This window comes from Rhyacophila brunnea, unplaced genomic scaffold, assembly GCF_057557595.1.
Source record: "Rhyacophila brunnea isolate RB1 unplaced genomic scaffold, BYU_Rbru_1.0 scaffold_3, whole genome shotgun sequence".
Taxonomy (NCBI): Eukaryota; Metazoa; Arthropoda; class Insecta; order Trichoptera; family Rhyacophilidae; genus Rhyacophila; species Rhyacophila brunnea.
This window is the reverse complement of record NW_028232965.1, coordinates 10,809,947-10,882,035: the sequence shown is the minus strand read 5'-3', so window position 1 is coordinate 10,882,035 and position 72,089 is coordinate 10,809,947. Positions and strand designations below refer to the sequence as shown.

General features: G+C 30.2%; 1 protein-coding gene and 1 long non-coding RNA gene across 4 annotated transcripts; both read right to left on the bottom strand.

Annotated features, from left to right (window-relative positions):
* Positions 1-36,263: 36,263 nt before the first annotated feature.
* On the bottom strand, positions 36,264-51,160 carry LOC147067872 (uncharacterized). 2 transcript variants are annotated; one of them, XR_015071310.1, is made up of 5 exons: positions 51,016-51,160; positions 44,432-44,648; positions 42,605-42,819; positions 38,907-39,076; positions 36,264-37,181 (listed from the first exon to the last, which is right to left on the bottom strand). It is a non-coding gene; the product is annotated as an uncharacterized LOC147067872 (long non-coding RNA). The 2 variants fall into 2 exon arrangements; XR_015071309.1 differs by lacking the exon at positions 51,016-51,160 and adding an exon at positions 45,640-45,880.
* A 900-nt stretch (positions 51,161-52,060) lies between these two features.
* On the bottom strand, positions 52,061-70,950 carry LOC147067871 (uncharacterized). Of its 2 annotated transcripts, none has more exons than XM_085952172.1 (5): positions 70,831-70,950; positions 59,201-59,417; positions 57,038-57,252; positions 54,525-54,694; positions 52,061-52,818 (listed from the first exon to the last, which is right to left on the bottom strand). In XM_085952172.1, exons 2-5 carry the CDS (start codon positions 59,391-59,393, stop codon positions 52,623-52,625), a joined length of 774 nt encoding a protein of 257 aa, XP_085808298.1. In that variant the 5' UTR covers positions 59,394-59,417; positions 70,831-70,950; the 3' UTR covers positions 52,061-52,622. The 2 variants fall into 2 exon arrangements, with proteins under 2 accessions (XP_085808298.1, XP_085808299.1); XM_085952173.1 differs by lacking the exon at positions 70,831-70,950 and adding an exon at positions 62,806-62,911.
* Positions 70,951-72,089: the final 1,139 nt, after the last annotated feature.

Genomic DNA, 72,089 nt, shown 5'->3' with positions numbered 1-72,089 from the left:
AAAATCAACCAAAATGTATCCGAAGCACACTGAGGTCACCTCACGCGTATTTCGCCACACTACCAACCTGACGCGTGATAGGACGTTCTTTTTCTGCAAGTTTTCATATTTTTGAGTCACGTGCTCTCACGTATTTTTTGATTTTGATGGATTGGAAGGTAGCTGCAAATGACAGGTAATTGACACAATGTTTTTGTAGATTGTCAGTTATTATTTTTATTTTTATTAATATATTAATATAATATTTATAAAGGGAACTAAACATTCTTCTAATCATAAAGTCGCAAGTATATTAGCATTATGGGTTACCTACTTTACTTTTGTGCATCGATACATTTTGACCGATAGTTAGATACCTTGGAAATGATACTTATTCTTTCAATTTGACAGCCCTAATATGGGTATGTAAAATGACAATTTGTGTTTTTCCGTTTTTGAAATTAAAATACACTGGCTCGGTATAGAATTATCTTAAAGATTAACAATTTTTGACATATCTGTAAACATAAATTTAGTATTTATCGACATTAATATTATTTATGTAGAAATATGTATAGGTCTTTTTGGTGAATATTAAACAAAAATGAAAAAAATTAAAAGATATCAAAGCACAATGTGAAAATTATTGTTTAAGCTCTCTGATCTGAACGCGATGAAAAAACAGTGTGCTGTTATTGAGGCATGAATTATGAGATTTGATAATAATTTATCGCGAGAATAGGTTTTTTCTTTGTGCCAAACAATGGCTGAAATCAGAGATAAAAGAAGACGACTAAAATTTTGATAGGACATTTTCTTTGCACGAGGCTAAATTATAGCGGGCAATAAATCTAAAGACGATATTCTTTTATTTTTAGTAAATGCTTGGAATATTTTGCGAATTGCCAAAGCATGAAAATTAACAACAAACATGACCATTTATTATTATTTATAAACACCTAAGTAGGTATATCACTTTTTATTGAACAGATACGTTTAACTGACAATATGTTAATTAAGATATCTTTAGCGTCATTTCATTACCATTTTAATTTATAAAATAATTTAATCCATATTAAAATATAAACCAAAAAAGCTTGCATATTATAACACACCGCATTACATGCATGATATAATATGCAAGCATCAACATCAGCATATTGCCTTAGTAATGAATGGATGTGTGGTTTGGATTATAATACACAATAAAAAAATAACACGTGGATTCAATCTGATAATGATATTGAATTCAAATGAACAATCAACAGAATGAGAGACTGGTTTTATGTATATTAACACCATTGCGAGTACATAATTATGATTGATAGATATAAACTCTGTTTTGCAAAAATATTTTGAGTTTATGTAGACATGTATAACGTATTTATTTGTGATTGTTTATCTAAATATTTTAAATAGTGTTGATTTATAATCACACTATTTCAACGTAGTTATATCACAGGGTGTAGCCCTGGCAAATAAAGCACAACAGTTGTGAACTTACTACAAATATATCTGAACAAAAAAATTACATACCACTTAACTTGATTAAGTATTAACTCAAGTGACACCCCCCTTTCAGAGACACTTTCATTTATTTAGATATCATCTCTATATATATAATATGGTATACATTATTGGGGAGACATCATATTCTCCAATCTGTCAATAAAAAGATAAATGTTTTATCTCACGTTTTTAGACGTAACCTTTTAAAATATTTGTTGATTATTACAACATAACCTTGCCGTTATAATATTCAGTATAAAAGATATATTTTTTTTTGCAAAACAATACTGTTCAGAGTCGAACTCTAAAATTTTTTGAAACCTTAAAATATATTTAAAAAAATATCTATTTTTATTTAACATTAACGTAAAAAATATTTTAATCATTTCCTGTGGACCAAGAATGACAAAGAAAACAAATTTTTAGGCAAAATTTACTTAAAAAATAGCCTGGAAAGGTTTTGTCCAATAATAGGAGACGACAAAATACCTGCTTCAAAATTTCGTCTCTCACCGCTTATTTTCAATTATTTTGTTAGCTTTGTGGGTTTCAAAGGACTTGCCCTTATTCAAGCTTGACATGACAAAAATATATACATACAACAGCGGGTCAACATTTATATTTATTAGAAAATCAGATTTACAGAAATAATAAATTAAATTTCTAATAATATAAAACCAAATTTATGTATAAAATTGAATCTAACTTATATATATTCTTTGCGAAAGTGTCTATTTTCAAATAAAATCTACAAATATAATTACTATTTCCTTTTTAATACAGAACATGCTATGGAATTCCATAATGTATAGTAGTCTAAAATATCTATTAATGATGATTGGTTATTATTTATTATTTTACAATGCAATACGTTCTACTGATAATTTAAATTTTTAACCACACAGAAGCTTGACTTCATATAATTTCAAATAGTTTTAAGTTAAATATATTTTCGTTTTCTAGATAAATCAATGAATTTAAAAAAAATAAATAATAAAACGCTTTTGTAGATTTGTGAATGCATATAGAACTAATAAACTATTTTTTTATTCAACGAATAATTCACAAGATGTAAGAAAGTAATATTCTAATTATTGAACATACACAATTTTGAAAGCACTTCTGAGAAAATATAATATTATAACCAATAGAAAAAATCTTTTTGAAAAAAGTAAGACACCCCAGCAGGAATTGAACCTGCATCACTCGGGTATCGCGCCCACGCACATTGACCATAATGCTAAAGGAGTCATACTTAATTACGACAAATTTTAACTAATGGCTTTTTTAATACACACTGAAGCACTTTCTAAATCATTTGCGATCGGCTTTTGTATTTTAAATCAACGTAGGCATTACTTTAAATACTAACCGACGTCATGGATCACTCCAAGATTTTTAGTTGTAACTTACTTAAACTTACAAATAATTTTTAAAAAACTATTTTATTTATTCAACGAATAATTCACAAGATTTAAGAATGTAACATTTTAATTATTGAATATACTACCTACATAATTTTGAAAACACTTCTGAGAAAATAAATTACCTATATGTTACCATTAAAATAAAATAAAAGAAATATATGTAACCAATTATTATATTATTCATATATTTTCTCAGAAGTGTTTTCAAAATTATATTTCAATATTATATAAAAATGTTATATAAAACTAACGTTTATAATATATAATCGAATGTTCCAAAAATGATTCCACAACTCAAAACAACTGTAGGTACACATAACTCAAATATAGAAAGAAATAACAAGAAACAAAACTTTTTAAATCAGGAAATTAAAAGTTTCTTTGTTACATACGCGATATTTTTGTTCATTGAATTGATAGGTCTGATTAAATTATCTTTTTATGTTAAATCAAGATTATTTTATATTTTAAATTTAAAACATAAACATATTATCGTACATACGTTATCGGCATAGTTAAAGACATTTATGTCAATTGGAAAAGTGTCGACTAAAAATAATTCAAGTAGGCAATGTTTTTTTTGACTTAGTGGCATACTGAGCAACGTAATGAAAACATATATTACTATTACGATAATTAGTGATTACTGTTTGTATGGAGTATATTCACTGTACAAATTTATCTAAAGTATTTAGATGATATCATAGAAATGCGTGTAAACGTCTTATTTACCGTTTAATATATAATTTATCTTTGGAGGTCTTCTGAGTCTTGCGAGAAAATTACTATGTCATCGGCAAAGCGCAGATGACTCAGGTATTCTCCATTTATGGGGATCCCTTTGTCATTCCAGTCAAGTTGCCTGAATAAGTCTTCAAGGGTAGCTGTAAATAGTTTAGGTGAGATTGTATCACCTTGTCGGACTCCTTTGCTGATAGGAAATCTGCGCGATGGTTTATGGAGATTTACAGATGCTGTTGCGCTACTGTATATATTATTGAAAATATTTATATAGCGTCCAGGGATTCCTTGTTTTCTGAGTGCGTCGAGTATTGAACATTTCTTTATCGAATCAAACGCCTTCTCATAGTCTATAAAACCCATGCATAGTGGCAGTTTGTATTCCTGGTACCGCTCTATGATTTCTCTGACGACTTGGATATGGTCCATAGTGCTGTATCCTCCTCTAAATCCGGCTTGTTCTCTCGGTTGGTTCTCGTCTAGTACATTTTGCAGACGGTTTGAGAGAATTTTTGTGAACGTCTTGTAGAGAATAGGGAGTAGACTTATTGGACGATAATTTGCTAGGTCTTCTCTGTCACCTTTTTTGTGAAGAATGACAATGCTGGCATTTTTCCATACCTCTGGGACATCCTCTTTGCATATGCAGGCTGTGAACAATTGTGCAAGTACTTCATTTGCATCCTTTCCTGCTTTTTTGAGGATATCTATCGTTAAACCGTCTTCCCCGGGGGCTTTCCCACTTTTCATGTAATTTAAAGCATGGGTTACTTCCCAGGATGTAATTTCGGGAGTATGGTCTTCCGAATTTCCATTTCTCTGAAGATCTAAGTCTATAGTCGTATTGTCAGTGTCATCACTGTAGAGATCGCTGTAGAACTCTTCAACTCGGCTTAACAAGTGTTCCCAATTTCTGACGATAGAACCATCTTTTGCTTTTAGTGCTGTTATTTGACGTTTTGCTTGCTTGTTTTTGTTTAAACTTCTGCCTGCTTTCACAATTGCTTGTATGAGGTTTACATTGAATTTACGAAGGTCTTCTCTAATCTTCCTTCGGAGGGTTTTGCAAAGTGATGAAAACTCCATATCGTTTTGCGCCTGTCTATCGCTCTTGGTTTTCCTTCTCTGCTCCATAAGATTCAATGTTGCCTTCGAAAGCTTGGTGGAAGGTGTAACTTCTGAGATTTTTACCCCTGTTTTTTCTGCACATTGTAGAATAATATTCGTTATATCCTCCGCGTTGGATAGGGAAACGGTTTCGTTCTCATCTAAGAAAGCAGAATGCAGGAACTCGCTGAAGTAAGCAACAAAGTAGGTTTGAAAATAAATGTAACAAAGACGAAAGTCATGTTCAACTGCTTTGCAGGCCAAAAAGAGATCCTCATCAATGGCACTCAGCTCGAACAGGTGAAAAGCTACATCTATCTGGGACAACAAGTATCTATAGATGGATGTATATTTGATGAAATTGTTCGCAGAGTAAAGCTAGGCTGGAGTGCTTTTGGCCGCCTGAATAATGTCTTCAAAAGTGACCTTCCACTGTGCCTAAAGCGCAAAGTGTTCAACCAGTGTGTGCTTCCCGTGATGACATATGCGTGTGAAACATGGACCCTAAGTAAAAGAGAGATCCAGAAACTTAGAGTAGCACAACGTGGTATGGAGAGGTGCATGCTGGGCATAACGCGAAAGGACAAAAAGAGGAATGAGTGGATAAGGAAGCAGACAAGGGTTTGCGATGTAATAGAGTTTATTAAAAGCCTTAAATGGAGATGGGCTGGACACATAGCTCGAAGAAGAGACAATCGTTGGACAAATCTAGTCATCCAGTGGTATCCAAGAAGTACAAAACGTCCACAAGGTAGACCTAGAGGCCGCTGGATCGATGAAATGATAAAGTTCTGCGGAAGTACGTAGCAACGCAATGCACAGGACCGAGAGAAGTTGAAGCAACTTGAAGAGGCCTTCATCCAGCAGTGGATAGATTCAGGCTGATGATGATGATGATGATGATATAATTTATGTTGGTACATTACTGATCAAAGTTACATAAATGGCTATAAAAACTGTTATGTATGCCAATATTACTTGGTATAATATGATTGGGGTAGTTTTCTGGGAGCGAAAGATTGGTAAGCCAACATTATAAAAGTCAAACAATGCGAGAAATAATAATTTTACGTCGTGTTACGCCACCGTTGTGACGAGTCTAGTGTGGGTTATTCAAGTGATTTTCACTTAATCGAATAAATATGTAAAATATATATAAATTATGTAGTAAATTATTTAGCTAATTGATATTACCAAGAAAGAAATCATCCCACAATAAAAAAAACTATTGAGTTTCGTTTTACCATACCTATTTTTGGTGGCAATATATTATGTTTTAATACACATCACATGCTCATATTTATTTTCACATTTTTAACACAACGTAGATAAATTATTAATTACTTTGGTGAAACAACCGCAGTACTATTCAGGCTTAAGAAAATCATATATATATATGTCAATTATATCCTAACCAAGAATCAAACCCATAACATTTGGTGTGAGAAGCCTATGTTTTGCGCTTTGGATTATCAAGGTTGCTAGGAATTATGGGTATAAATACATAACATAATATGGTTTTAGCATATTAATGTTTTCGTTATAATACAAATGAACACTATCTATTTCTTTTTTCAAAAAAAAAAAAAAACATTTTCTTTATGTTATAAAATAAACGATTGACAATGCATAGGAAAGTATTTATTATTCCTCATTTTTAACGATGAAAAGACTTTTGTGATGTGCCGTTAATTTGTATTTAATTTATTTCCTACAAATTTTTCAATACTATATTATTTTTCTTCTGACTCTCATATTACTAATATATCAGTATTGAATTCTAAGTCAGTTGTCTTGACTAGTTTAAAAAATATATTATTTAGTAATGTGGTTCTTTATGTTGCGTGTTAGTGTTGATCAGTTATCACTTCCAGGTTTTTCAATTAACAAAATAGTATTAAAATCGGAAATTAACTACAAAGTGGTTATCAGTCGGTATAAATATGTTGTTTGATAATAGTAAAGGATAGTTTTATAATACTTAGAATCTATTTTTTTGTTTTATTCAATTTCTCAACTCATATTTATAATTATTATATTAACAATATATGGGATATATATTATAATAGACTATTTCTTTTATTCAAAGAATAAGACACAAGATTTCAGAATATAACATTATATTTACTGAATATACATAATTTGAAAACATCTTATGCATATACACACTAGAAAAAATCGTTTTGTATAAAAAATATACATAGTGGCGCGAATCCAGCAGATACAGGTTCAAGTCCCGTCAGGTGTCGTATTTTTTTTCTACAAAACGATTTTTTCTAGTGTGTATATGCATGAGATGTTTTCAAATCATCTATATTCAATATATTATATTATATTTGAACATTTGAAAAAAATGTACTTAATATAATACGCCATGTAAAATTATATTTTACATGTATATGCAAATATTCGTGAAAAATCTGTAATATAATAATATATTTTGTAAAGAACTTCTATTTTGGTACTATTAAAAAATCCACCTTAGGGTTTTGCCATTTGTACAAAGCGTTAGGTACTTGTGAGTCTTATAACTTGAACCGTCAGATTCACTCACGGACTTGTAATTATTATTAACAACAACTAATTCAGTTAGGCTTCTCATTGTAATAACAAGAGGCAGATTGGTGCTATGATTGCGGAACGTGTGACAGTGCCGAAGTGTGCTTACACTCAACATAATATAGAAATAGACAAACTTATATTGCCAGTAGTAAGTAATATTTAAATAATTAAAATTGTTTCTGTGTGAATTTACTTTGTGCAAATAAATTATTAAATAATGTCATTTATGTGCGATTTAATTTTTTTAACTTAAAACAAATATTCCAATTTCAAATCACCATGATTATGTCGCTTTTATCTGCTACCTTTCGTTATGTTATGAGCTGGAGTAAATTATATTTGGAAATAATTACAAGATAAAAAGAACTTTTTATATACCGTTTTTAAATTTTCTGTTGAATCATATAAACCTGACTTGACTAGCTTAAACGATCAAAAAGATTTGTACTTGATAGAAATAATACTGAAATGTCATTTTGTCATGTCATATTGATTTCCATAGTAACGCACGTATATAATAACAATTTAGTTGCTAGGACTCCAGACCCCCCTTGCAACCAATAATGGTGTCGAAATAACTTTTCATGTAAAACAGAATTAGCTGAAAATGAGTTCAATTCTACTTAAAGATGGCTAAAAGTATTAAAAATGTATTGGCATCGTGTTCTGATATATTCTAAAAGTTTCAAATGTCTAGCTAGTCGGGAAGTTAGTTAAAAATCGATTGCAAGATTTGTACCGGACAAAGAACCACCGGAAAAATAAGAATACGAGCTAAGAAAAACGTTGTAAAATACCGTTGAAGCATGTAGTCTCTCTGTGCTTGGTGGTAGGTACATGGTTATAAGTTTACTTATTGGCCCATATTAAAGTCAATGATATCTCTAGGCAAATTGTCGCCTTGATAGGCTGAAATTTCCCCTCGATTACAAAAAAAGGTAGACCGATTTTAATTAGTATTAGTATGAAAAAAAATACACGTAATGGATTTATTTCTAGATTTACTGATGGTATATTGTAGTTTTCTACTTTGTCGAGAAGCACAAATAAAATGTAAAACCTAATCACTTCGAATGCTCAAACTTACGTCTTAATTATTGTAGAAGAGAATATGCTTATCGAGTGTATTATTAGTGAAGGTAGGGGTTTTTACAAACACTTTAACTATTTATAATGTGTTTGCTATATTTTTATTGAGATCCTTGACTTAATAGGTTGGTGAAAAGGTTTTTACCTTTATTGTATTAATTTGTTATATAAGTTGGAGTAAGAGGGACAATCGTGTTCGTTGTCATTGTGTATTTGCCTTTTGGTGAGTGCACATAGTGTCTGAAGATGACGAAAGGCGAAATCCGGGTCACAAAAAATGACTCAGATGGAATAGACTTAAATCCATTAGAATTTAGATGTTTAATTTTTGAAAAATACTTCTTCAAATCTCAATTGTGATTTTGAACTCGTTTCCGATTTTACGTGGTCTAACTTCTTTACTAGCTTCAATGTACATATGGATATTTTCGACCGTTTGTTTAGGTAGGTACTAAAAAGTGGTAGGTATATATTTTCTGTTCACCTTATTTCTAGTTCAAACACAAAGCCTGACAAATTTAAAAATTTTACTAGACTGTATGTAAACGCGCCTCCAGTAAAACACTTCCGAAGTGTTACCGATAAAAGCTTTGGAAAGCCCCACTACGAATGCTTTTGTTACGTTGTAAAAACATTTACCTTAAAATATTACAAAGTTTACGATACCGGGCCGAGCCCGCACCATTCTCGTATAATAAAATTGCTCGCGGTAATAACTAGAGTTTTACTGTCCCAATTGGCTCTCATCACGACAAAATGTCGTTGGTACCGATTTTTGTCACATTGTAAATCCCGTTTGGGGAGAGAGCAATTATTGCCCTATTGATTGGAGCGCTCGTCGATTAACCAATAAAAATGAAAATCGACTTTGCGTATTTTATCTTACTTCTATTTTAAGATATTACATTTAAAAAATGAGGGATAATAAATTATCTCAGGTATGTCAATCTCATTTTGAAAGAAAAAGAGTATGACACAAAATATTTGATTAATTATCTTATTTGATTATTTTTTACCAATACTTACGATGGCTGAATAGTTTACGCGTTTGCTGATAATATCGTGGGTTTCAAGTATGAATCCCGGGTCTGGAAAATGCACATATTATATTTCAATTTGTGATCAGTATATTCGAGTATGGACCTTATGGCTTGAGCAGGTGGCTAACATTCATTTTTCGTAAAAACAAAATATGTTAATACAAACCTCCACTCCGGTTTCTGGATCAGACATGGTCAAAAAAAACCCAATTATTTACTTCTTTTGTATAAAAATATAAATATGCACCTATTTAATTTAATAATTTATTGAGTAAAGATTGATTTTAACTATGAATAATAAAAAATAACGTCATTAATAGAAATTTGTCTAACGCCGGAATTCGGTTACAATTGAGTTAGTAATTTAATTCACCTTAAATTATGACAAAGCCTTATTTTAATCAGCAAAATTTAAGTTTTTTTTAGACAATCATAGACGAATTGATTGCTGAAATTGAAAGATGTGAATTCGTATCCCACTCGGACCGACGTTTTCTAAATAATGCCTACTATACAATTTCGAAAACTCCATACATATTTATTATTTCAGGGAATCTTTTTAATTCTCAGGGAATGTTTTATGCGAAGGTTTCTAGAATTCATGAATAGTAAAACGATGTTGGCTTTGTTACAAATCCTCTTAATGGCAATGCCAACCAATTACCTTGTTAACCCTTTGACATTGTCACGGATACTATTGAAATGCAACCATTGGTCTGCTTAACGAGAAAAGAGATGGAGCTCCAACTTTAGTACAATTTGTTTATATGTAAGTATAGTTCAGTGGCATAACAAAAACATTGTACACTTTCATGTAAAAGTATGAAATTTAGCATGGTGAATAGGCATATCGGTAAATTTGAAAATATTGAACCACTTCAAAACTAACGTAGAAGTCTCTAAATCATAAAATGACTGATAAAAATTTATTTTCTATATTTTATACCGGATTTGATAAATTTTCAGCTTTAAGAGTTTATAGTCCTGAATAGTATTTATGTTTTGCAATTGAAAGGTCATTAATAATATCGTTTAGATTATCTTTTATAAACATATTAAATAATGTATAAAAAAGTTTTGCACCTTTTAAAACTTTGATTTTAAGATTTTACAACACACCTGTTTTCTATAAAAGATGACAGTGAACGTGCGGGTGTTCTACCTCTTCTTTTTTATCATTACAAGTATCAAGTTAAAATAGTATACTAGCTGTTATATTATGCTGATATTGTCACCTTTGGCAGAAAATGTGGTGTCATCTGTGTACCTAGTAAATGAAGTATTATATAAAAGTAGAATATTTTTATCATATTAAGTCACTATTAATAACTAATTTGTAAATATTTTTTATTAATATTTAGCTTGCCCACTCTACATGCAAGCAATTGCATTAAATGCTACAATAATCGATTATTAAGTACCTAGGTACCTACAAATAATGTGTTTTAAAATCGAAATATCCGGCGTGAATGAAATGGTTTCAGATAAACGAATCCTTATGATTAAATATTATTATTGTGATTCATACATAAACAGTGAAATCAATCTAAAAATAAATTGTCTAATATATTACCCGGCTAAATAAAAAGATAGTGTTTTGGTTTTAGTGACATGAGAACCCAAATTTTAAACTGCATTTTCTCTTATATTATGTATAATTATATCAAAAACACTGTGTTTTTACTTAGCAGTGCAGTATATTATGCCAATATATTATAACATACTATTAACATATTATATAATACAAAAGATTTATTGAAATATAGCATTATCTATTATCTCTTTAGAAACATAATAATATTATTAATACTATAATGCTATGTTACAATATGTTATCTTTCTCGAAAATCAATTAAGTGAGCAAACACGAAATGTCAAATAATTATATTCTTGCCTTCCTCGCTTCTCTGCCTAAGACATATAAATAAATTAGCTTGCTTCTTCAATTATCAAAGCAAATTCGTTTGTATTAAAATCTCATTAAATATTTTTGTAACGTCTGAATATTATGTGTATAAAATTAGTACAAAAACCGTGATGAGAATTAATTAATGAATGCATGAAACATACGTTATAAAGCTTAATAAAGATCAACATTCATATGTGCGCAAATAAATATATAAAAAAGATTTAAAAAAATGTATACAAATACCCATGTTTTTTTGTATTCCGTCGCAAATAAGTGAAAATAAACTAGTAAGTGTGGACTTGTTTGCGATTTTTTTTTACTTGTTCAATCAATGGAAGTAGTGATACGTGGTCTAATGTTATTTAATATGTAAAGTTTGATTTTTGATTAAAGGACGAAAAAAAACACGACGTGGACTATCTAAATTACAGTTGACTAGATAGTAGTGCTTGCAGGTCTGTACATTTAATTGAGACGCTGAGATTCAAATAAACGTTTATGCAAAAGCAAAATGTGCAAACGTTTATAATTCGTTTACACAAGTACATGTAATATTATATTTTATGTAGGCTTGTACTAGGGTTAAGAAATGACTTTTTTTTTCTAATTATCTTAATTATCTGTATTAAAATTAAAATATCTTGTATACCAATTACAATACCGTGGTAATAAAGATACTTGGGATTATGAAAAGTTAAATTTGAAAGGGGTGGATAAAACAATAAAATAATAACAGTTATATCGGAGATTTTAAGAATTATCGCTTCTTAATCGTTAGTTATTTTTAATATTATGTTACCTGTTAATTTTACATCATGATTAGTACACAATGATTTAAAAAAATGTGTAGAGCCTTTTGTAGAAAAAAGGTTGGCAACTTCTGGTCTAGTTTAATATAAAGTTTAAAATTGAAAAAAAATACGCACAAAAGAACGTACGTATTACGAGCAGGTGAATTTTGAAGTGGTGAAGTAAAAAAGCTTTCAATCTTTAACCAAAATGAAGGAGTGCTGATATACGTACGTATAAATGATATCTATAATATTTTTGTTCGCAAAAAATGTATATGAATGAGATCGAAGAACCCATTGAAATGTGAAACGGAGTAAACACAGAGTTGTTTACTTGTTAAGGAAATATCTAGAGCCCACGTGATACAAAAGAACATAGCGAGAGCTTTAGGAAAAATATTCGAAAACTTCGCGGTAATGATCGAAACACTGGCGAACTTTTACGCTAAGTAGATGTCGCGCGAGAGCTTTATGTGACAGTGCTTTCGTATTCAGACTCCAATCTGCAAACGAAATCATAATGACGTCATTTTGAGTAATAGTTGAAATTAGACAAAACGAATAAAGCTTCCAGATGAATTGCTGGAACGTGGACGAAAAACTTACGACTCTTATGTTAATGTATTGTATGTTTTATATTATCCAGTTATATACATACCATGAATTATTTGACAAAACCCGTATAACGAATAAACCATACCTAGATGTATACTGGTAATACAATGTATTGGATTGTAGTTGTGTTATATAACGTTTGTATTTTCAGACTTTTATCCCTAGCTTATTATAGGGTATTAATTATCCAATTTAATTGATAGTGTAGTGTAGTAAGTAATACAATTTAATATTATGGATTATTTATTCTTAATATTCTTCTTTGACCATTTTATCTTCTGAGTTATACCTCTCACATTTATTTCCGCTTCTAATATGTGTGCTTTTGAGGTGTTTTAGAATATTAATGTATATTCAAGAAATAATCATACATTCTCCTGTTATTCGTTGGGACTTCATGATTGAATATAATGACCAAGATAATTTGACCATCTGGCAGTCTTCTCCACGACTTTGCTTACTCCCTTTCACAGTCAGTGGAACTCAGGGCCTTCGTCAATGTAAAACCCATAGCATTCTTGAGGTAGTCTGTCGACCTGCAAGGAGCTCTTTCTTGCTCTCATCTTGCGAATTATTTGTCGAATAAAAAATAGTTAAATGTTATAAGTTAATAATATAATAATTCTTTGTATTCTGTTTTGTCTTATTTACTGATTAAATTATTAATTTAAAACGGAAAATTCAAATACACGTAAGTAGATATAATAAAACGATCCTTTATATTTTTTCCAATTAAAATAAAACATAATCTTATATAACTTATTCCACATATTTTTATAAAGATCAAGATTGACTTTGATAGCTAAACAGTAGATTCTTAACTGATGAAACTGTTTTTGATCTTTATATTATATGAAATAAGTACTATGAATGTTCCTATCAATAATAATTAACAGTTGATTTCGTTAAAGTGGTTGAATTAATATGAATGAAATACTGTGTAACCTATATCATTATTATATAATATAATATACACAATTTGAAAACACCTTAGATACTATTATTATATATTAATACTAGAAAAATCTTTTTTTGAAAAAATAGAATGCTTGGCGAAAGTTGAACCAAACCACTAGATTTACGCCAATGTGGTTTATAAATTAAGCTATGGGTTTCGTACTTAATTTCGATTGAGTAAATATTAGTAATTTTTACATGAAATGCTTATGAAATTGGCTTATTGGCTATCTGTTTTTGTGTTTTTAATCAAGGTACCAATTAAGTGACCTAATTACTAACCGACAAGAAATGGAAAGAAAATACAAGACATTACAGGTTAAAAAAGTACACGTCATATTAAAGATAGAAAACTGCTGTCTAGAAAAGGTTCTAGTAATATGCTATTCTTAAAAATAGCACATTTAATACATTGAATGTTTAATTAACACCATCTCTTATCTATCAACTCGAGGAAACAATGACACTCTTATCTTACATTAAAAATACAATTCAAGAAATCATTGTTTAATATTGGACCATCTACATTAGCGGCCATGACTTTGAAAAAAACAAGAACACAAAAACAAAAATTTAAACGAAAGACTTGAAGGAAAGAGAACAGAAAAATGTAAAATTAAGAGAAATTTACAAATTGCCGCCCGGGGAATCCTCCGCCAGCAGAGAGATGAAAACATTTTGCTCTCGTTATTATTCAGAAGGTGCATCTTAACTTCGCCCCCCGAGAACCGTTAAAGCAAACCTCTGTCTGTGCGCGAGGCCATACCAAAACCGCAAAGGGTTGGAATTTACGTTATTTCAGACTTTTGCACATCGCTATTTGCTACACACTTACATACAAATGGAGAACCTGTAGATAATAGACTGGCCATGAACCCGGAAGGTATCACCATACTCAGAAGCTTATAAATAGGTACTTTGATCACTACTTACTTCACAGTGCTTAAAAATGATTATAGAGTAAGAATATCATTTTAAAATTAGCATTATATTATTCTCGTAAAATCAACATTGTAATAAAAATTATATAATGTATAGTTTATACAACCATTATTAATTATTGTAACGCGTTCGCATTTTGGTGTGATGTTTTTCCTTCTTCGCAGTCCTTATCCACTCTTCAGTTTGGGCTAAGATATTTCAACAACCGGGATCCCGGTAATTAATTGACACCAAAATATATGGATGTACTATACAACACTGTATGGATGGCAAATGAAACGTTATTATTAATTATTATTCTAAGGCGCCCCTATAAAACGGGTCCATATGCAAAAACAAAAATGTTCAGGAGAGAAGAAAACCACTTAGCGAAATAATACAACTATTTCAATTGTTTATATTTTATATATTTTTTTTAGGATAACACCTAATTTGAGCAAACAATACAAATGTAAAAAATAAAAAAAACTAATATAAAGTATAAATTTGTACATCGCATTTAGACCCTCTTCCACGTTAGCCAACCTTTTCGAACAAATTTTGATAAGAAATGTGGCGAGATTATAGAAATTAAGTTCTCCACGCTTTGTACCTATACTGTAATATATGCCTTTTAAATACAATAAATCACTTTTGATACCAATGTATTATATATTATACCATTTGTATAGGGACACCTTCTTCATTGATAATTAACAGTATTAAATTGATTAAATGAATTGACATGAAATTCGACGTTTTAAAATAATTCTGATTAACCTCGTCCGTTTTGTGTTACCAAATTACTTTACATGACGTGTTCTGAAATATTTTGATATTTTAATTAATATATAGGAACATTATTAACTTAATATTTTAGCTGGAACTTGAATCAAAATAATGATGAATAATTATTTGTGAATGTACATATTTATAATATTTTAAAATACTATAATAATATCGTGAAACTAGTACAGCAACTCAATGTGATGTCGTAATGGCAAAACGGAATTTATTATCTCAGTATGAGAATGGGTATATAATAATTGAATGTATTTGTTTATATCGAAATAACGAATGACAAATTTATTACCAAACAAGTTTATAGATGCTGTATCAATATGGAGTGAAGTAAATACTAATTACACAATAATAATAAATACACATACTGATAATGATTCAATAAGATATTTTATTTCTAGTCACTACATAGGTACTTCAGTCGAATTTCGTTCCCAGAATTGCGATATATTTCGTATCAAATGAGACTACAAATTTAACAAGCCACCGATGGCAACAAACAATATTCTATGGAGGAGAAATTATTGAATAGAATAGTAGGTACTGGGGCTATGCCAAAATCTCAAATAACAAACAATATTTTGACGCGAGCTTTGGCGACCGGCGTCGGTGAGGTGACGCACTTGTAGGCACTCAACGGAAGGCTGTCAAGCTTGCCTGGATAGGCTTTTGTTAATTGTCTGATAGTGAAAGAAAATTGACCTTTCGTGTCGACCAATTCGAAAAGTTAAGACCTTTATTATAGTTTCGGGTAAATATTATACGTGGCTGTAATGGTAATTTGATACAAGCTGTCAATCAAAGGTTTAATTAAAATAAATATTTAAAACATAAGAAAGATAAATAAAGCCACTTATTTCGAGATACACATATTGTTTTTTATATTGCCTTAATGATTGTTTTTGTTTATTTTTTAAATCTAACGGACACAAGCAAGCTCACCAGTGCCTATGTTCAGTTAATAGTTTCCACAGTTAAATACACGATTATAAATTATAAATACATAATTATAAATGTTTTTAACATTCTATAAATTATTGTTATTAAATATAATGATATATTATTAGTTAAAAAAAAATATTAAGATTTATTTATGGTCCATGGATCCACGGAATATAATCCGAATAAAATTTTTATATTTTTTTTATAAAGAATCTTTGAATTATAAAGATTTTATTGCATGTAGGTATGTGTGATTTGTGATAACTCATTTTTTTTATCAATATGTATAATTAGATGTTATATAAAATATTAAAATGTTTACTCAAGACTTTAGTAAAATATGTAGGTATAATCAAAACAGGAAACTTAAATTAAAATAGGTATCGATGTTATTTTTATGATAATGAGTATATTTAAGTAAACACCGGTAAATATAATTGTTAAATAAAAAATTCAATCTATGCATGAGTACAAAAATTAAAACAACTTTTTAAAATAATAATATTGTGGGCTAAGAAACCAGAAAGATTTCTCCACTTATAATGTAGGTAGTATATTATTATATTGATACTAGTGAATTTTCTTTGTACAAACATTTTTATCAATATTATTGTTGTAATTGAATATAAATAATGTTTGTAATAGATTAAAGTCATGTCTAAATAAAACACTTACAAAATATGTAATAAAAACAACCGGAAAACAAGGGAAAAACAGAAGAAAATAAGTAGGTAGGTAATTAAATTAGAATAGTATAATTTATATAACATTTTGTAAGGTGCTCGTCTGGAAGTATTAAAGCGTACCCTATCAAACATCTGATAATAATTGCAGCATTATTATTAGCTATTTGATACAATGAAATATCAAATTAATGTTCTTATTGAATCTAATAAAATTTAAATAATCTGCAATGCTCCATAAACAAGGCAATTTTTTTGATCTCAATGCTATACGTCCATCTCTTTCCGACAAGATAGCTCACGTTGAATAATTGTACTACGGTGAAATGTAATACGTACAACTTAGATTATTTTTACATCGAACAGCTCTATAAAAAGTCGTGAGATACTGTTGTTTTTTATAGACCTTTATGAGTTATCATAGATACATAAATACAACTAAAACCATTCATATTTCATGGGACCCCATCAGTTGGCAAATTGAGTGCAAAAAGGTCCCAACATTACAACATCCCCCGGCGCGCACACATATTGGATATATTCCACATATTTCGGGGGTCTGAAGGAGGCGACAGAGTGTAAGAGTGAGATGGCGGGGGTGTTACGGTGGGGATGAGTTCACGATGTGACGTCAGAGGCAGACTACAAGTGTTATCGTTCCCTAGTTTTTATACGAATTATCTTTATCGCAAATATTATTTCATCGTCAACTGTCGAAATTGGTTTTGTTATTTCAACAAACGCGTTCAAATAATAAATGTATGTTTTTATTGAAATAAATTGAATCAAATAATTCTCACCATTTTCTTATATGTATAATACAAACAACAAAAAGAAAATCTTACTACCTATATTGAATTCTAGAAATTTAATATTCGCTAAATAAAGTAGGAATATACTATTTTAGGAAAAAGAAAAAATATATATGTATTTAAACTATTTAAAGTGTAGTTTTACACACTTAGTTCTCTAATGTCGATTTATTTTTATTATATAATAATAATACTATCTTAGAAATAGAGAGCATCAGTTGTTTATTCTCCCAAGGTGCAGAACCAACCTGCTACTGGTAATGCCAATTGGGAGGGCGATTACGATATTCAACCAAATCACTTCGGATATTGACATATTCCACCTGCGTGAGGATGAGTATGGGTGGGCATTGTTTTATAAATTCCTAAAATAGGGTCTGCTTATCTCATTCGGTGTTCTTCCTTGTATCTGTTTACACTTTTTTTACTGTTTAATAACTTTTATATAATACTGTTTTAAAAATATTTCTTTATTTCTAAATGTCATGTTGTGAACGTTTTAAATTAATAATTTGTAATGTTCACTATACGTCTGTACAAAATCAATATAATTTGAAATTTATTTATAAAAAAGGGTTTTAATAATTAACAGATTTGGGTTACCTGAAATTAGGACATGCGTGAGGTTTATCTATTTAAAATGATGGACATTTATTACTGTAATAATTAATGAAAGATACCTTTAATTATTTAAAGATTTTGTAAACTGATTTTATTAAAATAGTTTAAAAAGTTAAAAAAAAAAACTAAAAGTTCTATATGAAACGAAAATATATTATAAGTTTTACGTTTTTATTATATCAACTTACATAATAAATAATTGGCTTGATAAATAAAATCATTAAGTAGGTATATGAAATTTAAAATATATATAATGTATGTATTAATTTCTCTTCAAGATAATGCTTCCGCTTATATTAACAATCTTTTACATTTCATTCTTATGAGTAGCCATTTTAATGTAACCAAAATATGCCAGCTTATTTTTCAAGGCTAAACAACGGGGTGGCCTCTAATAAATAATGTTGGCAAACTTTTGGATGAGCTCGAGTGAAACTTTTTAAAATTATGAACACAAATTGACCGTGCAGGAAAGTTTCAGCATTCAGCAGTTTAATGTATTACCTACCTACATCCCAAATTATTATAAACTCGCAAGAAATAACAGTGTATATATTAGGTACTTAAGTTACTTACGCGCACATATAAACCACACATTAAAACACGGTTACGTGAAAATTGTACGTAAAACATTTCATCGTGGTACAGTTCGCCGTGAGCTTTCTATCGGAAAGATATGACCGTATACTATATTTTATTAGATTCAATGTTCAACATTAATTCGATTTTCATAGCTGATTATGGCAAAATTCATGAATTAAAGAATGATAACCTAACCTAACCCAGTATATCGGCCAAATAATCCAGTATATCGGCTAATTTCAAAAATTGTTTGCTACTGGTTTCCTGTAAAGTGTAAACCGACAAGATTTAGACATGGATTAGAATGAATCAGTAGTATACGACCCAAAGACGTTGGACGATCTTTAATATAGGTACGGCCATATATTTCCAATACAACATTTCACGGCGAACTGCATACATACAAGTTTCCAGATAAGCTAAAATACATGCATACACATACAATATATTGGTATATCATATTATTTTATAGAAAGAAGTGTTTATATTAATTTACTGGTTATCATTACTAAAGAAATTTTATTTGTTTCTTAAGATATAAGATATAATTATTATTATTTTTTCATTAAGCCATTTAAATTTTAGACTGAACTAACGATTTTAATAATAATTTCTTATTTTCTTACAGATACTCTGGATTGTGCGGAAGATACTGGTGGATAGGAATGGTGGACGTAAAAAGAGGAAACCATTAAAATACTAATTAAAAAGATATAAATAATTAAAAATTAATCAATTTATTTTAAATTACGTGAAACAGAAGAGACGTCCAGTTGATTGTAAAAAATAATTTATTTTTCAGTGTTATTGAAATGTAAATAGTTAACTATAAATGTTATTATAAAATTTACGTAATATTCATAATAATTTTAGACGATTTCATATGTACAAATGTAAAACAAATTGATAATTATTAGACATCTGTAAATAAAAATTAAATCTATTTTAAAAAATAATTGCAAACTTAGCCAATAAATAATATATAGCTAATACATAATTAAAACACCAAATTATATACCTACAGTAGAACGATCCGCCTTATTTTTGTTGATAATAATTTCGTATCAATTATGTTTTTAAAATGCCAGATTTTTTTCATTAAATCACAAAAATATCAAAAACTGCCCAGAAAATAGTTATGAAATAGTAATAGCTGGCTAATAAAAATATGTAAGTAAAAGCAATAATGTTCTATTAAAAATTGAATCTATCAAAAAAGCATTGATTTTCGTGTAAATTAAGAAGGAAGTTTTTTTCTGATGGAACTCGCACAAAATGAAAGAAATATTGATGAATATAGAAGACCAGCACAGAATAATGAGATTCGTCAATCCGAAGCATTTGAAGCGCCTGGTTACAAGCACAGATACAAACCAGATACAGAATGAATGGAAAACCCCCAAACTGGTCGCCATTTAACATGTAATCGTCACAAATTGACATTTTTATTTCTCCACCTATCCCTGCTCACAACTCTCACATCCCTCCCGCCGCGTTTTTATTGTCGTTCGATCCTCACCAAAATAAAAACAAATGATTAAAATGAATTTTCCTGATTCATCTCACAACACTTCGAGAATAATAAAAACTGTGTTTATTATTTTGAGCGTATCGCTTTGTAGCCAGAACGGTGTCGCGAACATCGACCGCCCAAATTCGACCGAGTTCGATTTTCGAATACGGAATGCGAGTGCAAATCAAAATGGCGGCATTGTCAGAATGGCACGGTCGAGCTACCTCGGCACGGGGACAGGAAGAATCGGCAGTAGATTGCTTCAAGACGGCGGTAGGTTGGATGTTTATTTTGGAATTGCTGTTCCGGCGAGTAACCAAGTCATCCTGAAGGCTTTTAACAAGACGCTGGCTAATGTATCGGCCGCCTTCACAGCGGGGGAGTTTGGACCCATCTACAAGAATATCACTCTGCTACCCTTTTTTATCGAATTACCAGAAAATGAAAAGTGAGTAGAAACATTTTACATTGCTTTACTTTCAAATTAATCTAACTAAGGACGTTATACAGTTATGAATATAGCGTAATATATTTTGATTGCAATTTTATAATGAGTTTCCCATTTTTCTTTAATCTAACTTATGTCTTGATTACACGTAACGAGTACAGTGGCGAGACAGCAACATGTAACTAGGCCGAGAGAGTGGTGTGGGCGGGAGAGTGTTTATACGTATTTTTCTCTTTTCGACTTTTTTGGCGAGTCAGTTCACTTTTGATCAAAAAGCAGGCTAGTTTTGCGTACCGAAACATGGATCGTAAAACGTACATTAAAAATATACTGAGCTGCTTATACCACTCCTGAAGAATTGAATGAATTATTGCGCGAAGAAGATAAACGTCTTTGGGCGAGACAGTGGATTTTAAGGAGACCAGATCGTGGTGCAACATACACTTTTTTTAGTGAATTGGAGTTAGAAGACCCTGACAAATTTAGAGCGGTTCTGAGAAGGGATGTAAAATGTTTTAATAAATTGTTAAAAAATATTACTCCAATGATACAAAGATACGAGTAGCGAATACGCACCGAGTGTGTGTTTAAACATGCCGAGCAGGCTAGCGAGTCAGTGCTGGTAGAGTGGGGGGTTGGGCACTCGGTTTAGTAAATAGAAAAGCGACCGAGTGACTGTCTTGCCATCCTACTAGGCCGAACGCTTGATATTATGTTAATACCAACCGGGAACTCTGCCGAGAACACTGTTTCGTCACTATACTCGTTACGTGTAATCAAGGCATTAGTGAAAAATGTAGTAATAGTTATACTTTCTTAATTTTTATAGATCATATTTAATACAAAATGTTGAAAATATATTTAAAAAAATATTCAGAACATAGTGACAAAAATATGCGGTGTAATATTATAATTCTCCGCTTTTGAATTATATTAACCCACGGATGGATATATATTGTTGAGCACTTGGGATTTTCTGAGAGCTTTCAATGACTTTTGTAACTACCTACTTAGAATTGACCACATTTTAAAAGAATGTCAAGAAAAATTACTCTGCTTCTTGGAATTAGGTTCCATAAAGAAAACCTTTACCCGAAAAACTTTGTAGACGCGAATTTACATAAATTTTGCTGTTCAAAATATTTGGTTTATTTAACCTTTCCTAATGAGGTGGTGATTGCAACTCAGGTTACGCCGCAGGATTAAAATATTTGTCCTTTCACAGAAATTAATTTATAAACCTTTTACTTCTCTCAATTAAATTTATTTTTGGAATGATAAGGCAAAAAAATACGTTATTTCGAATAAATAAAAACATTTATTTTATTAGTTTTTCGTGATGCTGTGAGGCGAATAAGTAAAATATTATATTAATATATTATATTAAGTACTAACTATTTTTAAATTAAATATATAATGCACAATGATGTAAGAATGTTGCGCTCATGGGATTTGAACCCATTGAGTTAAGATACCGATGCACTCACTAATCTCGCGGATATTTTTTAGGAACACACAACTCAGGTGCTATTTAAAATTTAGTTAATATTTATTACGCTCACCATTTGAAGTTTTTGAATTAAGGTATTAACAATATATTATCCCAAGGATTTTACCTGGAAATAATTCATACATAGGTACATACATATCAAAAATCAATACTCGTACATGATGTGCTACGGCTACGGCCGTCATCTTGAAAAATGGCGGATGATTTTCAGTTTCTCAGCTACAGCTCAGGAACAGATGAAAATATTGATAAATATTTCAAATAAAAGTTGAACAAATCAGAAAAAAACCCATCTCTAAAAAGGATATTATTCATTATATCTGAAACGGTTACCAAACTATGGGGTAGGAATAAATGTGAAGAACAGATTTTGAATTTGAATTTTAAATTTAAATTTAGAATCAATTTAGGTAATATTACGATATTCTTTAATTGAATGTACATTTCTAACACTATTTTTAAAAATATGTCTGAACATTTAAAATCACCGGTTGTTTTCCAAGATCGTTGTAGTAGCACTTCCTGGAAAATAGTGCTATGCATATTATGCAAAACGTCCTTTTTTGTGGATTATTTAGGAGGAAAATATTTATTGTATAAATCAACATTTCGTGAGACAAATATTTCAGCAAAAACAAAGAAATATCAAGAAATACAATTTATAAGTACAACTGAAAATTTTACCTTAAAAAATTAACCCAACAAAATATATATCAATTTGATGACCTATTCTTTATAAATTATCACGATGGTCGGAATTGACAAAATCGAAGACAAAATCCGATTTATAATATTTCTATCAGTAACTGTGTGCCACAATAAGTGAATAAACTAAACTGCATTGAATTTTATTTGGCTTCAAAAACCTTCGATTTATCCATGTGCATGCGTGGTTCCAGAATCGTGTAGTGTAGAAATGATGATAGAAATCTATCCATATGCTTGACGTTTTTTGTAAAAACCGCAGATCGTCAATTCCTATACGTACGTAATTAAATGAAAAAAAAACGAAAATAAAAATATTGAATCATACAGTGCCATGATTAATAAAGAACCGCAGGCAAGAGATCATTTGTAAATGATATGACGTTAAAATTTTATCGTATCCTTTGCTTCAAGACTTGAATACCAATTTTTCCGAGACTCACAGTGAAAATTCATTTCTTTTCTGTTTAAGTGCTACACTTAAACGTGCATTTGATTTTCACAGAAATTGCTTTCGAAAAATCTTTTCTTAATTCTGCAGACGTAAAGATTAATATTTTTCAGTTCTCTTTTGTGAAACGAGAAGAAAAACTCTATGAAACCGAATGAAAGGTCAGGAGTATTTTTAACGAAAATATTAATTGGTTTCATTAATGATTTTATTTAAAAATGAGAAAAAATACTTAGTTATATTATGTTTTCATTTTGTTTATGGAATGCAATGAATTCTTTTTACAAAAAATAGAAAGAAAACTTCAATATCTTCAGCTTCACAATATTAGAAGATTCCAACTATTTTTCTTCTCTATATATTTATTTAGATATTGTGAATAGCTTCTCAGTTATTTTCTATACGTTTGAGGATATTACCATTAGTTATTCTGTCAGTTTACGAAAATTTGAGGATTGCTACATCTAACGAGTTACGGCTTTATGGTTTCATATAGCCGTAATAATTCCCCATTTTAAAGTCAATGCTATACAAAATAATTTAGATAAATAGCAAACCTTAATATGGTTTTATGTTGTCGCATATTTAGGTTCAGGCCTATATTGCTAAGAAGCCGTCTTATTCTAAGAACTGTACTTTTTGCTATTCCAATGCTTGTTCTAATATTATAAAGTGTCAATAATATCTCATATTTGTATTGCCAACATCTCTAGATCAATCAGTTCTATCTTCCTATGGTTATTTAACAATGCTCAAAATTAATTAAAATTAATTTTTGTCATAGTTAATAATTAATTATTATTAAAAATTAGCGCGCGTCGACAGGATCAGCAATTATTATTAAACAGTTTTTATTATTCAATACTGAATATATGCACATTTGAATAACGTAAGATTATTTTATATCATAATTATTAGAAACAATAACATTATAACGTATTTTTCATAAAGACAATAAAAAACCAATTATTCCATTAAATCTTCAAATTGAAATCATTTATTCGGGGTCGGTTCCACGGGGTTGTTTGTTTTCTTCCGTTGTTAACAGAGGATTTTGTGTTTTGTGTGATTATTATTATTTGTAGCCGCGGGGGATCTTGCGAGGGCCCAGGACCCCATACCGTTTTAGTATTATGGGTTTGCTTTAACCTCAAAGAGGAAAAACCTAACGATAAATTCACATACATTTATCTGCTAAATTCGTAGAAGGTATCCGTACATTATACGCCATAGTAAAGCTAGATGTATTCTTTATATATTCAGAAACAATAATTGAAAATTTTGAACACAAAAATTTTATTATTTTAACATATATGAAATTCAGAAAACTCTTATGTTTAACGATAAAATACTCGTAATATCGAAAAAAATATTTAAATGTTGTAATGAATGATTGATATTTCGCTGAATAAAAAAACTTATAGATAACTTAATATTTTATTAACATTACCAGACCATAGACAAATAGTTTGATGTATAACTACAATTTACTGAAAACAAATCACGATTATAAATTCCTACATTATATTTACGTAAGAATTCGAAGTCATCTTGAGAGATGACCACGGCAAATGTGAGTAAGGGCAAGTTAAGTTTTGTACCGGTGGTTTATGGACTCCCTTGGTTGTGATTATATCGATTTCATGGTTTTTTATATTATATAACTCAAAAATATGGTACATGCGTAGATTGTTCAAATCATTTTCGGCTAATTCCAACAATATAACATAATAATATTACGATTTAAAACTAACCCAATAAAATAGTATTAATAAAATAAACATTTGTAATAATATATACGACTAATAGTACTACATTAAATATTAGTTATTTAGTTTCAGCTATTTTTCACAAACCAAACAGCCCGTCTTACATATTGTATTAAATTAAATATGTACATAATTTATTGTATTGGAAGTTATTATAAAATCAGTGGGTTGCTAAGTGACTGTTTTTTCCAAAATCATTTAGCATGACAACACTGAAAGCTGTTTATTCAACGTCAACTTTATAAAGTTCCCACTTATTATTTCCTAATAATTTTACTTCATTATTAAAGCTATTCGATATTATAAAAAGCGAGAGCTTTAAATTATTTTAAATAGACTACAAAGAATTTTAAATAACAGACTACTTATTACCCCTACTTATAATCAAAATTGTATTATACGTCTTAATAGGGATATTCAAATTATATAAATAATACTTTAGATTAAAAATCAACTTATCTGATTGGTTTATTCTTTATAGTTGTTATCTGTATGGCTCAATGACATTATTAATGGACAACGCAATCAATGCTAGCTAGCAAGTAAATTCGCGCATAGCGACATTCGCACATGTATAGGTAGACGTCACGCAATTTCCATTATGCGATATTACGCATTGGGAATTTATAGCAATATCACCTTTATTGTAATGGTGTTAGAACAGTGTTTCTAGTGTCAATGTTCATTTGAGCCAACCCATTCGAACCGAACTATTCGGCAGACCGGACAAAAAGCATCGGGAATTTATAGCAATGTCATCTTTATTGTAATGGCGTTAGAACAGATTATGCCATTCGGCAGACCCGAAAAAAAATTGAGTGTCAATTTTTTTCCAGATGCTTCGTCCATATTAATGTCATTGGTATGGCTCCGTTACTTTCAACGATCCTCTACTACTTTGATTTGAAGGAAATTAAGTAGAAACGAGTCCGTGGAGTCTTTTATCCGATCACTCTTTTTGTCCTTTTTTCCTGTGGCCACTATACTCTCCAGGTTGTCAACACTCCTCCAAGTAATAATGCCAACACAACCGAATGGTTATTGGTTATACAGCTATTTAAAGATATATGCCTTTTTGCGCTTGGTATTCTATGAAATACCTCATGCATCCACCCGTCTTCCCTTGTCTTTATTGTCCATGTTTCCACAGAATATATGGATGAAACTAGCGATCATATTAGACGTTCTTTAGTATGTCTAATTTTTCTCTCATTATTCTATACATAGTAAACTGTATGGCCATGATTCAAAGTTGTTTTTGCCATCTCTATTTGTATGTTTTCAGGTTCACAACTTCTATTTTTGATTATCCTTGAATGGTTTCATAATGACATAATATTATGCTAATTATTTCGATAAAATATGTGTTATTTTGTTTATATTCATGATACCACATACACATTATTCACTGCGGACCTTTTAACTCATATTTAATTACCACATTTAAATAACATGCTAATTATATCTAATGGCCACCTGATGTGTAGACACTTATGTGCAATTGTTGAGTTCAAAAATACTGGATCGAAGAAGCAAACTTTTGATATCCAAAACCAAGGTACCTAACCAGAATAAAAATGAGAAATTAACTAAGAAAATTTTTGAAATATTATAAAATTGCCAGGGCAGATGTTAAAAGAGTGCTAGAAGACGAAACACTAAAGTTCTTTACCAGATGGATGCCCCAACGGAAGTGAACTAGAGGCAGACTATGAAAAGGATGAGTTGACTGTAGATGAGGATCGGAAAAGGAACATAATTGTGGACTAGGCCAAAATACACTCTGGAATGTAACAACGAGTAAGAAGAATGATAAGTTAGTATGAATAAAAATTAATTCATATGATTTTATTTAATTTATATTGTATACAGTATGTATAATTTGTAGATTGAAAATAGCATTAAATTAATGTTTATCTTGTTAATCCAACATTAATTCAATAACAATGCAACCACCATCTAGAACAATAGATTACTATTATTAATATTTTGACATTGATTATTCATTATTTATAATATTTTTTTTTATAGATTTATTGAAGTTTTGATAGTGTGGTAAACTGTTGTTTACCAACTGATGTTTTTATATATAATTTAAAATTTGCGACTGAATTAATTAAGTTTGTGTACATTTTCTAATTTTATTTCAGTCATTGACGAAAGAAGCACGTTTGTTAGATTTGACTTTCGATCGACGTCGGATAGAGGACAGAGTCGCCCTCGCCGATTGGAAAATTCCGGATATTGGAGGTCGCGATGTTGGCGGTTTTTGCCTCGCAAATCCAATTACGTGGGCCTCCAAAAGCGCTCAAAGCTCGGGCAACTTTCGACGGCTGCCTTCGAGAGTAACTGGCGGGAGCTTTTTGTGGCCGCGCGAACTTTCAGGCGGGGTCGTAAGCGACAAATTGCCTCGCGCGGAGCTGCGATAGCCGACCGCTTAAATTATAATGTTTAGCATAAATTGCGTGAAAGTTGATCTTTGTCGTATTAAAAGTGAATCAAGTACTTCGGCGCTCTTTGAAGTAATAAATTGGCCGAACTCTATTTTCTTCTCGCAAAGATATTAGAAACGATTATCATGGATATTCGTCTTACGAATCTCAATTTATGGCTAACTATAAGAATGTTAACATTTAATAATACATACTTATAATCAATCTTCTTCAATACTTTGAACGTAAATCCCAAACTCGTTGAATAATGTACATAATATACAAAATCATGTGTATAATATATTATTACCTATCAAGTTATATCTTATAAAATAAAAACCTGCTTTATTATGTTATATTTTAATTAATACGGTCATCATTTCATTCACTAATCATTTCACTATGAATTTACAGTTAACATTCATAAAATATTTATAATAATATACTGTACAATAATAATTGATAATATTGATACTGCTTAGAAAAAAGGCGTAAAGGACATTTTGATGAAAATAGTATATTATTATTATGTGTGGAGTTAGGTTGTATTGAATTTTCATTGTCCCAACTTTACTTTCTTGTAAAGTTTCTGTCCGTTATAACTTTATGGGTTCGTAAGTTCAATGTAGTATAATAATATATACACTACAAGACATATATTTATGTGAGTACCAATGCATCTATATAGTTTATTTTGTTTTACTTTATCATATTCAAATATTAAAGTAATTATAACATTACATTTGTGTCATAACTTAAACTAAGTTTTATTCCGAGTTCAAAGTGTGTTGCATTTTATTTGTTATTTGAGTATACCATTAAAAGTTTTTAAACGTCAGCATTTTTAAAATAATGAAAATGTATGAAATTATTTACAAAACAAACGGGCGTAACTCTTTAATAGTGTCGCTTTTCCTTCTCTGGAGTCACATTACACACATCTGCCCAGGAGAATTTTTATAGTAGAAAATCTCGGTGGAGGAGAAATCCAAAAAAGTTACATGAAATCCCCCACCCCCGACAAACCACGACGAACAAAGAAATGCTGATAAATAAGGAGCAAAGGAGGGATGGTTATTTTTCATGCCATTTCACAGCGGGATTTTTATCGTGTACGGATGTGTGGGGGTTGGATTCCTTCTACTTTTAACCGTGGGAAAGTATTAAGAAACGAAATGATAGTTGGGAGTATTACACTCATATCATATAATATACGTTTGGACAAAGGGAGAAAATGATTGGACATTTTCGCTTTATTCTATCTACACAATAAAATAATTTATATGGCTTTCTTTCGTTGCGCTGTATGAAGCTGAGTAAATTGATACTCTTTTTCATACAACTAATATAAATAGCCTATCATAGCCATTGATAATTATTATAAAAAAATATAATATCGAGATTGCAAAACCTAACAACTGTCTTGACAAAATGTCCCTTCGCAGCTAAGCTACAAATTTTTCGTTTAATAAAACATGGGTGGGAAGCACAGAATATAATAATAAGATAGAAATGGGAAAGCCAGCCGTCATGGACCAAAACTTTAAAGTTCGATTTTGTTTATGACTCAACGACGGTCATGGCAAAAATACAAAATCTCCAGAATGTCCGTCCTCATACAGGCCCAATTCAACACGCTGACTTGAAATCAACCAAGGCCAACATTGAGACATTCGAAAAATTTTATGGGTCGTATGGGAATAATTCCAATTCCTCCGTAGAATCAACAATCTCAACTCTAAACTGTTTTATTTCAGTAAAGTACACGGTTACAGAAGACACTTACGCGCACGAGAACATCTGACTGTTGAGTTTAGACCCCCATTATACTCCCCAAAGATCTCATGAGCAGGAAGTGTGGGAGACAGTCAGCGTATTCAATAAATATATAGGGGTGGTAATATTTATATTTTATTAAAAGCTTACAAAATATTTAACCATGCTAGCAGAATAAGACGAAATTAACCATTATTATTCTAATGTAGGTAGAGTTCATTTTTTGTAATGCGATTTGTAATATCTACTTCTTTTATTTGGCCATCTTGCAGACTATCTTTAAAATTGTGCAATAAACCTACTTCTGAAAATCTATCTATAAAGTATCATATATTTAGTTAGAAAGTTCGTAGTTTATTAATTAACATTTTATATGTAATCAAATTATCGTCATAGTATATAATATATATATATATATATATATATATATATATATATATATATATATATATATATATATATATTGGCACGATGGCAGAGCGGCTTAAGCAACGGGTTATAATGTCGTGAGTCCCAGGTTCGAATTTTGTGTCTGGCAAATACACATATTGTTTTTCAATTTATGTTTGAAGTCAGAGTATGGACCCAATAGGTTGAACAAGTGGCTTACATCAATTTTTCGTAAAAATGAAAATCTGTTGATACAAACCTTCACTCTGTAGAGGCCCATTCTTATTAGGATAAAACACGTTGAAAAATATTGGTGTGGGTATGTATCGTATATCTTATACTTTGTAGTATATATTATAATGTATGTACCTATATGAAAATCCACCGTAAAATAAATTTCATATACCGGTCGGTGATTGATTTTTTCAATTATTTTTTTGATAGGGGTTACAATATATTACGTGTAGGTATATCATGCACCTAATTCAGTACTTTATTTTTATGGATACGTGTAGGCAGACCCAGTGTAAATTAATATAGCATTTTTATTTAATAATTATTTCAGATAAACTTTTAATAATGATTAGGAGTTTAGAACACATACCCGTACTTGGTGACTAACAAGTTATTATTTGACACTTATATATTCATTATCATATAATGTGACATGTAAATTTGAAAGATTCGACCTTCTCTCATCTTGATTGCATAACATCTTCAATTTGAGTATAGGGGACGCAGGCGTCTGTCAAAAAGCCAACCCTCTTCGCGATAATTTTCAAAACTCACCCTGTGAATATATTGCGTTCAAAACTTTCATCCCAAAAGTCTCATAGAGGATCTTGGAAAAAAATACCGTATTGTATTTCAAGTTTCATAATAGACATTATGAAAGTAGAATTCATTCGCCTGTATAGCAGCAGGTTGCCAATGACAAGACAAATAAATAGAAAAACAAAATTATACGAGTAAAATTTGATTGTAGTTTCATCGTTCTTTATTATGGGTTAAATATAAGGTATTACGTTTCAAAAAATGACATTTATTTTGAGTTTTCTGCGTAGCTAATTCGGTATAAGCCACACAACTTTTATACTATATTGGTAATAATACTCTCATGACATTAAATATAAAGAGATCAGATGTTTGCAGTGTGTGAGATTACTAAAAGAATTCCCTTTTTATGTGAAATTTGACACTAACACTAATTAATTAAATATCAGTGAAAATAAATGATTTAATCAGAGAATAATGGTATGGCAATATTCGTTTTCGTGTATCTTAATGTTGTAAATCATTACACATCTCAAATAATATCCAGTTATCCCTGCATTCCACCATCAGCATAGATTCCATAGTTCCATACTTGGTTGGAATATCGTGTGGGCGACCTTAATGTTTCCTTTGACGATATTTTTCTCCAAATTATTGTTTTTTATTCCGACTATGTGGCTAAAGAATTGGAGTCGTATTTTTCGCCCTCCTTACCATCCATGGAATTGTTATCATACGTTTCCAATGGTAAAATTTTGTAAGCATCAATGCTATTTCTTTATATTTATTTTATGGTCAGAGTCTCAATATGATAAAAAAAAACAAAGAAAATTAAATTCTTGACTAGACAGTCTTTGTTGGTGCATACTGATAATATGGAAATAAATTCCATCTTATGGTCAATCCTCTCATTACCGCCTTTGCAATGCATTTTCTGCAACGATCTCCTTTTCCCAATATATGGTGTTCATAATGCGTCAATATAACTAAACATAACACCTAAACAATCTATAGTCATTAAAGTGCGTCATTATTAACTAATTGATTGTTTCAATTTTTTTCATGATGTTGAGAGATAAAAGAGGCTGGTTTGGAGGTTACTTGAATGAGTTGAGGTGAGCGTTCATTTATTGAGAAATAAATACAATAACAGCTGGTGTAAAATTAACCTTGCAAAGTAACACTCGGTGAGATCTGATCAGTTCAAGGTATTCTGATAGTAAGTACCATCGTCTGAAGCGTGTTGGTAAAGTGCCATATTGGATTAAAATGAATATTCGATAAATTACGGCAGGCTATTATTGATGTAGATCACAATTGGGTAATATGATGACTGCCGCGTTGCTGTTACCTCGCATCGTTTTACTGATAAGGCTTGGGGTTGTCGACCCTCACTGACGTATGTCAAACTTGCAGAATGTGCTCACCGTAGATAAAGTGATCTGGAAAAAATTGGGCAATTCGCTGATTATCGCGTTGTTTTAATTACAGAGAATTTGCTGACACGGCCTGGGGCTTTTGACCCCCATGGATTTATTCAGATTTTGGCTTTGAATTATTCATTTATCGGCTTCCAACTAAACCTATTTAAGGAGTGTAGCCACCGAAATGTGATAAGTATCGTATGTTGATATGAGCGTGGTGTCTGTCAATCTGAGTTGAATAGTTTTTTATGCCCATGATACACCTCTTTCATAGTTCCCAAGAGAGCAATATAATACATATTATAATATGATAAGTATAATGATGTTAACTATTATAATATCCTTATAAAATAGTGAAGTAAATGTTGATCTTCAAAGGAAAAGGATGGAAATGTTGTGTATTGAAATGAAGCTTCAATTTAATGTACACTACAAAACAAAAAGACCCAAGTTATTTTGAGTTGTCTCCATTAGTTGAGATAATAATTCGTCGTCCGTATGCAAAGTAAAGTAGAGAATTATTTCAAGCTAGCTGTCTGAAAATATACATTGTTTTACTTAATCATTCCGATGTATCACAAATTCATTTGCATTTGCGGTTTACGCAAATCACTAAAAACCGTAAACATATTCCATTGAATCGTTTAAAAATAATCACATTTTTTTATTTTTTGCGTAAAGTAAGGTAGCTGGTAAATTTTTAAAATATATTTTATGTACTAATACAGGTTCTCAAGCCTTCACTGGAATCACTCCGCTAAACATAATATACGAGGCAAATTATCTCGAGAGCACCTCTCCCATTCAGTTTGACGAGGGACGTTCTGCTGGTAGGGATGTTATAGCGAAAGAAAAGTACCAATACATGATAATATCGGTATCTGACAGTATTTTCATAAAAATATTAATTAATACTTTTATTTCTAGAAAAATTACATCAGATCATTTTAATCATATTATTATGTTGTTACACGATATCTGAGGATTATTTATGTTTGAATGATTCAGTTATTGTTTAAAAAAAAATCCACTGTTGTAATGCATGTTTATATTTAGACATTTTTTTAAAGAAAAACTCCAATTCGTACTATAAACATTATTGGTAGTGGAACAAATCAGTTTAGACAGAATTATTATTCTGTTATGTCATAGTGATTATTCATTTTATTTAATGTCTTAGTTACTTTTTTGACTATGCCCGCTTGTTCGGCGGTGCATATGGACACAACGTGGCAATTTCCAGAATTCCTATCGTTTACCAACCAGCCGCGTAAATTGCTCGATTCTCATGCAGTATCAAAAAATAAAGTAAAGAAGTATCAAAGACTACCTCTATAATATCAACTGTGGAAAGGAAGAAGAGCATAATCCACACAAATCAAATTTTACAGGAGGCATAAAAACGTTTTAGTTGTGATTTTCGGTCAAAGTTAAAATACAAAATATACGTAACCTTGAAGTGGATGATAATTAATAATTTGCTTTTTCTATTTCTAATCTGATATTAATTAGAGTTCATTAAACAAAAAACCAACTAAAATGATGATTAGTTGTTTAAATTGCTAACTAAATTTAGATAATAAATCGGCATTTGTAACTTAAATCCTTTGGACACAACGAATATTTCATCGTAAACAACATTATAATGCAAAAAACCTATTTTTAAAAAACTGATGGTTACGCCTTTTTCCATTCTTAAGTCGGTATAATATATGGCTTACTTTATCCATTTTGTTTTTTATATAGATAAATATGCCAGTATGTGATGTGTAATTTTGTGAGTATGCGGAAACCATAGTGGAAGTGAAGATGTAATGGGTTATATAGTTATTATAATATGTTAATGATCATGGTAATGAAGAAAATGGGGAGCAAAACAAAAGGTTTAAGTATATATACATACATACATACATATTCATTATTTTAATTCATTTAACAATCAGATAGTATCAGAGTATCGGACAACGCATCTCTATGCACTGGATAAACGTTGTTTGGTCGAGACTGCTCCCCAGGCACGAGTAGCCTTGTTCGGCCCTTCAAAAGGATCGGACCTTAAATTTTGTTCTCCGGAATAAATACGATTAGGTTTTACGGTCTCTCTTCGTTTTCGGGTCGTTTTACATTCTGCCTGTATCTATTTCGAAAGCTTCAAGGGAATTCACTCCATCTCTCTGTGTAGAGTTATTTAGACGTTTTCAATATGCAACATGCTGACCGAGCTAATGTTTATTTGGGTAGTTGCAGGGTCGTATATAACTGGATTAATTAAAGCGGTGACTTACAAGCCTTTCCGACACTTAATTGACTCATTTTCCATAAAAACTCAGTAAATTCTAAATAAAAACCTAATCGTTTCAAAACATTGTTATTATTTTCAAAGATGTTTTTTTCATTAATCCCAACTATTGAATTGGTGAAGTTAACACCTGTTTCAGACATCCATAACTAATCCAAAACTATCGTAAACAGCTGTTAATAATACCAACTTAAAAGTTGCAGAACTATAAAATACACTTATTACTCATAACAATCGAATACTACTATGTCTACGATAGTTCAATAATTAATAATTTAAACAATAATAAAACAAATCTAGTGTTGTCGGTATTACTATTCTGGTAAAATATTTTAATAAAATATGTACCTATAATCACATAAGAATAAATGTCACTGTTCTGGCAGAAAACACTAATTCGAAAAAAATGACAAATGGAGTTAGTACCAAAATGTTCCTTATTTCAAACTTTACCGTCTGGAAACCTTCTTAATAAATAAAAATTCTTTATTTTAAAGTCATCATTCTCACGATTACTTAATAAACTCACATGGTAGACCATTATTTCAAACATTTTAACAACTTCAAAGTCAGATTACTCAAAACTAGGATTCTCCAGTTAGTGTGTTCTGCCAGAACAGAGACGAGATATTGTTCAATTTTACTTAATATTTTACACCTCGTATTAACTTTACTAGGACTCTTTTCAGCCTTTCTCGATCCACTACTGGGTGAAGGCCCATCCTTTCTGTCTTTTCCCTTATTGGTCCTTAGTTTTGTATTGTCACGTATTCAACTAAATTATCTTTTATCTCATCGATACAGCAGACTCTTGGTTGCCTTTTAAGTATTTTAATAATTATTGGATGAATGTTTTGCATAAAGCAGTACACACAGACACTAATTGAAATCACTACATACAAGGGTGCTAATGCATTGTATTAAAACGTAGGGGAATTTTCTTATAAGTACCGTGCTCTAACCAATTACGCCAGTGGGGAAGTTTGGGGGAATTTTCTATTCTATAGATTCTGCATTGATCAGAAATACCCAACTTCATATTATTATATAACTAAGTGGATGCTGATATAATATAATGTATATGTCACTGATAGATATTTCAAAAGTTGTTACCACTAAGTTCCTACATATACACTTATATATTGTATTGTATATCATTAATATAATACCCATTGATGTATATGAATTAATATTGGGTGATGTATACATAGTTTATGTAGCTATCTCAATTACCGATGTTAGGTATATGAGTATTTATTGTTATTAACTCTGCCATTCTAAGCAGGTAGTATTGATCTCTCTGTTTCTGAGAAGTTTCTTAGAAATCGGGAGTTAGCCAATTGGATTTTTCTACCGAGCTGCATAAAACTAACTGTAATGGTAATGCCAATTAGCGTGGCAAGATAACATGACGTGTTCAACCAAATGGCTTCGCGTACTCATGGATTCCTGTTTAGTGAACGTTGTTTTATAAATTCATAAATTGGGTAGATATACTTACTTTGCTAACTCCGTGTACTTCCATATAATTTTTTTTTTATAATTTATGTAGGTATTCTTATTGCATTGGAAATTTGTTTTAATATTACTAATGCTGTTGTATATTACTTGTCATGTCGTGTATCTATTATTATTAATTGTAAATGAGTATTTTAATGATTGACAGAAATGAAAAAACAAGATAGGTATGTAGATGTCATACATTTTTTTATTAAACATTCAACCATAATAAATCAAATTGAATTTTTGTATTTTTTATAAATTAGAGTTTCTTTTATTCTAAAACTATTGTTTGATTTACAATTTGGAATTTAGGTATAGGTACCTATAATTGAAAAATAAAACAACATAATGTATGTATTTTTTTAATATTGAGGAGGTATCTAAGCCATTAAAATTAAAATTAATTTAGTCAGGCACCAATGTATGTGTGATCCTGCCATTGAACACATCGAAAGAGTTCGATATTCACTCCCTTCAGATCTCAAAGAAAATATGCGTCATACTGTTTCTAACTATTTGCAAGGAAAAAATACTTTTTAAGTTATCACAAATCTGTGTAGTTTATTTAAGTCTTCCTTAATGTTTAACTTTTTGTTACCCTGAATTCAACTTTGCTTTATTTACTACATCACACATAATATTTTGATTCAACCTTCAAACTTTATTAAATTAACACCAATAAAATTGCTATATGTCTATAAATAGAAAAAAATATACTACGCTTTATATAACGACAAATTATATTGAATGCTTAAGCAGTTTTGCTATAATTAAAATAATCGCAATGATCAATTTCAATGCAATGTATCCATAGTTCACATTATTATAATACTTAATTTGAATAGCACACGATAAATAAATGCTTTCGTATTTAATACTATTATACTAAGTTAACTAGTTACACTATGGTATAACTAATGTCATTAATTTGCAGAATTCAACCTTCTGTAGCATCTTGAACCCCAAAGCTTCTTCAAGTTCGGCATAAGGGATACAGGCGTCAGTCAAGAAGCCAGCCCTTTCCGCAACTTTTTGCGATGCAGGTACGGTAAATATTGTGTTGGAAATTTTCACCCCGAAAGCCTGGCATAGAGGTATTCTGTAGAAAAAGATACACAAATATTCTTGCATTAGCAGTCAATATTTCATAAACCGATTGCCGGTAATATGAATAAAACATAGACAAGATAGATAAACCTTTGAAAGGTAAAAGAAGATTATATTTTTCATCCGCGGTGGCTTAACCTAGAATATTCACTTGAATTTTTTTTTAAATATAGGTACAGCGTACCTTAGAGTGGCCTTTTGGGTAGCTGAATCATCAAATTCATCCAGCGCCTACTCTGTCTAAGAGCTATGTGTCCGACGCATCTCCGTTGAAGGCTTTTGGCATACTTAATTAAGTAAGTTATATATTCTCCTTATAAATTATTCTAAATATTATTTTTAAAAAAAAGTTATTCGAATTGTAATCTTGGCTTTGTTGCTAACACTAATCGTACCTCCCCCTATTTCAATTAGTCTTCAGTGACTTCACGACTAGGGAATCCAATCCCGGATCATGGACAATTTCCGTTACCTATGAATCCCGGGATTAGTCCCGAAACCTTCGGGATTGATTTTTTTTATCAATCACAATCAATTAGTATGTGTACTAAATTAAGTTAGTGATATGTATGTATCTGCACATGTCACAGGGGAAATAGCCGGATGCTCACGGATAATAAATAACCATTTTTGATGTCATACGCAATCGGAAGAACATCAGAAAAATAATAAATTCGTTCATTTAACCAGCTAGACGCCACTGACGTTCTGGCACGCGAATGGTGTCTAGCTGCCAGTCCCACGAACGTGCAGGTAGGCACATATTTCTACGCCAAATTTTGTAAATGTTATCTTTTCTTAAAAAAAAAAAACTGTTTTACTTTCATATTATTATATATATTGCAATATTCTTTACTTCATTAAACCCATGTATTTCCAAGATTGAACGTACACAATAACTATATAATTATATAAAATTAATATTAAATAAACGTAACATTACATGTCTTAAATTGTATAAATTATTATACTAGACATTTTTTGACCGATTTTATCAATGGTATTTGTATAAATAAAAAAAAACTAATACTAACTATAGAAAAAAACGCCAATCCCAGGATCGTCAAATTGTAATCCGGAAATCCCGGGATCAAAATTTTGGTTCGGGATTGGATTCCCTATTAACGACCAACTGGTTAAAGATTTTCTCTTAGCTACAGTTGTAACTGTTAATGTTCAGGACGTCCATTAGACTGACATCAAGGTCTTTAAGTAATATAATGTTATCACTTGCCCAACTGTTTTTTTTGTAGTATCAATATAAAGAGGATTTGGATCTCCAACCAAACACCAGTGCATGACTTGGAGAAGTGGTCGTTTTTCATTCTCAACAAAAGCCTCAGTTGTGGGTCGTAGTGTCCTTAGAAGTGGATCAGTACTCCTAATACTTATCGTTATTATTGACAATGGCGCGACACAATGGTAATTTAATCAAAAACATATTATTATGGAACGCGATTACTCACGCCGATGCCCTGAATTTCAAATTAAGAAAATAATATTTTTAAGTGACATGTTCCTTTATTCAGGAACTTATAAATACATATTATATTATTAGCGAGAAATATGTGCCGCTTTGAAAATATCATATATGTTGAATAATATTTAATCCTTTCTATGCCGCAATTAGTTAATTGATAGTAATTAACATAGGAATTGGTGTAATTAGGGCGTCCAAAGACGCTTTGGGCACTTAACCAGTTAATCACTGTAATACCTTGTTAGTAGCATTTCTTTGGAAATACTGTGTCCTCGATAATCCGGACGCACAAACAATCCAAAAGATCCCATGTTTTTGTCAGTGTTGTATTTTTCATAGATGTTAGGAAAATGTTTCTTCGCCTCCAAATAGATTTTTGATAGCTTTTCAGCCGACTTACACGTAATCTGTAAATAATTAAGAATATTTAGATAATATAATACTATATTTATATTTGAAAAATCATTTTGTAGATAACTAGTTGAAGTACCTGACATTACTCAAAGTCGCTTCGTTGATTGGTATACATATATATATATATATATATTCTCAGTTATCATTAGAGAGTAAAGCTTACGGTGGGGTTAGCTTTGCATTATTCTGTTAAAACGTGTCTACTTATTTAAACTTTCTTTATAATATTCTTAATAAATACGTTGGTATTATTATAGAAAAAATACTTTTTAGTTGAAGTAGAAAGCATGTAAAGGTTTAAATACATTATGATCACGTCACGTATCGTCACATGCTGGCACAGCGACAAATTTAGTCTATGGTTTTGTCAATCCGCAGAATATTTTTAATAATCATTATCTCTATAAATCCAATGATGGAGAGTGCCAACTCAAATGTATTAGTATTTTGAATTATTATTCATTATCTATGCTAATTTAAATCAATTTTAACAGTTTATACGTATGCATACGTTCAAATTACGTGCAATTTTGCATTCATAGATTTTATTTTCAACAGAACCCAACCTGCAGATCATAGATAATAGACAATATTCTTATAGAAAATACATAGTGCCAAATACTAAAATCAAAAAAAACGTGAGGCGAAAATGTGTAGGCATGTAGAAAATGAAAAAAAAGTTCATTTAGCCATATGCCTGTCGATATAGCGCGGTCCGCGTGAGGTCACCTCATTGTTGTTCTGGCGATTTTGTCAGATTTTTCTATCTAACACTGCTCGTTTAAAGGTTCAAATGTGATGGAAGCATCAGTCTAATAACATTTTAAATACCAACAAAATCGACATTGCACAGTTTTTCCCCGTAGCGGCAGCTTATTGTAACAGCACGTGACAGCACATAACGTGATGATAATATATTTGAACCTTTAGAGCTGCTTCTGACAAACTTTCAAATAAATCAATCTTTTGGCACGCTTCATTATATTATATTTGACAAACCATTTTCTTCAAGCTCACAAAGATATCCCAAATTCTTCATTTTAGATAAGACATAACAAGTTGGCCCTTAATAGAATTTTGGTGCATGGTATATTGTATTCATAATATTGCACTCTTATCATGTATATCTACTCGTTAATATCACCAATCAATTATTAGAACATCTTTTTGCATAATATAAATGCCATAGTACTTTTTTAATTACTATCAATGTATTAGGCGTACATAAATATCAACGAGGTAATTGAACTAGCAAAAATTAAGACATATTATTTGAATCACTACATTCGAATCGAATCGAACACATTCTTTTCATTTTTTGATCAAGTGGCAATATATCAGTCGCACAGATATATCAAGGAAGTAATTGGATGTACATGAAAAAAATAAAGACATTTTAATTATAGAACAACATAAATAAAATGCATTTGGCATTAGAACATCGAATCGAACATAATTATCTTCGCATATCTTCGATGACGGGTCGGGTCGGGTCAGAAAAAAACAAAGACACAAAGAATTTAACGTAGGTAATTATAATACATATAAATATTGTTCTTCCTACGTAAGTGTTAATCTCGGTAGTTATGTATTTTTATTTAAAAGGGCTCCGAATTTGTTATCATATTTTTCGTAATGTTTGTTATAATTCATCAATCATCATAATATATACTTGCATGAAACTAATTTTATCGTACTGCTTCAAAATTTGTTGCAATTCTGTCGAATACAAATAAATCACAATTTATTTAAGTATATATTTGTTCTATTTATACTGATTCACTTGTTTTTCGCTGTCTCATAGGAAATGTTTATCTTTTACGTGTGGTTAAAATACAGAGATACGAATTACAACTACAAATTACAATTTAAAAATCATAACTCATTTAGATTTTCAAACACACATGGCAAACAAACACAGCTGTTTTCGGATTTGATCAGATATTTTATTTGAATTACTGCAATTCATTTGAGTTCAGGCGATACACATATTTGCTATGTAAACGAACAATAATAAGAAACTTCCCACTATTTGTATTTACCTAGGTAAAAAAGATATTTAAAAAATGCCTAGATTCTATCTTTCTTGGTTAATCGCAATAAACAAAGTCATAGAATAACCCAATTAATTCCATGAATATTAATGACAATTATTATAATGAAATTATTTAAGGCTATATAGTTACTGTTTACCATTCCATTTTGTCCGACTCGAAGCCGGCTCGAACATCTAAACTAGTCTTGTATGCGATATGTTGAATACGTCGATGTGACGTCATCGTTATTCACAAAACACACGCTTCCAAATGGAGCTCCGCACATGATGGAATGCAACTTTTTAGTTTAAAAAAAAACATATAGTGTTGCTAGCAACAAATCTCACGCGCCTCGGGCTGTGAGTCGAAGCCGCCAGTTACGTCAATTACGCACAAACTACGAATAATTTGGTGATTCTTGTTTAGATGTCGAAGTTCGCCAGTCGCCGCACCTCATACATATCCATATTCCGAAAGGTTACGCACGACTGTCGCTAGACGATCTTCATAATAAAATAATATAACATCGGTGCGACGTTCCTAGAAAGTTTAATTTATGGCTGTGCGGCAGACGGGCGAGTTTAAATGTGCAAGCCGGCTAAATCCGTATGTTGCAGACTCGAATCCAATGATTGAACTAAATCTATATGTTGCTACTTATTAAAATATTTGTAATTGCTATACCTAAAATGATAAAATTGTGAATACTGTGCAATATGATTTTTTTATTATTATTTATTATTATTTATATAGGTCTACCAACAGGATCAATCATAGAGGATAAGTATAATGAGAATATAATATAATAAAATAAAAGATGATCACAATAACGGGCGGGCACAAAAAGCATAATAAATCAAATTAAATTAGATCAAATATTAAGTACAGTTATGAAGAATATATTGGAGAGTTGTTGAAAAAGGTTAAAAGAGAATAGTAATCATAAGAAAAATAGAAATGGTTAATTAATATAAACTTTTAATAATCTAATGGTTGATTTATCAGTGGTTAATTGAATAAATGCACGCACCGGCGATACAGGTGTCCCTAGTATTTTGAAAATGTTTTTTTAAATTACAAATGATTGTAACACCATGTGAATTACCAAAATATTGTAATACTATGCGTACCTATAATACTATATTATGTCAATCTGGTTCCGAGAGTGTGAATAATATAATACGATATACTTAATACTGCTCGTCATTCATGTTTATGCATTTATAAAATTAGCTTATAATTTGCTTAGTCGGCAACAATCAAACAATATTTATAAAGACTGTGTTTACTTGATTTATATTTCTAATACGTATTTATCTGACAGCTGTTACTTTTCTGCCATTTTTGTCTACAGTGGCACAGCCACAACAAAAATCTTCAGGCTATAAGACTACCGCTTATTTAAATAAGTTTACTATGCATTAAGCCCTAAGAATACAGTATTTAGTATCAATATCTTTATTAAATTATTTTAGGTAATCTTACAAATTCGGAATAGTCATCGCCCTTTTCCTTTTCTCCAATTCCAGTGAGATTACATCCAACTAATACGGGCCTCTTCTTGTTTTCACTGTCATTAGTCGTAGAAACTTCATCACTATCATTTTCCATAAGGCAAATAGTACTAGCCTTTTGAGGAAATACGAATTCTCGTAAATAATAATTGAAAACTTCCTTGAACACTGGATCGGTTTCGCAACCTAAAGTCATAATAATATGTAGAGATTACGTTTCTTAAACCTAAGATTGTAGATAGTATAAGTCTTCACTAAAAAGAAATATGTAATCATTTTGATCAATTTTATAATTTTTTTAGGTAATAATTTGTGGTGTAATATTCTGTGTAATAATTTCTAACTGGAATGAAGCAAGTTAATCAAAACAAAATTATTTAAAACAAAAACAAATTCATCCAGTTTTGTTAAATTCGAACATATTAATATGAGATAGTGCATTTTTATGATTCATGTTACTGCAAATATGCAGTTTACTATCAAAGTCTTTTTAAATTATTAATTACTAATACAAATATAATAAAAAGATAAGAAAGTTATTATTAGTAAATAATTTATTTACCCTGTGTCAATGGATAATTTATGGACATTTATGAGTCAATTACCTATTTACAGTAAAATTCTTATATTAGGTATTCAAATTAATTATTATTGTTTTGCCAAAAAAATCTTAGCACTAGTAGTATCGTTCAACATATAGCATTTAACATAATTGATATATTAATACATTAATAAGTGTTGTGGACTGATGTAAATTGTTATGATTGAGTATTAATTTAACGCATTCGCTACTGAGTAGATAATGACTTTTTAATTAGCACATTTTAAAATGCACGTTAATTACATCGATCGGCCGCCTGGCCATTACGCGCATATGCGTCTTCAGCGTCCAAAGTATTAAGTATAGAAAAATTATTTTATTGTTTAAATATTTTTCATCAGTAAAGAAGTTTCACACAATTTTCATAGGTAGCTGTTATCAATATATTTTTATTAATTAAAATAAAAACAATAAATGTACCTTAATAATGATACTTAATCCACACATTATATTAAAAATATACATATATAACAATAATTTAATATTGAAGTGGGGTAAACCGGCACTGATCGATATTCAATAATATGGAATACATATTGTATTTTGTTGTGTTGTAATGAATGAGTACAATTTATTTTTATTTACATTTTTATGATACACTGTAAAGATGAAAGTAAACACTATTTTTTAGATTTTAAAACCATTGTTTAAAAAAGCAAAATGATGATACCCAAAATACGGAAACCGGTCTCTCTCTGTTATCCAGGATCTCGCGCACTAACGAATGTTAGAAATGTAATGTAGTATGTACGTAAATAATTGATCCCGCCATTGTTTCTGGCGGTGAAGAGTTTTGTTCCTAATCTGCCTTTCGGCATTTTAAAGTATTACATACAATTGCGTAAAATCGTACGTTGAGTGTTTTGTTTTGATGTATCATCTATGTAGGTACAAATATTTTGACGAAATTTTTAAATTATTCTCTTATGTAAATTTCTCCTTGTGGATTTTTACCTAATAGTGGATGTATGTCGTAGGACGGTAACGGTAGGCATACGATGACAGTACTAATATAAAATTAATTCTTACTTGGTAAGACATAAATTTATATTCAAACATATTATATAAACTTTATACACTTAAATTTTAAAAAAATATATAAGTATCTATTTGTCATGTATATACAAATTTATCGATCTACAAAAAAAATGTTCGTTTAATACCTACTTTATACTGTTATTTCAGTCAAATAATTACCTGAAGTTATATGCCATAGCTCCTCCGTGAGAAATTGTGCGGTCATGAGCTCAACTACCTCGTCGTGCCAGTCATCTGTTATATCTTGTATCTTAAATTTCATTGTCTTTCCTTCTTTTGAGATTTTTTCAAATGTTCGCCATGTTTGTGGAAATTCTACCTCTGCTGGTCGACGCCACGTTGCGGAAAACATTTTTTTCCGTTGTTAGATAGTATTCTTTAATAATATATAAACAAACATAATTATTTTATAATATTGAAAGGAAATTAAGAGTTCTTAGAGGTATACAATTTACATCTTAACAATGTTCTGAAATTTTAGTATATATTTTTATTTTTAAAGCAAATTTCTCTTTAAATTCCACTTCTTTATTTTATTAAATGTACATACTTTTTTTTATTATTTAAGAAAACAATGCATTGTGGACATAACAAATCAAAACTCAAGACGTTCACAACATGAAATTGAAATTATAACAAATATTACCCTCACAATAGAGAAAAAAACATTAACTATTTAATACATTTCTTTTATAGTGTTAACTGTCAATTCATGGTGGAACTACATTGTTTGTGAACAAGTTGACAACATCCCTTTGGTGAGGACGAAACTGGTCCAAAATTTAATTTAAAAAGGAATAAGTACTATTAAAGTGTGTTTAATTTAATTAAACAAATAATAAATCAAATAATATTTTATACAGTAAAATAAAATTTCAAAAACAAAATGTCATGTCTTTGGGGAGCGCATTCACTAGTCTTGCATCCCTTGCTAATCGTGCCTGATAGGCTTGACACGAGAAAAATGTTCCGGCTCAGAATAGGTCATGGCTGCGACCACGTAGGTAATTGACAGGCGAATGTAAATTCAAAATATTTCGGACGCCAGGATTGGAAAGCATCCCTCGCGATAACATGCAAAATGTCTCAACAGCAGAAGTGACCTACGAGTTTCAAGAAAGTGAAAAGTATGCATGCATTTTAGAAAGACCGTCGAAAAATAATCGTTTGACGAATTATTGAAAGGAAAATGAATTATCACTAGGAAAAAAATGAATCTCTGGAAGATTTGCAGCTATTTAGTTGAGATGTATTTGTCAGAAAATTAATCATGGGGTCCCGAGTTTACAAACCGTACTACCTAGCAATCATTTTTTATTAAAAATAATGCACATATAAAAATTGAAAATAATAAAATATGTACTCACAATGTAAAAAATATGATTAGATATTATATGGCTAATGTTTATCACTATTATCGTGGTACGTTATCACAAAATCTATCACGAAAATGGGTTGTCTTTGGGTCGGTCATGCAAGACGTTAACTTACGAACTGACGTGTTGTGTGTACTTAATTGTTTTTAAACTGGCCAAGTCGCTTGTTACAAAAACTCATAAGCGTAGAACAAGAAAAATGATTAATTTTTCGTTATTTAAGACTGAATATAAACAAGATTTATTAATGCAACTTTCATTTTATTGAATTAGCATACAGAATTTTAATCATACTATAAACGTCAAATATATATTATACAAATCCTAAAAGAGCAAGGGTCTGAGTTACATTTGTACATAATATCGTTTATTTACCTGGTCTCATCCAATTAAGTTGATGTTGTCTGAAGGATGGAAGAAATGCATTAGAGTCTCATTAAATTCAATTTTTTCAGGTTCTACTACCTACATATTAGTCCAAGAGATACTAGAGATGATTAAAAGAGAATACTATGACAAGATATATATATATATATATATATTAAATATCGAATATAGTCGATTTGTACAAAATGTTGAAGATGGCGCGTTTAAATAAAGCAAGTCAATTATTGAATGGATTAATGGTGGAGAATTGACTAAGTATCATAATTTAAACAAGAGCGCCTAATAAAGGAATTTGAGTTGATCATGTACTGTTAATAATTATTTCATAATGTAATAAATCGTGTGAATTATATACAATTTTTTTTTTTTTTTTGACCATGTCCGATCCTGATAGGATTATAAGGGCCTCCACAGAGTGGAGGTTTGTATTGACAGATTTTGTTTTTTACGAGAAATGGATGTCAGCCACTTGCTCAACCTATTAGGTCCATACCCTGACACACACAAATTGAAAAACAATATGTGTACTTGCCAGACCCAGGATTCGAACCTGGGACCTACGGCTTTATAGTCCAACGCTTATGCCGCGCGGCCACCGTGGGCGTATACAAAAATTTACTGTCGTCTAAATAATTACCAGTCTTCATATTGATCACTCTAAAATTATTGACATAAAAATGCTTATATTTCTGCAAATACGTTTATAATTCAATAAATTTTACTTAATAAAGATTATATTATTATAGTACTTTATTAATATAATTTGATAATGATCAGGACCAGTTTCGATCGTTTCAAATCATGTTGCCAAGATTCATTAAAATATGTTTAAAAAAAATATTTAGTATAAAAATGAATTAATAAACCTTAACTGTGTTTTGCAAATTGTGAGTCAATTGCTGTTTTATCTATACTTAACAAAATGTAACCGGGCTTATTGGGCAATCGACATGCTTTAAAAAACAATACCATACAATAGAGGGTGTCCGTTAAAGCCGAAAGTTCGTTATATAAAACACAAACAAAAGCCTATTTATTAGTCTTCGGATGACATACGAGTCATGAAGTGACGTTACTTTAAGATGTCGACGCACTTGCTTTCGGTAATCCTGCATTGAAAAAAGAATCTAGTTTTGTTTTCACTGAAGAAGTCTGCTGTTTTTTATAATAAACTCTCTAAAATTACGAAAATGCGTCATATTAATTATTAGTCTTATTAATGATATTTTTGTTTTTGGACCCGTTGCTTCATCTTCCTCGACATCTTCACTTCCATCCTCATTTTTCAACATCAGTTGCAAATTCCACTTTCAGTCATGATGTGATACCCAAGGTCACCTTCATCTACTTCTAACCATTTTAGGCTTATCGAATGGAGTAATAAATGTATCGATTCACTTCGAGTACACAAATTAAACTGCTGTTCAGCTGTGTGAATTAACGGTCAGCTTGCAAACGCCAGTGCTACGTTCAATATTATACGAGCATTATGGCCCGAATTCGAGTACGAGAGGTATTAAGTTATTATCATGCGCTTAACATTGTTTGCAAGCAGTGACACTTGTATTTGAACATATTATATAACATTAACAAGATGTTTTTAACAATTTTCATATTTGACAGGATATTTTGTCCATTATATCCGAACTCCGTTATATCGAGCTTCTACTGTACTATTATTTATATGTATCATAATTATCATGAATGACTTTTAGTCGCATAATGCTATTAAACGAATTTGACTGGTACTCAACGTATATGTAGGTATATCTAATGTATTAGGACTAATTTTACTAATAAAGCGATGAGGAAAATCTAAAGTTAAATGGAATCAAAAAAATATGAAATACTTAAATGAATCGTGGTTGGTATTATTTTATACGTCCCAGGTCGAACTAAATTACTGTACTTGTTTGAGAAAAATATAAGTACCTACTAATAACAAAACAGAACAGTGACAAAACAGAACATGACAAAACAGAACAACGATAAATATAACTATGACCTTTGAGAAAAAATATAAATTTAATATTGAAATTGTCCTACCTCTATTATGTTGATAGATTTTTAATAGTACAGATTTTCAATACGCCATAATATATCAAATTATATACCTAATTTCTGCATTCCTAATCGCTAGAAGCCTCAAATAAACGGGACTTTGCCGGCTAGCTTATGATGACTAGGTACAACGAAATAATGACCTAACCTGGCCTAACCTAAATAGATTCTACTAAAATTAATGTTTCATTTTTTCCCTGGCTGTTCTGTTTTGTCCGGTTACCATAATATTAATTCTCGTTAATATGTTATATAATTATCCATCACTTTTCGATAGTTCTTAGATAGGTATACGGAGTTTTTTTTTCTTTTCAGTATAAAATTAGGTACTTACTTGAGTCACCTTTTTATACAAATATATTAATTTTTCCACTTCACTGGAAACACCGTCATACTATTAAATAAATAAAAGATAAAGTACTTATCTAGCTATGTTAGTAAATTTATAAAATGATTCATGAAGGTTATAAATGTCTAACTAGAACGAATTTAGTGAAAAAAACCTAGTAACACATACCACCAACTATACTATTATTTACCATGTTTGCTTATACTAATTACACTATCAAGGTCAGGCGTGTATACAAGGGGAGGTTTTGTGGACCCGAACCGCCCTTCCTAGCAACAAAAAAAAAATACAAATTATTAAGGTAAATAGAATATTACTTATATTATTCTTCGTCAGGGGTGACCCAGATGGTTTGGACGACGAACAGGTTTCGCAACGAGTTGGGCCTTCTTCTACGACACATAAGGCATCTGTCAGTCGAACTCATCAATTGATGAAACCATCCGAGGCATCCAATATTTACTTTTACAAGACAGCGTGGATGACACAAACGGGCACTAAGAATTTTAATAATTATGACCATGCCACGCATATTCGATAACCACTAGTGGATGCGTCAGGTCGAAATAACTCGTAGGGAGTACTCGTATTTATAGCAGTAGGTTAGTACATGGAGAATATATCCGCAAAAGTGTGGGGGGCATGGTTCAAGCGACGAGAATCACAGAGAGGCCACTCTTATAAAAAAAAATCTGTGTGCGGACCTGATCATAGTGTTCGTGTTCATGATAAACATAATTTATGATGTTTATCTTATGATAATAGTTACATAGTACCTACCTTTTAGAAATTATTTATTTGTGGACATAAAAAATTGTCAAGTAAGCAATCTTTAGTCGAAAAAGATACTTGTTTTTCTTTCTCATGTAGAACAGACATTTTGTAGATACGTTTTTTTGTTTGTTTGACGAGTAGGTCTTTATTTGTAACTGAGTATAGTATCATGTAGGAAGATATTATACAACACGTAAGCAATTATAACATTGCTAGCATTATTTTAATACCAACGAGATGAGATATCCAGGGAACATTTACTTTTATTCGTGTGAGACCCCGAAATGAAAAAATAAAATAAAATAAGCGATAATAGCCAACGTAATAAAATCGTCTTTATTACAATATTATGAAAACGTCTATTTCACAAAATATAAGCAGAAATAAATTGTTACAGAAAATTTTATTAGCAGTATGTCGGTTGGTAAGAGAGGATATATCTCCACAACAATATGTCAACTGTTTTTAGCATCGTTTATGGAGATTCTTTTACAGACGAAAATCATTCAGAGTAGTACAGCCTGGGCTCACCTGCATCATAAATATTTGTATGAAATCTAATTGGCTGAAAACCGATCCATATTAATTAGTTTGGCTGCATATTATCTAATACCAATAAGCTAACCGCTAACCTATCAACGGAGCCGATTGCCTTACGAATTGTCAGAAAGTGTGTACGTTTAAAAACTATGCGAATTTAGCTGAAGCTAACACAGCCTATAACAGTCAATCAATGGACTATAATGATAATAGTTATATTGAGATGTTATAATATAGTATGTACAACGCTTATATTTTGAATAAAGCTTTCATCATAACGTACTTAACTATTTATTTACCTATCAGTGTGAGACTTTTCTCGTTCTCGTCTAAAATAAAATGTTCTTCAATACAATTAGTACCTACAGACAATCAACACTTACATATAAATGGATTTACAATATATAAATATAGTAAACCGGTGCATAGCGGTCGTTTGTGGGTTTGTTAAAAATTTTAAGATTAAGTACATAGAATTTTAGGATGTTAAATTTATAATTTATTATCTAGGTATATGATAATTAATGTATTTACAAAAAAAATCACTTTCAATGTGTTACATGTAAATTATATGTACCTAATACATTTTGCCGTATCATTGTTTACTGTGAAATGTCGTATCTGAAAGAGATGGCCGTATAGCATTGATATTTTAAAATGACGTGTAGTCTGAGGAGCATTTCAGATAGTAATTTCCAATTTTAGTAAATTTCAGTCAGATCACAATTTGATCCTTATGAACACCTACTTTTAATCTACTTTTGAATCATTCAAAATTTTATATAAATGTATACGATATGATTGTACTTATTTCAAATTTACTTAACTACATATTTTTCTTCTGTCTTTCTTATATTCCGGTGGCTTTTATTATCTATTTTTAAGTGTTATATTTAGGCATGAATTTGATTTCAATACTACATGGCCATCTATTTTCGAGACAACAGCTCACGGCAAATGTTGGCCTGTATACGTAGAGATTTACGAGACACGTCTGTAATATTGTGTAGAAAACAAAAATTAATGCCACTTCAAATTAAAACGTAATTTAAATATTAAAATCAACAGCATACCTTTTATTAATTTTTATCCGATGTATTTTAAATAAAAATAAAAATTGGCGCGGTAATAGGCGGCAGCTGTCAAAACTTAACTAATAGTGGAACAATAATTACCTAACCTTCAAAATGAGCACAATACGATTTTTTTTCACTGCCAACGAATTACATATATATGGTAAATTTATTTATTGTTACCGTTATTATTTCCGACTGCTCTTACATGAAGCTTATTAGATCGTAATCTCTCGATCAGCGTCGCTTATTATGTTCTGTCAAAACTATCGAACTTCACGCTTATGTTATGTTTATGTTTACAATAATCAGGTGCACGGTCGATAAGACGGTAAATTTACTGCTCTATCGAATGGAAACAAAAGTACTAAATAGTATTGGGGTGGCTATACCGCCTGTAAAATAATATATCTTTTTGATATATTAGTAAGATGGCAGTAGTGAGTAAAGTAAATAAAAGAATAAAAATTCAACAAAATTTTCCAAATAGGTACCGATTATAATACCTACCAACTTTTATAAATAAAATTGATTACCTAGCGGAAAAATACAAAGCTTGCAATTTGAGACATTTATTGATAATTTACAATTTCAACCGTGTTAATTAATAAGTACATACAATGTAAAAATGTGAAAACATTATTTTAAGTCAAAGATAAACTTACAACAGTAAAAAATGTGAATGTGTTGAATTGGACCCCATCTTATATTACATCTATTTAATGGTCATATTTATTATCAAAATTTAGTTTATTATGTTTTCTAAGCATTGTTTAAGAGATTTTTGACTAATTCATCGTTTTATTATTTTTTATATTCATGTTAAAAACATCGAATTTTATAAAAATATAAATATGTATAACTTGAATTCAACTAATCATGTCATGATTACAGATTCAATCTATCGATAACGATGTATTCTCAAGTACCTACTATCTAATGTTATAAAAAAAACTTACTATTGTTTTACCAAAAATCTATGCAATATATACATAATAATAATTGAATGTGGCCGTTGTACTGAGCTCTTAGAGGTTTTACAGGGACTGAATTTCGTAACCTACATTAAATGGTGTACACAATTTTTTGTTGTTGATTATTGTGTCGTTTATTCCAGAAAAGGGAAAAAATCTTAATTTGATAGCTGGAATATATTATAATTATAATTATAATATATTATTGTAAAATAAAATGACAATGTTTTGTTGTTGTTGTTTTTTTATTTTTTAATTCTCAGTACATAGGTATATTATTTTACAATTGAAATTAACGTTAGTCAGTCATCAGTATGTTTTTATAACTACATACTCTCATATTTTATATATTTTAAAAGTTAGATACTTCCTCCTTATGATCGCAAAAGGTAATTATATGTCTCCATCCCCTTTCTAACCAGTTCTAATGAAAAATAGCTTTGTAGCTATCAATGGGTAGGCCTCTCTTCAGTTAGTATTTCGAAATTATTTTATCAATCAAGTTACGCGCAATTTTATTTTGGCATATGACCAGCATCACAAATAATATTTTAATATAATTTTCAATCTTGATTAACTCAACACTAATAAATCAAACATACAGCAAATTATAACTGGAGTGACGATGTGTTAAATTTAAAAAATATAACATACTCATTTATATACCTAGGTACTAATATTATACTAGCTAATTAACTATACTAGTTAATTCAAAGAAATGAACACAATCTCGATTATCGATTTTCATGAAATTAAACTGCTTAAATAATATTATAATTCATTCGTACAGATATTATTTTGATTTTAAGGTTTAAATTATGATATAACTAATGTCATTAATTTGCACACTTCAAACTTCTGTAGCATCTTGAATCCTAAAGCGTCTTCAAGTACGGTATACGGGACGCAGGCATCGGTCAAGAAGCCAGCCCTTTCTGCAACTTTTTGCGATGCAGGTCCGGTGAACATTGTGTTGGAAATCTTCACCCCGAAAGCCTTGCAAAGAGGTATTCTGTAGGAAAAAATATATAAATATTATTGCACAATAGTAAGTATTTCGCAAACTCATCGCTGGTACCTAATATGTGAAAAATAGTAGATTATTAATCTTTCGAAAGTTAGATACAATGTATAATATATATTTCCTCTACAGTGGGGAAGTCACAGAATGTCTTTTTAAAGCATGGGTGGCCAACCTGCGGCCCACTGGGTGTCAACTTGTGGCCCGTGGAGCAGTAAGAAAATAAAAGTAATATCAAATGCTGCCGCTAGATGTGCTAATTTTGCAAATTGAGGTTCAATATTGGCTCAAGATTTTAAAAAGCACCGTGTGCTTTTTGCTGCATTTGCAACGCCATTCTCCGTAGACGTGAATTTATTACCGAGAAATTTACAAATGGAATACTGTGAAATATGTTGCGATGAATAGTTAAAGGAGAAATTCCATCAGGTTGGTTTGAAGAGTTTTACAAAACATATTTGGACAAGGAGAAATATCCTACATTTTACAAACAAGCTCTAATGATGACTTCGCTATTTGGAAACGCTTACACGTGTGAACAGCTTTTTAGTCGGATGAAGCATATCAAATCCCGAGTGAGAACACGAATCACTGATGTGCATTGAAAACTGTTTGGATGTAGGAACAACCTCACTCGATATCGATATTGATGCACTTAGTTCTGCCACAAAAAAACAAACTTCTCACTAAAATTTATTATTTTTATATTATTTTGTTTATTTTTTTTTATTTAAAAAAGTCTAATCTAATAAATATGTTGATTCTCATTTTTCTTTTATTTGATTAATATGAAATATATATTTCTTTTTTGTTTTGTATAATAAAAAAAATTGGTTGTGCGGCCCGGTAAGAAATCTCATTTTTAGAATCTGGCCCGGCTGCTGAAAAGGTTGGCCACCCATGGTTTAAAGTGAACCACTCTTTCGAATCACTGGAGAATAAGATTTACATGTTATTTTTTTTTTCTTTCAAACTCTGGCGCAAGGACCCAATGCATTGGTACTATTCAACAAACCTGGATAACCCCTACTGTTCATGTACTTTAAACGACAATGGTTATTTACCGAAATTTATTTCAAATAGGTAAAATATTATGCCATGACAGTAACTGGTCAATGGGATACAATAAGTACACAATATGTGATAATCTTTATAAAAGAAGAGCAGAGAAAATTAAATAAATATATAAAGAGACCACAATGGAAATTTAATAGAAAGAATAGCATTAGATTAGTCGGGCAAGTTTTTAGACTCAAATACCTTTCGTCATATTATGTATTAAAAAAAATAAAAAAAATTATCCACCAAACGCCATACATTTTCAGCCAGTGTCTCAAAGGCGAGGAACGCTGTGTGTTCAACTCATATTATCGTAAATTTTATCAAGGTATATATAATTTTAAATAGAGTATCTGGTCGCAGGATAAAAGGAGTCTGGTAAAAACTCACATTTTGTTTTTAAAATATATGTACATTGGTTGTGGAAGTTGCTATTGAACATTAATATAATTTTCACTTAATAGAGACCTGTTTTCTCTGCTTGAAATTTTGACAAATAACAATCAAGAATTTTTAATCTTGAGAATAAAAAAAATCGAGAAAAAAAAGTTCTTGTTATATTGATGGTGAGAAATACTATGAGCCGACAAGACAATAATATTATGCTATTTATTGATTAGTCATTCTCATTACAATACCTTGTTAATAACATTTCTTTGGAAATACTATGTCCTCGATAATCTGGGTGCACAGCCAATCCAAATGATCCCATGTGTTTATCAACGTTATATTTTTCGTAGAAATCAGGACAATGTTTTTTCATCTCCATGTATATTGATAATAGCTTTTCGGCTGACTTGCATCTAACCTGTGAAAAATTAATCAAATTTATAAATATTTTTAAATATTCCTCTAATAGGTACCTAATGATTATGATACTTTCGATGTAAGGATTATTAATTTATGCACTTATTTTTATCATTAATGACCTCAAATACGTCGTTATATTTTTCACAATAGGTATTTGTTTGAAATTACTCGTACCTCTACTGCTTCAAAAATCGTTACAATTTGGTAGAATACAATCAATTCTAATTTAGTATGGTTTTAAGTGCCGTCCTATAGAGTTGTGGATCCCAGGTTTGAATCCTGGGTCTGGCAAGTATACATATTGTTTTTCAATTTGTGTTTCTATCTATATTCTGTCTATGGACCTAATAGGTTGAGCAAAGTGGCTGACATTCATTTATCGTAAAAATAAAAAACAAAAATCTGTTAATACAATTCTCCACTCTGTGGAGGCCCATATGATTTTATTCAGAGGATCGGACATGGTCGAAAAAAAATATTAAGGAGTATTTTGGGTAATTTTCTCATTTTTAGGCTTTCAAAGAAAACGTGTGGTTTTTAAGCATGCTAAAAACAAACTGATTCGTATTAGGTAATCATCTTTATAATACCGTTTAAAAAATGATATTATTTATGTCACATATATTATTTATCATAGCTGTTTTTGAATTTCATCGATCACATGTAGGTATTGAACTAAAATACTTACATGTGATCGCAAAGTCAGCATGGAAACAATAATTACACCTTCTTTATAATATATACTATATAGCTGTGAATGATGTTTTCCAAAACAATTTTGACTCAAATAAGTAATATTAAGAAATAAGATTTAAGAGAAGAGACGAAATCAATTTTTTCGATGAATACTAATAACCCGTTTACACGTGCATGGATTTACTGTTGACAGTAAGTACTATCGCGGCCATAACAAGAAAATGTATGGGTAAAATGTATAATCCTGCAGTTACAAGCTTGCATGCATGAATCAAAAAAGTTTAGAAGCTTCTGAATTTTCATGCGACAGTAGGGATTTTTTCGGTTTAAGATAGTGGTGAACCTGCCGCCAAAAAACGAACTATATTCATTTTGAGGTTAACCGATATTCACTACCTGTCAAATAGTACCATAAAATGACAATATTGCGTCTCGCTTACTCTTGGATAATGAGATTGGAGAGACAGTCAGCACTTTTACGTGTAAACAGTTATTGTCAGTGCTCTCAGTAAATACATGCATGTACAGGCGCTATAATGACATAATAATAAATGTCTACTAATACATTGCACCCATATTATACTGATGATACGAATCCAGCGATTGAACCAACTCTATATGTTGCTTTAATGTTTAGGTATTAGGATCTCACTAAAAATTGAACCCATTATCTTGAGTAGGGATTCCAATCCCGGGATCCCGAATCCCGGGATCCCGGGATCCCGAGCTATTTTCGATACCTATGAATCCCGGGATTGATAAACATAATCCCGGGATTTCGGGATTGATTTTTTTATCAATTTTTATGGAAAATAAAATAAAAGCGAAAATATAACAGAAAAAATACTTTTAATAAAAAATAGCTACATTAGAAATAAACTGAGTTTGAATGAAGTTTGATTTATACCCATGTGTAGGTTGGCGATTTATTTTATTTTTTCACGTAAATTATTAAAAATGGAAAGATTGGAAAAAAACAATGCTTCGCACTTTTAACAAAGTAATTCCACCATGATATCATACGTTTTACGGCAGTTTCATATTTGTCTGACTAATTAGATTTATGAAGTGGAAAAGCCATACGTACGCCATGATTATTTGCTTTAATATTTTAAATCTCGCTAATCCATTCATTAAGTCTTTACTATCAGAAACAGCAATCTCCTATTAAATTCACATTATTATTTAAATTACAATATTATTTATTCCGTTAAACTTGTGTATTTCCAAGATTGAACGTATACAATATTAACAATAAACATCTTAAATTGTATAAATTTTACTAGATTTATTTTTGACCGATTTTATCAATGTTATTTGTAAATATAAAATTTTTATATATAACAATGGAAAAAATGCCAATCCCGGGACCAGTCCCGGGATCCCGGGATTGTCAAATTGTAATCCCGAAATCCCGGGATCAGAATTTTGGCTCGGGATTGGATTCCCTAATCTTGAGCAATTATTGGCTAACATCAATACAGATTCGTGGAAGACTTAATTTTTCAGTTGTAGTCATTCATTTTTATAATTACGTAATATTATATCTGATTATAAACAAACGATACACATTATAATAGTTTCATGTCATCTATATTATTTTATTTAGTATTTTGAATGTATTGTTTTAGGTAGGTATTCTTACCAAATCGGAATAGTCTCCTTCTTTATCCTTTTCTCCAATTCCAGTGAGATTACATCCAACTAATATGGGCCTATTTTTGTTTTCACTGCCATTAGTCGTAGAAACTTCATCGCAATCATTATCCATAAGGCAAACAGTACAAGCCTTTTGAGGAAATACGAATTCTCGCACATAATAATTGAAGACTTCCTTGAACACTGGATCACTTGGGCAACCTGAAGTAATAACATGTAGTGATTACGTTTTGTAAGCATAATGTGAATAAATAGGGGTAATAAGAACAACAAAATAATTGTTTTATTTAAAATAAAATAAAATTCCCTCAGTTTTGGGAAATTCATACATTATTTTATTCGGTACATAACTACATTGTATTTTTAAGATTGAATATTATCATAACAGCAGTTACCTATTAAGCTTTTGAACAAGGTTTTATTTAGTTACCCAATATAATACTAATGATACCTATAGTATATTCAATTAGGTGCATATTAAAATAGTAATACATCTTTCTTTAAATTGTATTAAGACACTATTAACATTGAATTAGACAACAATTTGTGTTTATTTAATAGTCAATTAAGTACATACTTAGGTACATTAAAATTATCATATTATTTAATTTAATTGTAATTATTGTAATTTTGTAATACTATTTAACATACTATTAGAAATATGACAAATCAATGAGAGATATGAACTGATATATTGCTATAATTGTTTACTGATTTGACTAAACATAAGTAGGTAACTCATTTCAGTAAAGAAGTTTCATAATAATGTTCACAAGTATTGGATGGGCTGTTATGACTTTATTATTAGATATTAAAAATATATATCATATGCCTCTTCTTTTATTCAACGAATTATTCAGAATATTTGAGAATGTAACTTTCTATATAGGTAATATTGAACATACGTAATTTGAAAACATCTCATGCATAAAAGAGCTAGAAAAATGCCCATAGATTAATTATTGGAGAAGCACACTGATGCGAACAGTGCGGTTACAGGTTCGAGTCCCATCAGGTGTCGTATTTTTTCTAAAATGATTTTTTTTATAGTTATATGCATGGGATGTTGTTTATTTCACCTTAACTTAACTTATGTCACTTATGTGAATTTAATGTCTCATATTATGCGTTATCTGTTTCAATAAGATATTCTCAAAACATATTTCGCAGGCGGTCCTAATCTAAATTTAATTATGTGGAATAAGTATCTATTACATATTGCGCTTTGTTGTATATTCTAATAAACCTTATACCATTTCAATTATATTTCCATTGTCGAAATTAACATTATTAAACTGATTATATTACTAGATAAATTATATGGTTTAAAAAAGCAAACGGTATCTGGTGTCTGGAATGTAGAAATGGGTTCCATTCTGTTTTTCTGAATCTTTGGTAACGTGTGTAATAAATGTAATGGAAGTATATAAATAACTGAGGCAAAGAGTTCGAGTCTCGTTCTTAAGCACTCTTTTGTGTATTTTATAGTAGGTACATATTATATTAAATTATGTAAAAGCTTATATATCATATTTTAATGAAAAATCCCTATAGAAATAAATATTTTACAGAGCCAGCTGATCAAGCAGAGATTTTTGTTGTTATTGAATGAACTCAGAATCTAGTTAAAATCTCGACATGTGTATCTCTACCTAATAGTGAAGGTAATCATGAATTCATATAGTACCTACATACAATTAATAATATCGATATATATTAGGTACCTACTTCGTGAGAATTAAGTTTATATTCAAAGTTCTATAAGCTTTGTACACTTCAATATTGAGCGGGTTTTGCGAGGTATCTTTAGGTGTTATATGTACCTACCTATGGTATATATACAACGGGTAATGATGCAATTGAATATCATAGATTAGTATTCAGTAAACTTGAGAATTTCGAATAGTAAAATAGTTTAACATTTATTGATCAACAAAGAACAGTTCGTTAAATACTTTAAATTGGTTGTATTGTTCAATATATCTGTACTAGATTGACAATGTATTGTTCAAAATAACACTTTCGGAAAAAACGCAATAAAAAGTCGTGTCCTTAATTTGATAAACAAAAAAAAAATCTGTAAGAACTTTAACATATGAGTTACATAAGACACAGGTAAAGATAATATATTATTGCAGTCAAAAAATACCTGAAGTAGAATGCCAAAGTTCATCCGATATATACCGTGTGGTCATGAACTCGGCTACCTCATCTTGCCAGTCATCCGTGATATCTTGTATTCTGAATTTCATTGTCTTTCCTTCTTTTGAGACTTTTTCAAATGTTCGCCATGTTTGCGGAAATTCTACCTCTGTTGGTCGACGCCACGTTGCGGAAAACATTCTTTTCCGTTGTCAGAAAATGTTCTATAATATATTTAAAAAAAAAAGCATGATTCACGAGGAAGTGAATTGCTACTAAGAACACCGAGTGACAGAATACAAATCATAATCTGTAAAGCATTTTAATAATAACTTACATAATAGAATGTTTTTAAAATTAATTAATACGTATCAAAAAACAAAAGAAATATATTTTTTAGTATCAAAGATTAACTAACATTTTAATAAAAAAAAAAACGGTTAACACTGTGATCTTATTATTAGATAATTTTATTTTATGGATATTAAAATTTAGTTAAATAATTTCTCTGGAAACTGTCAGTGATTTTCAAATAATTCAATAAATTTAAAGTTTTTTAATGTGTTTTTTATCTAATATAAAAAAATATATCATTACTATAACTTATTCACATTTTTATTTTTTAACAAAAAATTAATTTATTAAAAGAGGACTTCTTAAAAAAACAGTTTAATGATTAGAAAAACAATAAAATAATACGCAATAATAATTTGGAAGTGTTCAACGGACGTCAATTTATCTTTGAATTTAAAAACTATTTAATTTACTTTTTCATGTTTTAGATGCATCTTGATTAGTTGAAACACTTCAAATGTAAATTATCTGGGGATCGTATTAAACTGTATGCTACGTATTTCTTAGTTAGACGTCTCTAGATAAAACTTAAGTAAAGTCGCACTCCACTTGGTTTTAACGTTATATTTTCATATTGGTTTTAATTGCGATATTTTAACTATGCGGTTCAGATTATTTATGTATATTTATACACTATTTATTAAAAATATAGTCACTTGAGAAAAAATAAGATAATGACAAATACAATAAACAATGTTGGTAACTTTATAATAAGTATACTAAATACATATTACATAATTAATAGTACAGAGTAGATAGGCAAGTATTTAGGTATATTATTATTACATTAATGGAAAATATTACGCGGAAAATCCACAACGAAAATTACGTAGATACTATTAACCTTATTACTTATTAGTTACTGTGACAACTGGTTTTCCATTGTATTATTCATGGGTTATAATTTACATATAATTATTATTTTGATAATACTAATGCATAGTCGAAAGTAATGTAAGTCGTGTACCTTTGGACGCTTTTACCTTTGGACAAAGTCGGTAACTATTGCAATACGCAATCTAAAAACCCCCCAAAAATACGTATGCATGCTAGCTCAGCTGCTCAGCACACACACATCAAATTAACGATAAAATGTGCGTTGTGTTCAGCGTACAATATTTTTCAACAAAAAGTATTTTTTTACTCTTCTTAGACAAGTTTTTATTATACTTAATTGCATGTTTCAAATAATAATTATGTAACATTATTATGTCTAGCCGAAGAAGTACTCTTTTTGTTCAGAGTGTTCTTATTAGATATATACTGCTACGCGTTCAAAGATTTAAAGCGTTCCATAAAAGAGTTTTGGGCTTTAAAAACATTTTACAGCCAAGCCGATATAATACGATATAATATAACAAAGATACCTAGATGATATTTTGTCTAATAATATGTAGATCTGATAGCGTCGGTAAGTGAACATAGTAACTTTTTCATTCAGAACATTTCAACAGAATTAGCCTAATAGATACTTTAATAATTATTATACATTAACAGTTCACGTAGCAATATTAATCAATAACTACACGAATAATACATGTTAGCTGTAAAAAAAAGGCATTTATGCATTTCTTGCTCATGAACCATTTTTAAACTTGGGCTCAAATTGTATCTATGACATATTAATAAATATTTTAATTATCTTTTTAAAGTATACCATTGTATAACAGTTTATAATAGAGTATGATTTTATATTCATTTTTCATTTTATCGCCACCTTTAAACTCTTTTTAATTAGCGTGTCCACAGGTACAATCTATGTCCAAAGGTATATGCATAGATTGTACCTATTGACAAAAACCACCTTTTCCGGAAAATTGATGTTTGAGCACAGTAGAATGATGTGTTAAATAAATGAAAATATGAATTTTATAAATAGAAAAACATTTTTCTTGTATATTAAAATAAAATGTCCAAAGGTACACGACTTTCCCCTACAGTAAACCAGAAATAATGGGTAGGTACTTAGTAAAATATTGAAATGACTCTAGACATAATTGCTTCTACGTTATCAATTTAAAAATTAATTTAGTACGTGACACATTCTCATTAAAATAAATTGACGCTATTATATTGACGATAAGTGTTCTTCAACCTTTTAACACCCGCGACCCGGCGAACATAGGAGAAGTATTTCGCGGACCAGTATCCAAAAATGAAAACCAATATAGATAGATACAAATATAGAAAACACCCATATATCAGTAGATTTTTGGATTTAAAAAAAAATCAGTATATTGACAAAGTATCAGTAGATCTACTGAAATTTCAGGAAACATGGCAACGCTGATTCAGCGGCCAGAATTTCATCTAATGGGAATTCCCCGAATCATGCGGCGGTAAAGTCGGTTGAAAGCATGATAAAAGCTTTTGCGGACCGGCAATAAATTCTTGCGAACCACAGTTTTAGAACACTGGTATATTTTGTATGTAAGTAATTAATATACGAGTTTTAGGTTAAGAAAAACTTGACCGTTATTCATTATTTATTCATTTTTGAATTTTCAATGTTTCGAAAAATCTTAAATTATGTCGCTGTATACTATGTAGGTACTAAAAGATTTTAATAATTTAAATATCAACTAAAATATTTTTTATAAAAAAAATATCTATAAAACAAAGTAAAGCCCTAAAGTCCTAAACAGACTGAGAACCATGGTAGGGCGCACTCGAGACAATATGGTGAGGTGGGGGGTTCTCCGATGAACAAACCTGCGAGTGCAGTGAAATGCAAAGCATGGAGCACCTTTTTTCACGCAAGACTTGCCCAGTAAGCTGCAATTTCCAGATCCTACAAGCCGAGGAAAATGGTGTTGCCTTCGCCAACTTCTGGAGCGACACATTGTAGCTATTGAAGACCCGACACGACGAAGAAATAAAATAATAAAAACTTTGTTGATTTAAAATATTAAAATGTCATATAATTCTGGATACTTTTTCAATCCCTTGAAACCGTGGAAGTGGAAGAAAATATTTTTAACTTTAAAGTAACCGCTTTCTTTTAATAAAATTATCATATTTAATTAATAAAATAGTGTATTTATACTGAATTATCACCACGCAAACGGTGAATCTCTTGCAATGGTTATTTTTATCAAAAACAACATTATTTGTAAAAACTAATACAATCCCTGGATTAACAACATACCAATTTCAGGATTTAAGGTTAATCAAAAAAATTTAGTGACAACCGGAGATAATTCGAATAGAAATCATACTACATATAAATCTTCATTGTATATAAAATATAATACTCACGATGTGAAAAATATTGTGTATTATTTTGTAGTTTTTGTGTATTTTATCACTATTACCGTGGCACGTTATCACAAAGTATGTTGTCTCCGGATCCGTCTTACAGGCCGTTCACTTGCAAAGTGACGTTGATGTAATTATTTTAAACTGGCTCAGTCGCTCGTTATGTCACAATCAAAATATTGTATAGACTAATTTGAGCATCTTATTGCCTCCGGTCTTTACGAAAGACTTATATGCGTAGTATTTTTATCTATGATTTTTTAAATATATATTTATATTAAGTTTTTCAAAATTATGTTTAAAAACTGTACTGTACTGTACGCGCGTTAGAAGTTATACTTCTTTGCCGTAACAAAACAAAAACAAAACTTCTGATAACCTAGATTCTTCTACTAGCTCTCAATTATCTTGTTAAATTACAGACACTAGAAAAAGGGCCGCTTATTAGAGCGCCGTCGGTTTATTTCTAGACACTTTAACTTATATTACTGAATTATATAATTATTTCTCGTTGCTTTTATTTTTAAAGTAACAACTGTAACTCTGACGTTTAATCGTTTGTTTACGTAAGGAATTGCAAATGGCCGACAATAATAAATTCGTTGCCTAGGCAATAGAACAATTCTACAATCAAACTTGCGTTTGTATACAGCTGACTGATTCGCAGTCGTAACTTCATACTATCAATTACTTTCGTAACGGCTCTCAATTTCACTCTCTACCAAATGCCCCAAAATAAGTATAACTTCAAAAAATGGAAAAATTTAAGAAATTTGTATTATACGTCATAATATATTAATTATTTGATGGGTATAGAACAGAGATTAAGAAGTACAACTTGAAACCTTTTTGACAATAGGGCAGTAGCGAAGGGTGGAGGTAGGCTGTTAAGATCCGACATAAATAATACATACCAAACTTTGTCAGTTGTACGTTTTTGTTTTTATCGAACTGATACGACAATTTACAAATGGCGTTGGTTAATTTTTAAAATTCAATTAAATCCTGCCTGAACCAAACCATAATAGTTTTGGTGTGCTATGGGCAATAAGACAAAATAGTGCACACTTTCTCATTCATACTTTACATTACTTTTCGTTGAATTAAGAATGCATTATTACACATGATGTTGGATGGTTTTTTAAAATTAACTAAGTCCTGCCCAAACCATACCATAAATATATAAAATATATTATTTTATCTATAAAATATCTAAAATTTGGTAAGATTTAATGGCATAATTTTACGTATTTTATAGACAGACGAGTATTTTTTACTATTATCTATTATGGTTTGGTTTTCGCAGGGTTTAATTGAATTTAAAAAACTAACTAAGACCGTCTGTAAATTGTAGTTTTAGTTCAATGAAAACAAATACATATGACTGGTAAAGTTAAGTGTGCACTATTTATGTCAGATTTTAACAGCCTACTTCCACCTTTCGTCACTGCAATACAGGCGTTAACGTAGCCTATTCCAAAACACGACAGTATTTTCAAATTTTGGTTAGATATTAGGTACGCCATAGTTTATTATCGAAGCAGTAAGCGTTTTACTTGGGAGGGACATTTTTGTAGTAAGAAGAAAGGTAGGAATAAAAATGAGATGAGTATCGGTTGTCATTATTGAACTTCGCCACCTACTACGCACATCTCATTTTATTTATTTTAATGTTTTATACGATAAATTTAAAGAGAGATAATTTCGATTAAATAATGTAATAATGAAATTCGCTATACTGTTTAAAATAATACAATATCTCCAATTTAACTGTTTTAAATAACTCTGCAATTGAATATATATTTATATATGTATAATTGACATAATATTGTACCTACTATGTAGTAGATATAATAAAGCAAAACGATTATAGTGATTTTAAAATAAATGCTTATATATCTGCAAATAATATGTAAAGAATATATATAAACTAGGTATTAATCATTAAAATGAAAATCGCCATTATCGTTCGTTTTATGTTTAGTATTTTCGGTAAACAGACATTGTAAACTATAGAAAATAAACAACCACCCATTTTTTTGATAAAACAATTTTGTCAAAAGTTAATGTTATTCTTTTGTATGGGCAGTAGGTAAATTTAGCTAACTAAATGTTGGACGACAAAGAATATTATTATAATGAAATTAAAATCAAAAATTATATTTTGTTTTTTAGTATATATTTGATCCACTGCCAAAATACCTCAAAGGTTGGGCGAATGTCTAATAATCTTCATAGTAAAAAAATGTTATAATAACCCCCACTATATGGAGACCCATATGGTATATTAATTTAATTATTTGTGGTATTATTTTAAGTGACCCGGATCGAACTATTTGACCGTATTTGTTTGAGAAAAATGTCCAAATATTATTTGGAAGTATTCTAAAACGATTATATTCGTTCATTAATATTACTTATTGCTATTCAATTTATTAGTATATTTTATTTTTTAGTGTAAAAATTTAATACCCGATACACTTTTTAATATACATACATATTAACTTGTCCACATCACTGGATTTTTTAATGTAGAATGTAAATAATTGACATTCAAAGATAAAGTAGGTACCTATGTAAATAATTTTATAAAATATTTAAGTAATTAGGTTTATTTTATGAGTATTTTTTTCGACTAATTTACTTTGAAAAATCCCATCGATTCACCTATTTTTAGCCATGTTTGCCGATAAAATCTGTAGTTAAGTATAGGCACGTCATATTTTATTTATTTATTTTTTATTTTAAATATTGTTGACATTACAAATTATTATAAGTTTAAGACGTTCACAACGTGAGATTTAAAACAAAGAAATATTAATGTCGGGAAATGTGTACGTATACAATTGACCATACGATACTTCTTCGTAAGCCGTTGTCCATGAAGCATGTGTTCGTATTGCATTTAATCAATAAATGACGAGTTGTTCGTTGAAAATTTCACCGTGGAGTATATTGTACATAATATATGCTACAAAATGCGACGGTCGTTTGCAAATAGTAATATTCCAATTAGATAGCTACATGAAGTATTTTCAAGAAACGGATATAGTTAAGTAGGTAGTGATAATAATATCATAATATCATAATGCCTACATCCCCCATCAAAAATCCTCCAATCGACAGAGTTGTGAATATAATGATATTATTGTAATTGTAAATGTGTCAAGGCTAGACCAGGATGCACAGCGAAACAAAGAAAAAGAAAGTTACCGTTATCTGTTTCTGGGCGGACGAAGGGTCGAGAGTAGGTACGGTCAGTCGGTAATCTACCCTTGAGCCTTGAACGTTGCCTCTAAATGCGATTTGCCACCTCTTTGCGCCAAAGCGTGCGTTTACAAATGTTATTAATAATTAATTGTAACTTGTCAAGCGAAATATACTTACGTAATATCCCTGAATCAGTGTATTTAATAAGTGGAAAAGTGTAAATCAACACCTTACGTAAACCCTTACCCATAAGTATGTACCTATTGATAAACTGTAAATTATTATATCATGTCAAAATCAAGCACTTAAAAATACGTACTTAACAAAACCATCGGAAAGATAGAAAAAAATAGGTAGGAAACTAAATTAGAATTACAATCATACCATGTATATTTATGTAGTTTCATCATTAAAATATTTTAAAACCAATAAAACATTTCATAAAATCTGTATAGAATCCTAGATATAAATCTGTATAGAAACTAGCGCCGCATTTTGTAACGTACGTACAATATACTCGACGGTGAAATGTTCAACGAACAACTCGTCATTTGATTAAATGCTATACGAGCACATGCTTCAAGGATAACGGTTCACGAAGAAATATCCTACGGCCAACTGCATACGTACAACTTACATTTAACCTACATTATCATATTATGATAATATATATTCACATATTGGAATTTATTTCGCTTTTGGGATATAAAACTTTACATATATAAAATGAAATATAATATTTAATTACGTTAATTTGATAGTCATACTTATAATATAAATTGGACACAAAAATGCAGTAGAAAAAATATAGTTATATAGTATAGAAAATTGATTGCCACCTATATACTAATAATATTATGTTGCATATATATTAAAAGTACACAGCTTTGTAATTATTTACCAGCATAATATTGATAAACCTACATGGTGATCAATCATCGATAAAACATTGCATGGATTATTTTTACACTAATCGTTTTTGAGTGGGATTGGCATGCAATAGATTGATGAGCGAACAATTAAGTGGATTTGGGAAATATCTCTAAAATCTTTGTCAAATCATAGACATAACCATTTCGAAAATAATGTCATTATAATTTCCTAAACGAAAAGCACTTTTAAACAGTATGACATTAAGGGGCTGCTGAAGAGCTCGACATTCAAATATAATTCAGTATAAAAAGGACCTCAGCGTCGTAACTACGTTAATTTAAATCGATCTTTTCGCAAAAATCACTAATCATCGCAGATTTTATTTCAAGAAAGATTATTAATATTATTGAAATTGTCTGCCATTGTCATTGTTATTATTTTATGAACACCTGCAAGATATAAGCAGATCAGAAAACATGGCTGTCAAAATAATAATAAGAATTAATATTTTTAAAATGTTAATTTCATCATAGTTTTTAATCAAACCTGTGCAAGTACGTACTGATAACTTGGGTGGATTTTGTAGCAAACATACTATTGATATATATACGGGTATATTATTATTATAACCCAATTCAAATTGAACATAGGTTGATACTCAAATACTAGTATAGTATGTTTATGATTTCGAGAAATTAATACGATGGTATAATTAATCCATATAAATTATTTGAAAACATTACATTCGCACTTTGCAAGATAACATCAAAATGTGTATATACTTATCTAAATGACGAATGACATTCATGAGTGAGCACGGCTGAAAGCTTGGAAATGTGTTTTTTTCTATTTCAAAATCTTTTAATTGTGTATTATTTTATTACAGATTCAAGGCCAACTTTATATAACTAATAAAAAATACTGTTTGTTTCTACGAATAAAAAAGACAGGAAGGAAGATGTGTACAAATCACAGTAATCAGAAAGGCCGGCAAATATGGCCGACAATGCGTGATACACAAAATTACAAACACATTCGAAGTTTGCCGCACACGTAGGACAGACCACGTGATATTTGTTTACGCAAAATCGTCGCTTTTCAAAATGGCGAATTTGATTACCAGATTTTCCTGCTGTGAATCAGTATGTTCCTTTTTGTCTTTTTTTATTCGTAGGTTTGTTTACTGTGTACACCGAGAAATTTCCATTTATAAAATCGGAAACGATTTTTACAGAAGAGTTTTGGAATATAATGCAACGAAAACTGGAAAAAATTCTATCATGGGTGTTGACTTCCTGAATTAGTTAACCCCAGGTCCATGCCACTATGTGAACCACAGTGGATATTAAGCCATTTCTACACTGGCAACAAGTTGCTGGCAACCTCATTAAATTTTACGATACTTACCATAATTGCTTAAGAAATTTTACGATAATCATCATAATTATCGTAAAATCAGCAACTTAACTTGTTGCCAGTGTGGACCCGGCATTAGATGCACAAAACTTAAATAATATATATTATAAATAAAAATTAAAAATTGTAAATTATTATGATTTATGTCTTCGACAGCCCTGATGAAATAAATGTGAAATATGAGTCGGATCAGTCATAGAGAAAATTTATTGACACAAACAACTTTCACACGACCTTTTTATATTAACTAGTAGACCAGATATTATGGACCACATGTTGAAAAATCATATTTTCAATTCTCAAGGCCAATTCTGTAGAACGTCCTCTTAACTGACCAATGCTCCATAATACACCAAAAGTAGATAGAAAGTATGCAATAACATCTACTCTATAATATAAAAAGATAAGCAAAAACTGTAACGTTTTTTGGGTGACATTTTTCTGTTCCGCTCATTGGATGTTGTGACGCCGAAGGTGGCCATGGAGACGTTGCCCTAGTAGTATGATATATGAAAATTAATATTAAAAATATGCCAATAATAATTAACAGTATTTTTATTTTAGTAATTCCAATTTAAAATAAATATTTTAGTTATTGATATTTACACAATTTTGTTGATATAATACAATTTTGCTAGATATTTCGATTCAAAAGTTGGTAGGTATTAAGTACATTTAATATTTTTTAGTTTCCAAAAAGTTTGATTGGAAGAATAAAATACTCGTTTTTCTCTCTAATGTAGAATATATAGGTGGTATGTAGATTTTTGTTTGTAAAAGCTAGTTCGATACCGTGGCTGATTTTTAAATATGTGTTTGATCCAGCGAAAGATCTTAATGCGTTGTGTGAATGGCTAACAACATTTTCACGTAAAAAGTATGTCAGTACAATATATCCACTCTATGCTCTGCTTAGCAGCGAACGTGGTAATTTGCTTTAGTTACTTTTTACATGTTGATTTCATCATTTGCATAGGTAACCATTGTACTCGTAACCAATTATTGTGAACATAACATTGTTTTTAGTACAAAATGAGATACCCAATCAGTAATTATACGCGTATTTTATACAGGTGTGGTTACCGTTTATGACGGTATTGTAAACAATGGATGATTACATTCATAATACGTATAATAAGATGTAAATAAAAAAATTGAAGGTTCACTAAGTTTATATTCGTACCCCTACTCACATATCCAAACCTTTATGTCGGTATAAAACACCTATTTCCTGCAGTGTTTTAGAAAAGACACGTATAATATGAGAAATTCCCTTGTGTGTAGTTCCCCCAAATGAAACTCATTTATCTTATCTCGAGTGCTCGAGTCAGAAGTCAAAAAGTTTTACGGCCACTATTATTTAAAAAAAAAAAATACCGATTAATACAGACTATTTAGCTAATTTAAATACTAGGTACCGAAACTTCAAAAAAATACTGTAGCTATCAACTAACTAAAAGATTATTTGTAAATAATTTGATAAATCCCGCCAAACAAAGTGTACTTTTGGAGTTTATTGACTTCAATAATTAGCACGTGGTAAAATACCTACAAATATGGAAAAAGATTTTATCTTTTATGTTTATATCTGCATATTTTTCATAATGTCGCGGTGTTCCCCTGAAAAGTCGTGGGTTTCGAGTTTTCGTCCCGGGTCTGACAAATTTACATGTTGTTTTGCAATGTGTGCTTGGACCCAAGGCATATTCACAGTAGGTTGAGAAAGTGGCTAACATCCATTCCTCATAACAAAATCAGTGAAGAAAGCATTTCTACTTTTTAAAATCATCACAACACATCTACAACCGAATATTTATAAGCGAGTAATTATTGTTATCGATCCATGAAAAATTGACTCAAACTAATTTTAAATAAATGTATGTAATGATATTAAATATTATTAATTATAATTAAACATAGCACACTGAGCTTTTTGATATCGTAAGGTATCATTAAAATTAATTCATTCTTTAAGAATTGCTTTCATGCTGAAAGCTATATAATAATGCACGGAACCTTAGGTGTATTATAAACCCTTGAATTAAGCTTTTTCATTTTATATACCTACGCGAGCTTACATGTTGTTTATTTCCGTAGTTATTTGTTAGACTAGACTAGACTAGAGTGAAATTTTACATGAACTCATCGATATTGTTCGCGCTCGCTCTAAAATTAAATTAGTCACCACAATATTATATTATAACAACATAACTAATAACGTATGTAGTCGAATTGTCTATTTGTAAGGTGGTTCGAAAGAAGTCATTTATAATATTTTCAGAGTTAAACACGTAAGCTTACCCCGCCAATTTACGTAAATATAGTAACATAGGTTACATAATTACATACCTGTTTACAAAAAAAACATACCTAATATTAATTACACCTGTAGTACCTACGTTGTAAACAAAGTTCAATGCCACTTATAATTTAACACATACGACAGATATAATTACAAGACGAGGAAAATATGGCTTTTATGTAATGCGTGCAGAATAAGAACTAAAATCAAAACCAACAACTTACCTTTTATATTATAGTGATATAGTTTTATGGAAATTCAATGTCGATGATAATACACACAAAAATATAAATTGGCGCGATTACAAAAGCTGTCAGAAATTAACACTGATCATAAACTAATATACTTTTACACCGATACACCGGTATAACCCGGTCGATAAAACAGTAAACTGTTATTGTTATTTTGATGTCAATATTATTGTAAAGAATCGAGTGGACAACAAACAAAATTGTAAATGGTTTGAGTATTGGTATGGCAATACCGTCAGAACAATAATAGAATATTATTATTATTTTCGATATATTGACTAGATGGCGGTAGTGAGTAAACACAACAATGGACATTCTATAAAAAAATCAAATATTATTGGTACTCTTCTGGCGAAACTTATCAAATGATCGTTTTCTTGAAAGGGCTGTCATTATCTGTAGATAGATTGAATATGGGGGCAAATTTTAAAAGCGATTCAAAAATTATTACATATTACTGTAATATTGAAAAAAATCAATAATATGACATTATACAATATTACTTTGTATATTAACCAATTTCTTAATGCACATATATATTTTAATAATATCTACAAATTTATTTGTGTTAGAATTTTCGAAAAAATCAATGTTACCAGCCAATCGATTAATTTATATTTGAAGATTGTTCTTTTTATTCATTCATAAATAATACAAAGACCGTGAAATGAACAACGAAATCATAAACCACAATAATTCAACAGTAAATTTACAGTAAACCGTCAAATCCAGTTTATAACTAAGAATTTACAAAGAATCAAGTTACCCACTCTCGTAAGTCATAATTATTGTAATGGAGTTGTCAAGAGTAAAACATACGTTCAATGTGAAGTAAAATCTTATATAATAGGTAATTAAAAGGGTATTATTACCTATAAAGTTGTTTTGTACTATAAACTTAAATAAACAACGGCAAGTTGTATTGACTGTAAGCTGGCGTGAAATTAATAGCGTCTCTACAAGTTAGAGACGTTTGAATGCTATTATTACCTACTTGTAACATAATAAAATATGTTGAAGAAAGCTTTTGAGAATAATATGCATTTTATCGAATGAGTTATATTAAAATATTTTCCGAAATAATTCGATTCAAAAATCTTTAATGCTGAAAAGTCGTATTATTTGCATAAGTATATTATTATTATATTAACATGTTAGCCAGAACATACTTCTTTTATGCATATAAATAATTAATTTAGATAATGTTAAAAAATGAGACTATACCTATATAA

Coding starts and splice junctions, on each gene's coding strand:
- LOC147067871 (XM_085952172.1), bottom strand. CDS start 59,393: ATGTTTTCCGCAACGTGGCGTCGACCAACAGAGGTAGAATTTCCGCAA. Junction 57,253..59,200: donor ACTTTGGCATTCTACTTCAG/GTATTTTTTGAC, acceptor TTATTACTTCAG/GTTGCCCAAGTGATCCAGTG. Junction 52,819..54,524: donor AAAGAAATGTTATTAACAAG/GTATTGTAATGA, acceptor TTTTTCCTACAG/AATACCTCTTTGCAAGGCTT.